The following is a 69,551-nucleotide window of genomic DNA, read 5'->3' on the forward strand; positions in this document are numbered from 1 at the left end:
ATACCTTATATGCATTGGGTGAAGTGTATGACTCCTCCCATTTCATCATCAATTCTAGTATTGACCTGCCTCAAAAGAAATCTGAGTTCCCTTCAATTTGTATGGTTAATTTCTTAATTATTGGAGAGATAGCTCTTCTTGGACTTCAAATTCTTCATTTAGTCCTTCTACAAACCTTTGGGTTTGATCTACCTTCACAAAGTAATTTAAGTTAAATCATCGAAGAAAATAAATCTAGTCTCAAAAGAAACTATTCCTCTTTAATCCTTTGATTTATTAGATCCTTCCTTTTTAGTGATACATTTCTTTCTACATCACTTGCAAAAACAAGATCAAATGTGGTAAAAAAAAAGTCTCCTCCGATTTGGATTTTCCATGAAAGAGTGGGATCTTAATCTTGATAATCACGAGGTAGTTCCTTTGGATGGTCATTCACGTTCTTCGTGGTTATCCTACCTCAAACGGATCTTCATGTTCTTCTTGAGGAGGCGTAATAGGCCTTCTTCTCGACACTCATTGCCATGGTCCTTGAGGACCTTGAATTTGTGTTGTCCTCATTTGAATAGCCTGATTTATGTTCTCAAAGTTTTAAGTAAAGAAAGCAAAGGTTTTGAATTTGAGCTTCTCTAAACCTATCATTACTAATTCTACTTTCTTCTACTTGTTCTGTCTTACACAAACCAAAGTAAGAAGCTGTTGAAATCCTTGTAAGATCATGGGTATAGCAAGGAACACAATTAACTTTTTGGAGAATCAAAAGTAAAAATATGAGAGTTCATGCCGAATATAATCATATGATTATGGAGGTCGTTTGTCCCTATCAATGGTATCAGTGTTGGGATGTAGAAACAAATGTCGTCGCTAGTGTATAATGTTGCTAAAGGAGTGTAATAGTGATGAAAAGTGGAAAGGAGTGGAGTGTTATAGGGGTCACTAACAGTCAAAACAATAGCTTCTATTAGTGAACCTATAATAGGAATAGGGATCCGCAGTCATCCATAGTGGCCACCTAGGAGCTAGAGTAGCAAGTCGTGCCTTGAAGTACAATGCACCATGTAGAGACCTTACTTGGGTACGACTAAGGGATCCCCAACTATCTCTTGATCGGGAACTCATCTACAAGGGTAAAGAATCACATGAGGGTAGTAGCTTGACAAGCACGAGAATCGCCCCCACTCTCAGTTGAAACGCATTATTTGGTCAATTAGTGAGTCACCCTAACAATTGATCAATATCGAGCGATATTTCTCATAATGTCCTAGCTGCTTAATAGTTGGGAGTAGTTAGTGGTCACACTTCACAAATACTTGACATTGGGCTGAGTGACATGGGCAGGAGGGTTAAACTAACTAAGCAGCATGAAATTGGACAACTAAGCCTAGGAAATGGAATATTTAATGATTTGGCTCAATTGCACGTTTCTAGACTTCTATTATACTGAATTTAATGTTGAGACTCTGATATGTTGAATTTAATGCGGGAGTAGTACCAAGTTGGGTGACCACTGGGGAAGTCCTCTTGCACCCCTTTTTTATTTCTTTTACTCATTGTTTCAATTTCTCTCCGCTCTTTTCTTTCTTTCTTTACAAATGGCAATTGCCCCCACTCGCACACCAATGTCCATCGCATTCCTTCTCTTCGACGTGTCCGTGCGGGTCTCGACAGCCGTTTTGAGCACGTGCGTGCACCCACCGTTGCCTCGATCATGTTGTCCCGCATGCGTTAAATGCAATTTGTGCGCATTGCATGTTGGGTGTGATCATACCAGCACTAATGTACTGGATCCCATAAAAACTCCGTAGTTAAGCATTCTTGGGTGAGAGTAGTACTAAGTTGTGTGACCACTTGGAAAGTTCTTGTTGTACCCTTTTTTTTTTTAATTTCTTTTACTCGTTATTTCAATTTCTCTTCGCTCTTTTCTTCCTTTATTTACAAATGGCAATCGCCCCTACTCGCACGCTCACGCCCATCGTGCTTCTTCTCCCCGACATGTCCGCACGGACCCCGCCAGTCGTTCCAAGCACGTGCATGCACCCACCGTCGCCTCGATCATGCCGTCCCACATGCGTTAAATGCAATTTATGCGCATTGCATGTCCGGTGCGATTATATTAGTACTAATGCATCGGATCCCATCAGAACTTTGTAGTTAAACGTGTTTGGGCGAGAGTAGTTCAAAGTTGGGTGACCACTTGGGAAGTCCTCGTGTTTATTTCTTTTACTCGTTATTTCAATTTCTCCTCGCTCTTTTCTTCATTCCTTTACTAATGGCAACCACACGTGCATGCACCCACCGTTGCCTCGATCATGCCGCCCTACATGCGTTAAATGCAATTTGTGTGCATTGCATGTTGGATGTGATCATATTAGCACTAATGCATTGAATCCCATCAGAATTCCGCAGTCAAGTGTGCTTGGGCAAGAGTAGTACTAAGTTGGGTGACCACTTAGGAAGTCCTCGTGTTGCACCCCTTTTTTATTTCTTTTACTCGTTTTTTCAATTTATGCCCATTTTTTTCTTCCTTTCTCTACAAATGACAACCGCCCCTACTCGCACGCTCACACCCATCGCGTTTCTTCTCCCCGAGGTGTCCGCGCGGGGTCCATCGGCCATTTCGAGCACGTGCGTGCACCCACCGTCACCTCGATCATGCTGCCCCGCATGTGTTAAATGTAATTTGTGCGCATTACATGTCGGGTGCGATCATACCAGCACTAATGCACCGAGTCCCATCAGAACTTTGCAGTCAAGTGTGCTTAGGCGAGAGTAGTACTAAGTTGGGTGACCACTTGGGAAGTTCTCGTGTTGCACCTCTTTTTTACTTCTTTTACTCGCTATTTTAATTTATTCTCGTTTGTTTCGAGCACGTGCGTGCACCCACCGTCGCCTCGATCATGTCGCCCCGCATGCGTTAAATGCAATTTCTGCGCATATCATGTCGGGTGCGATCATACCAGCTCTAATACACTGAATCCCACCAGAACTTCAAAAAGGATTTATTGTCTATAGATAAGGTTGGGTGTCTTATCCTAGTAATACTATTGATACGACCCACTTTGTAATTGTTACAAATGATTTGATCTAAATCATTCATGTGGAGACATATGAGTGGGGTATGCTATCCAATAAGTTTATATATTATTGAACAAAGAAATATTTAATCTCTCTTTATAAATTCGTTAAGGGAGAAGATTAATATTTCACATAATAATCATATGTGACTTGATCTTAATCATGAGTGAGTTATGAACTTCTACTTGAGGGCTTGTCCTTTGATTTTGAAAGATTAGGAGTGAGCTGGCGAGCCCACTAATTGTTCTTGTATGGTAAGTTGTTGATCTACTCAACACAAGATGCTAAGATACGGGTCGACTTTGGTATAACTTGTATTCACGCTCTAAAATCGGACATCTAGGTTTGTTTGTGGTAACATAGTCTTTTTGCCCCTCATGAGTTGATAAGAAAATCTTTCAAATCTATAATATCATTAAGGGTCTTGAGCGCCCCTAGTTGTACTAAACCCCATAAGAATTGAGGGGAGTTACCCCGAGCAACTTGTGTGTCTTGATCTAGGGTTCCGAACTGCTCATCACACCCTAGTGCACGTTTATGGTCCTACTAGGCTCGGAGTTTTGGAACAGTGTCGTCTCCTAACTAACCATCCTTCGGGGTCAAGGTATGGCCTTGGTTCACATATATAGCCTAGGTAGAGAAATTCATGTTAGCAAAAATTAATAGTAGGTCATGAGGTTTTAGATGCAACTTTAAGTGCAAATTTTTTGTATTTAATAGATTAAAGCATCCATAATTCAGTCATAAGCTCTCTATTCACGCTATTCCAAATCGATCCTAGGTATAAACTTATATAGAATAGTCTAAAATGAGCACTTACTGAATTTGGGATATTTTTTTTTTGGAAGTTTGAATCTCTCAAATGTCCCAAGTGGGTCCTAAAATGAGTGAAGAGAAGAAAATTGGTGAAAAAGTCTTGAAAATTAGATTTTGAAAGGTCATAGAACAAGAAACTCATTGGCTTTGAGATTACAAAAGGCTTAGAAGAATTTAAAAAGTAAAACATACCGTATTCAAAATATAAATTTTAAGTTTAGATACATAAAGGAACAAAGTTCAAAATGACGGTCACAAAAATTGATACAAAATGGTGTAGGCTCTTAACCTTAAGCTTTACTCTCTATAGCACCCACTCTAGATTTGTTCTCATCTTTGACAAATACTTAGTTGTTAGGTGAAAAATATGTAAATACTAGAGTGAATATAAAACTTAACAAGTAGACTATTTATAGGCTCTTAATCGTGTTTATGATATAGGTTAGGGTACCATACTCAAGTCCTAGGCATGTCATGGCTTTTTTTTCCTAAGGATCTTAGTCCTTGGGTTCTAGCCATCGGTTTTGGATCCTTTGGTCCTAAGGTTTTGAATAAAGTTTTGAATTCGTAGGATGTAGACATGTGTTCTTATGTTTTGGGTTCTTAGCTCTTTATTTGTATGTCCTTGGCCCTTGGGCTAGTTGAAAGAGAGTGGATTAGTCTACTTCTACTCCATACCCAAAGTAATTCAAAGGATCCAAGAAAAGTAATCAAGGCATTCAAGTAAGAATAAAGGTCTTAAACGAGTCATTTCAATATCCTCAAAAATTAATTTTAAGAATTTAAAGTCTTTGGAGAAGGATTAGAAAGGAAAAAGTGAGAGTAAAGGACAAAAGGACATTTTTCTAATTTTTATGGATCTTTTTGGACTTTTAAGGTTCTCACGAAAGAAACTTTCCGGATTAAATGGTTGTTATTAGTGATTTACATGTTTGTTTAGTTGGCCTCTTTACATTTACATAGTTGTTTTCTTATTCGAAAGACAAGGGAGATCGAAGAAATTCTCTTTAATACTCTAGTTCCATTACAAGGAAACTTGAACGGTTAGAAATAATTCTTCTTCTAGAGTCTTGTTAATAGAAATTACAAAATGATTATGGAAATAATCACCATGCATTACATTTGAAAGAGGGCTTGAGAATCTATTAAAAGGAGCTAAAATCCACCACAAATTTCAACAACTTATATATTTCATCTCTTATAGCCTATCCTTCTTGATTATCATTGATTTTCTCATTGCTCTTTGTTTTTCGACACCAACATACATTTGAATGATACTAAAAACTCACCTAATTTCTAGCAACAAAAGTCACTAAAAAAATAGGTTTTCCGTAGAATTAATAATTTACTTATTATATACTTCTTACTCCTTGTGACAGTATATACTTGCACTTATTCTTATAAGTTTTATACCATTTTATTATGTACCTTCACAAGCAATCAAATTTTTCAAGTAGTTGCCAGGGAACCTAATTTAGTTACTTTACTTGTTGGAAGATTACAGCGAGTTTGAGGACAAAAAAAAAAAAAAAAAAAACCCACAATAAACTGAATTTTCTAGTGCTAAATTTATTTCTACAGAATTTTCTATTACTGAATTTTCTACTACAAAATTGGGTGTATGAACCCACCCACGGGTTTAGAATTTATTTTGGTTCTTAAAATAGAGACAACCTCTTGGGGAGGATTGAGGGAGCAAAGGTTGAGAATGACTTAAAAAAATATACATCAAGGAAACTTTGGAGTCCAAATGAATCAAAAGTTCGAAAATTCAACCATACTGGCTAATTTAGAGAGAATCATTACTAATGCTATTCATTAGTAGATGACAGAGAAAGAGCAATTAGAGTATATGCATATCCAGTTGTGGAAGAGCTAAATTCATGCATTATTAGACCGAAAATGCATGCTACTACTTTTGAGCTAAATCCCGTGATGAATGCTGCAAACATTGGGCAATTTCATGGACTACCATTTGAAGATCTTTACCTACCTCTAAAGTCATTTTGGTAATTAGTGACTCATTATGATTCCAAGGAGTGGATAGAATCGTGGTTAGACTGATCTTATTCCCTTATTTTTTTAGGGTTGGTGCTAAATTATGGTTAAATACTTTAGCACCAAGAGCAATTGATTCTGGAATAGTCTAGCAGAAATTTTTTTGATCAAGTATTTCCCACCCACTAGAAATGCATGGTTCAAAAATGAAATTGTTCATTTTCAACGGTTTGAAGATGAAACACTAAGTAAAGCTTGAAAGAGACTTAAGAAGATGCTTAAAAAGTGTCTAATCATAAATTACCTCATTGTATCCAAATGAAGATTTTCTAAAATGGACGAAATATTGCTACTAAACAAGTGATAGATGATTCCGCCAATGGAGATATTTTGTCAAGGACGTACAATGAATCTATGAGATCCTAGAAAGAATAGCATCTTACAATTGTCAATAAGCTGATGTTAGAAGCAATCCAAGAAAGAAGACCCGAGGAGTACTTGAAGATGATGTTTTCACCTCTATCAATGCTCAATTTGCTTTTGTGACAATTCTACAAAATCTAACGTTAGGACAAGACTCAACAACTAAAGCACCAGTTCAAACTGTTGTTGTAATGACTCAAACAACAACAGAATCTTGTGTATATTGTGAAGAACACACTTTTGATAAATGTCCAAGTAATCCATCTTCAATTTTTTATGTGAGAAATCATGCTAGTCAAGGCAACCATAAAAGTAATTCCTTCTTAAACACTTATAACTCAAGATGGAGAAACCATTTAAACTTCTCATAGAAGGGACAAAGGTCATACAATCAACAAACACCACATAAAGCAAATTACCCTCCAAGTTTTGGATACAAAATCAAATGACATATGGTTCTCAATAAGGCAATACCCAAGAGAAAGATACTAACCAAGCTCAGCACGTACTGGGAACATCTCTTGAGAGCATAATGAAGGAATATATGACAAAAAAATGATGTGATATAGACTCAACAAGCATGCTTGTGAAATTTGGAAGTTTAGTTGGGTAAATTAGCAACTGAGTTACGAAATATATCTCTTAGAAAGCTGCTAGTAGATATCGAAACATCAAAAAGAGAGGGCAAGAGTAATGTCAAGCAATAGAATTGAGAAGTGGGAAATAAATATCCAACATGAGAGGTGAGATTAAAGAACACGGTGACAGCACTCACAAGAGACTGTTGATACACAGCAAAATAAAAAATAAAAAAAAAGAGGATAATACTGGACAAAAGGAGTTGAGCAAAACAATCTCCTAAAATGTAAGCAGCAGATAGTAGTGAAGAAGAGAGAAAAACATACATGCCACCACCTTCTTTTCCACAAAGAATAAAAAGAAAGAAAGAGGAAGCCCATTTCGAGAAGTTCATAGATATTCGGAAGGAAATTCATATAAACATAGCACTAGTGGAGACTTTGAGGAAATACCAAATTATGTGAAATTCATGAAGGATGTGCTCACTAATAGAAGGAAGTTTGAAGAATTCAAGATGGTGACACTAAATAAAGAGTGTAGTGCAATTATGAAAATAAGATCACATTAAAGGAAAAAGACTCAGGCTCGTTCTCTATTCCTCTATCCATTCGAGGAAAGGAGTTAGGTAGCGCATTATCTGACTTGGGGGAAAACATCAACTTAATGCCTCTATCCATTTACAAGAAGTTAGGGATCGGTGAGGTTAGACCAACTACAGTTACCATCCAACTAGCTGATAAGTCCACTTATTTAGAAGGAAAGATCGACATTTTAATTCAAGTGGGTTAATTCATATTTCCAGCCGATTTTATTATTTTAGACTATGAAGCAGACCATGATGTACCAATTATCTTGAAGAGACCATTTTTAAAGATGGGGAGAATAATAGTAGATGCTACAACCATAACATTAAGAATGGGTAACTATAAAGTAGAATTTAATATCAATGACGTTCTGAAATATCCAATAGAAGCAGAGGAATGTTCAGCAGTCTATGAGCTAACACAACAACCAGTAAAGGAGGAATGGGATAGTTGGGAATGTGTGCAAGAAGAGGACAACAACCGGAGTAATTTCACTTAAGAATTGATAGTTTTAGATGAAGTCAACAGTGCTTTTGATCACTTGAATTAGACAGAAGAAAGTGTTAACCGATGAAACCATTTATTGAGGAACCACTTGTCACGACCCGATATTTTACTATGAGCCGTGACTCAAAAGACAATGTGTATGCAAAGAAAAAGTAGAGAAGGTGTAAAGGCGAAATCATTTATTCCTATAACCGAAAGTTTCAATACAAAGATTCAAACAAATAAAAGTTCCAGAAAACAAAAAATGTGAAAATCTAAATGCAAAAGAAAAGATTGAACTGACGCCCCGGGACATGCATTCCTCTATGACAATTCACCCCTCTGATCACGCCCTACCTCGACTCAATGCCTCACATACCTGAAAGAAAAAAATAAAGATAGCAGGAATGAGTATAAAATTATACCCAATAGGCCACCTACTTGTAGGCTCTCATCGCATCCTAAGCTTAATAGTCAATCACGAGTTTCTCATTGGCTCTAGGACGTCTGGTTCTAATCTTAGACCCTGGATGCCCCTTGGGACCTTTATTGTTCTTCGTCCTCTCATTTAGTACCTACGAGTTCTTTATGCTAAGCTGGACTGACCGGTATCTCTCTACGAGGTGCTACCTTTACATGGCTAACTGAGACTACATGGTATCTTGTGTGCTAAGTACCTCCTAAGCCCATAATAGTCCCCCTAGGGGGGGTGCAACCCAACCCGTTTCCATGCAGGTAATGGGCTATACAACGTGGGGTCACGTTTCCCATGCGAAACGGCTAGGATCAGTAGGAACTGATCGGGACCTCTGGTCTTCCCACGAAACTATAGACACCGTTCAGACAATTAACAGCTTAAAAACATCTCTAAGGTACTACGTTTATCGTGGTGATTTGCTAAGCTCTTAAGGATAGGATTGATCTAAGCTCAGTGACTGGTCACTCTAATCTTGGATCCCTAGGCTCATTCCTAAGATGTTTACTAAATATTATAGCATTTCCTAAACATTATAAAGAGGGAGAAACATCAAGAATCAGATACATTATACAGTTTATGCAAAATAGGCAATTATGCTCAACGGGTGATAACGTTCATCAACACCCAGAACACAGAGTTCACAATTTACCCATCTTTCTTTCAACATGCATAAACAATTACACACTAAGCAGAAGCATAAAACATGTTTAACGTATCATGGAAGCATATATAACTGGTCATACAACATGTACTTTGCAACCTAAGCTCACAACATAGAAAAGTCCAATCACATAAGGAAACTAATCTAGCATGCATGCATACCAAGGTGATTTCTATAAGTATTTCTTCCAAAGTTCCGTGTGGTGATCTACCTGGTTGACGCGTGCCCTTTTGCTAGCGTCTCTATATTCGTAAGGTGTCCAAAAATATTGATTAACCTTGATTAGGTATTCACATAAAAATATTATTAAAATAAGAATGGGGACAAATAGAAGGTAAACAGATGCAAAACGAGCCTCCCACACGGCCACACGTGCCGACCAAACGCCAGCCACGCGAGGGAAAGGACACCATTTGCAAGCTCACGCGCGACGGGCATGCGCGGACTGCTTCATGCAAGGTGTCCAAAAATATTGATTATCCTTGATTAGATCCCTATTCACATAAAAATATTATTAAAATAAGAATTGGGACAAACAGAAGGTAAACGGACGCAAAACGAGCCTCCCACGCGCCCTCCCGTGCCGACCAAGCGCCAGCCACGCGAGGGAAAGGACACCATTTGCAGATTCACGCGCGACGTCCATGCTGCGGTTCGGCCTGGTTTCTGTTGGTAACAAGTGTCATTATTTCGCTGGAGTTGCCTCGCTCCAGCCGACGCTCGACACATGTCGCCGCCTGCCAAGCCACGCTCCACCGCCCACCGCCCTTTTTTTCGTTTTCTTTTTCTTTTCTCACTCTCTTGCAATCCGCAGCCCTTTTTCGATCCACCGTTTTCAAATTTTCATATCTTTTGATCCGAAGCTCGAATCATCGGCAAAGTTCTAGATCGTGTTAAGGGCTATGTCTTGGTATTTTTTTTGGTGATTTTAGCCTTAACATAGAATAAGATTTGATCCATAGAAATTCGCTTACCATCTCGGACGATTTCTGAATTTCTGCCAAGTTTCTTCACGAAGTCAGCTTTCCTAGATGAACGTATTCAAACATTAGGTCCCGATTCATAAAGGTTAGTCTCGGATCTGGAAAACATTCAAGAACTCACCTCAATTCTCGACGAAGTCTCAGCAGCGGCTCCTCGATTCTCTCAAACCCACTCCTAGTCTTCCCTTTTTTTTTCTTTTTTTTGTGGCCTCTATTAAGGTTCCACTTGGACCCTTTAATAGGTGGAGGGGCAAAATGACACATTTGCCCGTCCATGGGCTTGGGCCGATTTATTTCTTTTTTTATTATTAATTTTTTTATTTCGGCATTACAAACTCTCCTCACTTTAGGGACTTTCGTTCCCGAATGTTGGAATCTCTTGAAAGAGTTCGAGATGGGCTTTCTTCACCTATTCTTCGTGAGGAAAAAGGAATTTGAACTACAAAAGGTTAGTATTCAAACTCATTGAGTTTTAATGCTTTTGAACATGCTAGCTAATTTACTATAATTAATGTACTTAAAGTGTCTAAGATTCAAATTGCTTCCGCACGTGTTATAGTAACACCATCATCCTCATCTCTGATCCTCAACTGATGATATTCTGACCTCATATCAATTGTGATGTCCCACATTGGTTGGGGAGGAGAACAAATCACCATTTATAAGGGTGTGGAAACCTTCCCCTAGCAGACGCGTTTTGAAGCCTTGAGGGGAAGCCCGAAAGGGAAAGCCCAAAGAGGACAATATCTGCTAGTGGTGGATTTGGGTTGTTACACATGGTATCAGAGCCAGACACCGGATGATGTGTCAGCCTTCTCACTGTTCCCCGAAGGGGGGTAGACATGAGGCGGTGTGCCAGTAAGGACGCTGGGCCCCAAAGGGGGGTGGATTTCGGGGTGGTCCCACATCGATTGGAGGAAGGAAAGAGTGCGAGCGAGGACGCTGGGCCCCGAAGGGGGGTAGATTGTGATGTCCCATATTGGTTGGGGAGGAGAACAAATCACCATTTATAAGGGTGTGGAAACCTTCCCCTAGCAGACGCGTTTTAAAGCTTTGAGGGGAAGCCCGAAAGGGAAAGCCCAAAAAGGATAATATCTGCTAGCGGTGGATCTGGGTCGTTACATCAATCTTAGAGAAGACCGTTGCTCCCTGTAGTTGATCAAATAGGTCGTCAATCCTTGGGAGGGTACTTGTTCTTTATGGTGACCTTATTCAGCTCTCTGTAATCAATACACAGATGCATGGATCTGTCCTTCTTTTTGACAAACAGAACAGGGACTCCTCAGGGTGATACGCTGGGTCGAGTGAATCCTTTGTCTAAGAGCTCTTATAGTTGTTCTTTCAATTCCCTGAGTTCTGCAAGTGCCATCCTCTAGGGTACCTTGGAGATCGGCGCGGTTTCTAATTCTAGATCGATCTCAAAATCTACTTCCCTAGCAGGGGGAAAACTTGGCAAATACTCTAGAAAGACATCAACAAATTCTCTAACGATGTGAACTGACGAGAATATCCGCTCGTTACTGTTTTCTAAGGTCACACTAGCTAAGAATGCACTTGCGCCGCTACGAACCATCTTTTTAGCCTTCAATGCTGTGATGACATTTGGGGATCTCTTAGAAGTGGCTCCCTTGTATGTAAAGTTATCCCCTGACGAAAGTCTAAGGGTCACTACTCGAGTCTCAAAATCTATTGGAGCGCGATTCTCGCATTGCCAATCAATATCCAAGATAACATCGAAGTCTTGCATACTTAACACAATCAGCGCAGCTTCTATGACACGTCCTGACACTCTTACACTACCACCCTTAACTCTATGAGTAGCCATCAATAGCTCATGAGCAGGAGTGGACACTGACAGGGTGATATCTAATGGTTCCTTTTTTAAGTGTGTTAGCTCTACGAATTCCTCAGAAACAAAAGAATGGTAGAACCAAAATCAAATAATACTGAGGCCAAATGACTAAAGACGGGTAGCGTACCTATAACAACTGCGTCAGGCTCGTTAGCTCGCTTGACTATGGTTACATGGGCTACAGCTCGACCCTATTGAGGTTGGGCACCCCCGGCGTCTCTAGTTCTATGTTGCAGGTCAGTTAGTGGGCTGATCCTTCCTCTGAGGGCAATCTGCTACAAAATGGACTGCTTGGCCACACTTGAAACATGCATCAGTACCGGCTCTGCATTCCCCCCTATGAGGATGCTAACAATTGGGACAAAGGGCTCTGTTCTGTGCCGAGGCTCTCCCTTGTCTATCAGTACGACCTTAGGGCTTTCTACCAAGTCTTGGGGTGGTTTTGGTCTGTTTTCTTCCCTTGGACTGCAGTGCGGGGTGTCTGGGATGACGCTGCCCGCAACTTGTCGATGCAGGGTGCATCGATGAGGGTCGCTACTCCGATGGCTTCTGCATAATCTGAGGCTGCCTGGGCTGCCACATGTCCCCTTTGATGGTGTTACTATAACTCGGAAGCAATTTGGATCTTAGACACTCTAAGTACATCAATTATAGTAAATTAGCTAGCATGTTTAAAAACATTAAACTCAATGAGTTTGAACACTAACCTTTTGTAGTTCAAATTCTTTTTTCCTCACAAATCGGTTTCGAACCACCACTAGTGTCTTCCATACTATTTCTGGCCTTAGAATGGGATTGTGAAATCCAGTGAGTGATTAAACTTGATAGGAATTAGTATATGTAAAGAGAGAGTTTTGAGAGATTTTCTCAAAGTTTTTGCAAGAAGAATTTATATGTACCTTGATCACTCTATTGATAGAGTCATACTTGCATGTTCATGCCAATTTGAGATTACCAAATTTTGACACTCAAATTTGTGGGATTACGTGGCAAGCATGCAAGTTTGAGTTGACCAAATTTTTACACTCAAAATTCCACTCAAATTTGTGGTGTTTATTTGGCAAACATGCAAGTTTGGTTAAACCAAATTTTGACACTCAACATTCCACTCAAATTTGTGGATAATGCGGTAAACACACAAGTTTGGTTAAATCATATATTGACACTCAATATTACACTAACTCAAACATGGATTTTTCCATTAATTGAAGTTAACATTTTGACTTTTTTTTTTTTATTTTAATCCAACAATTAATTTAAAAAATTAATTTCAAATCAAAATAATATTAAATGATTAATTAAACAATTTAATTAATATTTAACATTAAATCAAATTTCAATCCCAATGGTCACAATTGATTATGAATCCCTTTTCATAATTAAAATATTTAAATCTTATTTAAATATCTCAAATCTCTCTTTTTGTTTAATTCATAATTAAAACAAAATGCGGTTAAATATATCGTATATATTTAGCGTATATTCTCTAATTTGAATTAGAACACTTCGAACTCACTCGTCACACTGTTCTAAGGTTTAGTCCGATATGAGCTAGCAGGGGTACCTAATGAACCTATAGATCATGGGCTCCAACGATGCGAGATTAACCGGCTAAACACATTAACCTTGTTAACTAACATTCGTTAACTACTAGGACACTCCACTATAGCCTAGTAGTTGCACTCTCCTCACTATAGATATATTTCTGTCCATTTGATGTAACCACGATTCGATTAGTAAGTCGATCATTCACAGGTTGTTCGTAACTATAACTGGGTCAATTTACCGTTACCCCTAAAGTTACTTCTTGTTCCTAATCCCTCTCGGGCCAATGAGAGGGTGGGGCCCCTTGTTCAAGACTTGGAGTCAATACTTAAGGGAACAACCTCTCTACTATCCCTAAAAGCGGGTAAGAGTGAATTCCATCTTACACTCTATGTCCCCAGCTATTCACCCAGTCTTACCCCTGAAATGACAGGCCTATTGAGTCGGCGAACTCGAGCCACTCTCACCCATGCAAATCTAAGGATAATTCAGAATAAACAGGAGTTCATAGTTAGCTCAGGATTAAGATCGAGTTACCTAGGTCATCAAATGAAAAAATCAGTCTCAACGGTAAACGACATTATAAAGTGAGAGTGGTTTTCTTCATGATCCGATCTTATGCAATACTCATTGCATAAGACGCCCCCACTCACATGTCTCAACATGTACAATTTAGTGATCACATTGTTTATATCATATACAAAGTGGGCCGCATCCATAGTGTCCGCAGGATAAGGTACTCAACCTTATCCCTGTACTATAGATCATTTTGACTATATACTTGAACTTGATCCACTCTTATGTCTCTACATATAGTTCAAGTAATCATACTATGGCCAGAGTGTTCTTAGTTTATTGGATTTAGATTAATGATTGTAAAATTCACTTTATTCAATAACAATCGTTACTGAATAAACATCAATAATAACTTTATTGAAAATAGAATATATTTTTGTTTACAAACTATGAGTTTTAGGACATAAAACCCGACACCCTTATGTCCTCCCAAAGACTTGCAATGAACCGCTCGGCCTGTTGAATTCTAGATCATACTCCTCTACTGGCTTGTCACCTTGCTTGAGCTCAATGAACTCTGCCTGCAATTTCATTATGGAAGTGACAGGATAGTATTTGCGGATGTATGCTTCTTTGAACCAGCACCAGGTGATTGGCTCATCGTTCGGTTCAATCATCCTCTTAGCACATTTCCACCAGAAGTGCGCTTCCCCTTTGAACATGTACGTTCCATAATGGACTTGGTAGTCCAATGGACACTTTATGAAATAAAAGGCTATTTGAATAGCCTCTAGTCACGTCTCTGCGGTCGACCTTGCCCCTGTCAAAGTTAGGCAGTTTGTGCCTTTGGAAATCCTTCAGATAACGGGACTCCACAGTCATAGTCCCTAGGTGTTTTGGTGCTTGCACTGTTGTTTGATTAGCCATCTATCGCCTACATCATTTGAGTCATCATATTCTGGTTTTGGGTCATTACGTTTTGGTTCTCCATTGAGATGATCATGAAGGTTTGTATCATATCCATCGTGAGCTTGGATGACGGCTGGCCTCGTGTGATTTCTGTATTAATGACAGGCACAGGCAGATCTTCCTCGGTGTGAAGATCCGAAGGGTTCATATCAAACAAGACTTGAGAAGTAGGCTCTGTGTCAGACAAATCCTCAGCAGTAGGATCCGAATTAGATGAATCTTGAGCTATAGGGTTTATATCCGACAAGTTTAGGGCCATCGTTTCCTCTCAGCTCATTCTGGTTCTTGGAGCCCATGGTACAGTCCTCTCGCTAACTCAGGACGTGTCTCTAACCTCTTCTTGAGGTTTGGTTTGTTCCACTTCAGGTGTTGGAACAGGGGCTCCCTAACCGACTTTTCTTCTTCCTCTTCTGAGTTCGAGCCCAGTATAAGATCCACGTCTTTTTCGTGCCATTATCTATCACAACATAAAACAATTGTGGTTATAATTCATTCTTAGCATGCCTTACAGGTAGTGCGCAATTATAACTCAACCGAGGATCGAGGTACATTCCTCAAACATTAACTAAACTTTTTCTCTTTATTTCAAACCCGTGAGAACATTTGGTCGAGAGCGATGCATGATTGATGGGTGTAGTCACAGAGGACACTAACTCTCTATCCTAAATGTCTACAGGACCTAAGACCTGGTGCTCTGATGCCAAATGTGTCATGACTCGATATTTTACTATAAGCCTGACTCTAAAGACAATGTGTATGCAAAGAAAAAGTCGAAAATGTGTAAAGGCAGAATCATTTATTCCTATAACCGAAAGTTTCAATACAAAGATTCAAACAAATGAAAGTTCCAAAAAAAAAAATGTGAAAATCTAAATGCAACTGGACTGACCCCCGGGACATGCATTCCTCTGTGATAATTCGCCTCTTTGATCACGCCCTACCTCGATCCAACGTCTAAAAACATCTCACGTCCCACGAAACTATAGACACCGTTCAAACTACTAGCAGTTTAAAAACATCCCTAAGGTACTATGTTTAGTGTGGTGATCTACTAAGCTCCTAGGGGAGGGATTGATTTAGGCTCAGTGACTTGTCACTCTAATCCTGGATCCCTAGGCTCATTCCTAAGACGTGTACTAAACATTATAACGTTTCGTAAACATTATCAAGAGGCAGCAAACATCAAGAATCAGATACATTATACAGTTGATGCAAAGATGGGCAATTATTCTCAACAGGGTGATAACGTTCATCAACACCCTGAACGCAGAGCTCACAATTTACCCATCCTCCTTTCAGGATGCATAAATCATGGAAGCATATATAACTAGTCATACAACATGTACTTTGCAACCTAAGCTCACAACATAGAAAAGTCCAATCACATGAGGAAACTAATCTAGCATGCATTCATACCAAGGCGATTCCTACACGTATTTCTTCCTAAGTTCCGTGTGGTGACCTACCTGGTTGACGCGTGCTCTTTCGCTAGCGTCTCTATGCTCGTAAGGTGTCCAAAAACATTAATTATCCTTGATTAGGTCCCTATTCACATAAAAATATTATTAAATTAGGAATTGGGACAAACAGAAGGTAAACGAACGAAAAAACGAGCCTCCCACGTGCCGACCAAGCGCCACCCATGCGCAGCAAAGGATGCCATTTGCAGGCTGCACGCACGATGGCCACGTGCGGACTGCTTCATGCAGTCGCAAGTCGGGTCGGTACGACCAGTGGTTCGAGTCGCTACTGTTCGACCTAGTTTCTATTGGTGATACGCGTCATTGTTTCGCTGGAGTTGCGTTGCTCCAGTCGATGCTCAACACGTGTTGCTGCCTGCCGAGTTGCTCTCCACTGCCCTTCCACCCTTTTTTCTTTTTCTTTTTCTTTTCTCTCTCCTGCAATCTGCAGCCATTTTCCAATCCACCTTTTTCTGATTTTCATATCTTTTGATCTAGAGTTCGGATCGATATGGTTCCTTCGGCAAAGTTTTAGATGGTGTTGAGGGCTACGTCTTGGTATTTTTTTTTCGTGATTTTAACCTCAACATAGAATGAGATTTGAGCCACAGAAGTTTGCTTACTGTTTCGGACGATTCTCAGATTTCTGCTAAGTTTCTTCAATAAGTCATCTTCCCTAGATGAACGTATTCAAACATTAGGTCTCGATTCATAAAGGTTAGTCTCGAATCTGGAAAACATTCAAGAACTCACCTCGATTCTAGACAAAGTCTCGGCGGCAGCTCCTCGATTCTCCCAAACCCTCTCCTAGTCTTCTGTTTCTTTTTTTTTTTTTGGTGGCCTCTACCATTCCACTTGGACCCCAATAGTAGGTGGAGGGGCAAAATGATACCGTTGTCCCTCCATGGACTTGGGCCGATTTAATTCCTTTTATTTTTATTATTATTATTTTATTTCCGCATTACACCTCCACATCTGGATTTGAAATTACTACCTCCAAACCTTAAATATGTGTATTTAGGTGACAAGGAGACACTACCATCATCATCTCAGCAACATTATCCTTGACCCAAGAGGATATACTCCTCGGAAAGTTAAAGAAGCACAAGGGGACAATAGGTTGGACATTGATGGATATAAAAGGAATTATTCCTTCGCTATGTATGCACAAGATTCAATTGGAGGGAGGACAATTTAAATCCATTGAGCAACAAAGACTTAAATCCTTTGGACTTTGGACTATGTAATGCTCCAACAAAATTTCAATGATGTATGATAACCATCTTTATAAACATGGTAGAAACATTCATGGAGATATTCATGGATGACTTCTCGATTTCCGGAGAATCTTTTGAAACTTGTTTGTGAAATTTGGAGAAGGTTCTGCAAAAGTTCGAAGAGAAGAATCTTGTATTCAATTGGAAAAAAAATCATTTCATGATAGGGATAGTGCGAGGCCACAAGATTTCAAAAGGAGGAATAGAAACTGATAGTGCCAAGATTGTGATGGTGCCAAGATTGAAGTTATTGAAAAACTTAATCCACCTACCTCTGTGAAATGAGTAAGAAGTTTCTTAGGCCATATACGGTTCTAGAGGAGGTTTATTAAGGACTTCTCAAAAATTGAAAAATCCTATTGCAGTTTGTGAGAGGCAAATAGACAGTTTTTTGTTTTTTTTTTTTATTATAAATAATGCATGACAATTTTTCAAGCATTGATCACAGCTCCTCTCTTGTAATATCAAATTCTTATTGGAATTCACTATTTGAATTGATATGTGAAGCTATTGACCTTATCGTGGAAGCAATGCTAGGACCGAAAAAAAAAAAGAAAGGTACTTCATCTTATCTATTATGCAAGAAAAACGTTGAATGTGACTCAAGTGAATTGTACAACAACTGAAAAAGAGTTTTGCTATGGTATTTGTTGTTGAGAAATGTCAAGCTTATTTATTTTGAGCAAAGGTGAAAGTGCACACTAAACATGCATCAATCAAGTAGCTAATGATGAAACTTAATGTCAAGCCAAGATTAATTAGATGAATTCTATTGTTACAAGAATTCAAGATTGGACATTAAGGAAGCTAATAACTATGTAGCAGATCACCTATCTAAGGTGGAGAACATGGAGGAAAAAGCCAATAGAAAAGAAATTGATGATTCATTCTCGAGCGAGCAACTCCTCAAAATAAGCAGCAACACTAGTAGGGAGGAAACAAGTCCATGGTATGCAACATAGTGAATTTTCTAGCCTATGTCATCGTACCTGAAAAGAAATTATTAGCAAAGAAAGAGGTTCTTTCATGAAACAAAAAGTTACACGGGAGATGACTCTCTTCTTTTTAAGCAATATGAAGATGGCATAATGAGAAGATGCATTCAAGATAATGAAATACCAATAATTCTTGAACAATACCATGCATCCCCATATGGAAGCCATTTTGGAGGACAAAACACAGCAGCTAAAGTATATCAATCGAGTTTCTAATGGCCAAAAAAATTTGGAGATGCTATAGAATTTTGCTAATGTTGTGATCAATGCCAAACAACAGGAAACATTAGTAAGAAAAATGAGTTACACCTAAATTTCATTTTAGAAGTAGAGCTTTTGGATGTATGGGGCATTGACTTTATGGGATCATTTCCTTCATCTCATTGAAATTTGTACATTGTAGTAGTTGTAGGTTATGTTTTCAAGTGGATGGAAGCAATAGCTGGTCCATCCAACGATGGAAAGATCGTACTCAAGTTTCTAAAAAGGATCATATTCACTCAATTTAGTGTGTCAAGAGCATTGATAAGTAATGAAGAATTACATTTTCTAAACATTTTGACGACTAGCCTCTTAGAAAGGTACAACCCAAAATATAGGGTGACAACATCATATCATCCACAAATCAATAGACAAGAAGAGGTATCCAATAGAGAAATAAAAATATCTTAGAAAAAGTAGTACAACCCAACAGAAGAGACTAGTTTGTGAAGCTTGATGATGTAATATGAGTGTATAGGAAAACCTTAAAAACCACTCTAGGGATGTCCCATTACAAGTTAGTTTTTTTGGAAGACATGCTATCTACCCGAGATTTGGAAACATAAAGCATTTTAAGCATTAAAGAAGTTAAATTTTGACTATGTTGTAGATGTAGACTTAAACGAATGAAACTAAATAAATTGAATGAATTTATGCATCTAGTCTATGAAAATTCCAAGATGTACAAAGAAAAAACAAAAAATTGGCTTGACAAAAAAATAAGGCCCAAGGAGTTCTATAAAAAGATGTGTTGCTAATCAGCTCAAGCCTGAAATTATTCCTTATAAAATTAAAATCAAGATGACCCGTCTTTGTATAGTTGAAGAAGTCACTCACTACGAAGAAATAACACTAAAATGTGAAGATGATGGGAGATCCTTTGAGGTAAATGGACAAAAACTCAACCATTATTTAGGTGGAGAAGTAAAAGGAGACATTGCCTCTTTGAGCTTATAAAGCTGGAAAGAAAATAAAAAAAAAGGGGAGCTAAAATAAAATCGGGTAACAAGCTCTCTAGAAACCATTTTAGTTTTTGTTAGGATTATAGTTTATTTTTTTAGTTTTTATTTTTACTTTTTGCTGTGAACGACTCCATGCCCTAAGAAAAGGTAGCCAAAATTTATATGTGAATTAGGTTTATTTAGATGTGATTAGGAAGACTAATTTCAACATATAAGGGGGCCAATTGCATTTAGTGTATGCTTGCATGTGATTGATAACAAATTTTATTTTCTTTTAGTGCACGTTGCCCATGTAGTTTTCTTTTTCATCTTCGTATACATTTAATCTTATTTTATTTAAATGATGTGAACCTTGTTGCATGTCATATATGTTGGGTTTTATGTCCAAAAACTCATAATTTGTAAACAAAAACATATTCTATTTTCAATAAAGTTATTATTGTTGTTTATTCAATAAAAATTGTTATTGAATAAAGTGAACTTTACGATCATTAATCTAAATCCAATAAACTAAGAACACTCTGTATGATTACTTGAACTATATGTAGAGACATAAGAGGGGATCAAGTTCAAGTATATAGTCAAAATGATCTATAGTATAAGGATAAGGCTGAGTACCTTATTCTGGGGACACTATGAATTTGGCCCACTTTTGTATATGATATAAACAATGTGATCACTAAATTGTACATGTGAGTGGGGACATCCTATGCAATGAGTATTGCATAAGATCGGACCATGAAGAAAACCACTCTCACTTTATAATGTCGTTTACTGTTGAGACTGATTTTCTTTTCATTCGATAACCTAGGTAACTCGGTTTTAATCCTGAGCTAACCATGAACTCCAGTTTATTCGGAATTATCCTTAGATTTGCATGGGTGAGAGTGGCTCTAGTTCGCCGACTCAATAAGCCTCCCATTTCAGGGGTAAGATTGGGTGAATGGCTGGGGACGTGGGGTGTAAGATGGAATTCACTCCTACCCACTTTTAGGGATAGAAGAGAGGTAGTTCCCTGAAGCACTAACTCCAGGTCTTGAACAAGGGGCCCCACCCTTTCATTGGCCTGAGAGGGATTCGGTTTACTGGTTGGACCACAAACCAATTGTTCATTACAGGATCAGTGAGACATAAGGAACAAGAAGTAACTTTAGGGGTAAAACGGTAAATTGACCCAGCTCTAGTTACGAACAACCTGTGAAGGATCGACTTACTAATCATGGTTATATCAAATGGACAGAAATATATCTATAGTGAGGGGAGTGCAACTACTAGGCTATAGTGGAGTGTCCTAGTAGTTAACAAATGTTGGTTAACTAGGTTAATGAGTTTAACCGGTTAATCTTGGATCGTTGGAGCCCATGATCTATAGGTCCATTAGGTCCCTCTGCTAGCTCATCGGACTAAACCATAGAACAGTGTGACGAGTGAGTTCGAAGTGTTCGAATTCAAATTAGGGAATATGCGCTACATATATACAATATATTTAACCGCATTTTTGTTTTATTTACGAATTAAACAAAAAGAGAGAATCTGAGATATTTAAATAAGATTTAAATATCTTAATCAATTATGTGTCGGAATTGATTGAGATTGACATTTGAATTAATATTAAATATTAATTAAATAGTTTAATTAATCATTTAATGTTACTTTAATTTGAAATTAATTATTCAAATTAATTGTTGAATTAAAATGAAGAATGTCAAAATGTTGACTTCATTTAATGGAAAAATCTATGTTAGTTGAATTTTGAGGTGTCAAAATTTGGTTTAACCAAACTTGCATGCTTGCCAAATAAACCCCACAAGTTTGAGTGGAATTTGAGTGTCAAAATTTTAATTTGAAATTAATTATTCAAATTAATTGTTCAATGAAAATGAGGAAAGTCAAAATGTTGACTTCGGAAAAATCCATGTTAGTGAAATTTTGAGGTGTCAAAATTTGGTTTAACCAAACTTGCATGCTTGTCAAATAAACCCACAAGTTTGAGTGGAATTTGAGTGTCAAAATTTGGTTAACTCAAACATGCATGCTTGCCACATAATCCCAAACATTTGAGTGGAATTTTGAGTGTCAAAATTGAGTGATCTCAAATTTGCATGAACATGCAAACATGACTCTTTAAATAGAGTGATCATGGTACATGAAAGTTCTTCTTCTTCTTGGTGAAAAACCTTGAGAAAAACCTCTCCCAAACACTCTTTTTAGACAAACTCATCGGATTCCACAATCCCGTTCTAAGGCCGGAGGATAGTGGAGAAGACATTAATGGTGGTTCGAAATTGGTTCGTGAGGAAAAAGGAATTTGAACTACAAAAGGTTAGTATTCAAACTCATTAAGTTTTAATACTTATCAACATGTTAGTTAATTATTATAATTAATGTTCTAAAAGTGCCTAAAATCCAAATTGCTTCTGCATGTGTTATATTAACACCATCAATATATATATATACACACACACGAAAAGGAGATAGCAACATGTCATGGCACCATCACCAAAAAAAAAAAAAAAAAAATTTGAATGAAGAGACCCAAATTTGTCATAGAAGATTTGATTGCATTTCCAGTGAGGAAATCATAATGGAAAAGAGAAATGGACAGATTGCATGTCACACACATATATATATATATATATACATATATATATACACACACGAAAAAGATTGCATGTCACACATATATATATATACATATATATACACACACGAAAAAGATTGCATGTCACACACACATCTATATATATATATCTATATATATATAATATATATATATATACACACACGAAAAAGAGACAGTAACATGTCATGGCACCATCACCAAAAAAAAATTTGAATGAAGAGACCCAAATTTGTCATAGAAGATTTGCTTGCATTTCCAAGTGAGGAAATCATAATGGAAAAGAGAAATGGACAGATTTTTTTTTTTTTTTTTTTTACAATCTCGAGTTAGCTTGGAATGGAAACATAGCGAAGGCGGTAAGAAAAATCTGCTACACATCAGAAATCGCATACAACAGCTAACTTTGAGCACAACAGTAGGTAATAGTTGTCAGCGTAGGTAAAGGAAAGAAGGCAGACCTGACAGCCGCAGAAGTTGGATAGAAGGCAGACATGACAACAACAAAATTAGTCTGCATACACAAATTTGAAGCATCTCTTGAGATACTAAATCGAGAATTTCACAAGAAGGGGATGAAGTCAGCTATATAGTAGCTCCCTGCAACCAGAACACCACATAGCTCATCCAAATATCCTTCAAACTCAAGAAAAAAATCAGCTAGCAACTACAGTATAATGGCACCAAGGACAAGAGGTAAGCAAGCAGTGCAAGAAGAGTTTGAAGAAGGAACGCCAATCCAATGGGAAGAGGTGGAAATGCTAGCAAACGTAACATCTAGCTCATCTAAGCAAAAGATGGTTAGAGGAATTCTGAAATAGTCCATCGCAGCTCACAATTTTTTCAATAATTGCTCCATTATTTCCAATTAGTAAGCATGAAAAAGCCACTTCGCTTCAAGCAAGTGTAATTTGCATTAATAGAACCTAATTGTACATTGAATTGAGTTATTAAGTAAATTTTCAAACATTTATGTTGAATCATGATGTTGTAGCAAATTTGAAAACAACCTCGATGACATGTTTATACAAATTGTTGACCTTGATCCTGAAACAATTTGGAAAGTAAATTTTTTGAGGATGACATGAAAATTATAAACCAAATCAGCAAACACATGGGTCATTGATCACCCAATTAGGAACTTACTAGGTAGACAATTGATCGCTTATGAATGTATATAATAAAATGATGTAAAATTCACAAGAATAAGTGCAAATATACATTATTACAAGTAGCAAGTAATAAGTAAATTATCGATTCTACCGAGAATCTATCTTTTTGGTTACTTTTGTTGCTAGAACCTAAGTCAGCTTTTTCCAATGAGTGTTGGTGATTTTAAAACTAATTAAACAAAATTATGTAAAGTGTCACTGTTGTCGAAAAACAAAAAACAATGAGAAAATCAACAACAATGAGGAAGATTCGACTAAGAGAATTTAAATAGATAAGTTGTTGAGTTTTGTTGTAGATTTTAGCTCCTTGTAATAGATTCTCTAGCCCATTTTCGAGGGTCATGCATGATTATTTTCATAATCGTTTTATAATTTCTATTAACAAGGCTTTAGGAGAAAAGTATTTCTGACCCTTCAATTACCCCTCAATATGTTTGCAATGGAACTAGAGTATTAAAGAGAATTTTATTGTTCCCTCTTTCTTACTAATAACAGAACAACTATGTATTTAAAGTGGCCAACTAAATAAACATTTAAATCATTAACAACTCTTTAATAAACTAAAATCACACCATCAACATATTTAAACTATCTAAAACTCTCTCGACTCCTTATAAGGTTTAGCTCTCCATACAAGCTGAATTTGTTGTTGTCCTTCAATGGAAGTTCATTTCCTTTGAGTTCTCACATCTACTTCTTTACCCTAATCTATCCTTCTTGGTTTTCTTTTACTTCAGTTTTCAACTGCTATTGTATTAGGGTTCTTCTTCTTCTTTCTCTTTGGTTTCACAGCAGGAGAACCCTCTTGTTGTCTATTCCATGTTTTCTATTTAGTGGCTCTCCTCCTTTTTAGGTCACTTTTTCCTTTTATATTGTTTGTTTCTTTCCATTTAGAGTTGAGAAAGGATAAGTTGTCCACCTAGAATGTTATTAATTGGGTAGTCAATGACCCACGAGGGTGGATTAAAATTTTCATGTCATGCTCAAAAAGTTTGATTTCCGAATTACTTCAGCATCAGTCAACAATTTGTTTCTAGATTTGCTCGTAGGGTTTGTTTCCAAATTTGCTACAACATCATGGTTCAGTATAAATGTTCTAGAATTTTACCAAATAACTCAATTAAGTGTACAATTAGGCTTGATTCATGCAAATTGATATTCTTTTCATGTTGAACCACAATTCACTATCTCATGCTTATTAATTAGAACCAATGGAACAAATAATAAGAAAATATTTTGTATGAGTACATAATTACCTACAAAAAAAAAAAAAAGACTTATATAACTCTAGTTTTGGAGAGTTAATTGACTTATCCTTTTTTAGCCCTACATGGGAAGAAAGAAATAATATAAAAGAGAATTTACTTCTAAAGGAGAAAAACGGAAAAGACACCGTTATGCTACTATAAAAATAAGAGAAAATGAAGAAGAAGAATCATAATTCAACCGTTGTTGATAGTCGAAGGAAAAGAATATCAAGAAGGATAGATTAAGACGAAGAGGTGGATGAGAGAGCTCAACGAAGGGGAATTCAAGTGAAGAACAACAACAAAGTTTGATAACTCTCTAATCATTTACTCTCTTTTCTTATTCTATGAATTTTACATGATTAAAATGATGATCCATCTCTTTAAATAAGTGTATATGGAGAGCTAAACCTTATAAGGGAAGCGGGAGAGTTTATGTAGTTTAAGTATGTTAACGATGTAATTTTTAGTTTATTAAATAAAAAGTTGCTATTAGTGATTTTCAAATTTGTTTAGTTGGCTACTTTAGATACATGGTTTTTCTCTTATTTGAAAGAAGAGAGTAAAAAATTCTCTTTAATACTCTAGTTTCATTGCAAGGATATTTGAAGGTAATTGAAGGGTTTGAAATAATTCTTGTTAATAAAAATTACAAAACAATGATGAAAGTAGTCATCATGCATGACCCTCAAAAGAGCACTTGAGAATTTATCAAAAGGAGATAAAATCCACCGTAAATTTCAACAACTTATCTATTTGAACTCTCCTGGCCCAACCTTCCTCGTTATCATTAATTTTCTCATTGCTCTCTGTTTTTCTACCGTAATTGACACTCTGCATAAATTTTGTTCAAATAGTTTTAGCTCATCAACCCACATTTGAATGATACTAAAAAATCACTTAATTTTCAGCAACAAAAGTAATTAAACAAAATAGGTTTTCTATGCAATCCATAATTTACTTATTACTTGCTACTTGTGATAGTGGATACTTGCACTTTTTCTTTTGAATTTTACACCATTTTACTATATACCTTCATAAGCAATCAATGGCCTACGAGGTACTTCTAGCATACTCCCCTTTGTACTTAAAGCCTTCTCGTAATGCAGATTTGATATTCGTTTCTCTTGCTCGACATCAATATAGGCATAGTTATGAACAAGCCGTTACATTCTTACGATGATGTCAAAGTCACTCATATATGGGACAATCAACGTCACGTCTATGATCCTTCTTGTAATCACTACCCTGTCGAAATGAACTTTTTGCATGGCTAGTAAATTTGTCACAGTAGGTGTGGATACCATGATTGGGATATATAAATGCTCTATTTCTAATATGGCTTACATAACAAAGGCTTTGACATAAATGAGTGTGTAGAGCTTGAATAAAAAAGTACCTATGTGAAGTAGCCGAGGATAGGTAAGGACCTATGACTATCGTGTTGGGGTCGTTTGCTCTCATGGCCGTAGTAGCATGTGCAACAACTTGTCCTTGTTGTGGTGTTCCTCTACGTCATTGGCTCTGGTTCTTTTATTGCTGCTAATTCTAGTTTTGACACGCAAGTCTATTACCCTAATCTCTCTAGTATGTGCAATTTGTGATCATGTGGCCCTCCATGCCACACTAAGTATGTGTTCATCTTGACTAAGAAGTACCTTTCGTGCTTCTTACTCTTAGGGAATAGGGGTTTCTCCTTTTGTGGCATTTTTCTGTTGTCTAATTTCTTCTATGGCTGCTTCTTAGACTAGGAGGAGTTTCTATTTAACCTCATCTTTTTGCCTCGAGAGGACCTACTACACTTTTTGTTTTTTTAATCTTCTAATGGTGCATGGTGGCATAGCCACCGGATGTACGGACCACCATCGGCCCTTGGATGTCCTTCCTTAAACCCGTAATAAAATGAAAGATATTCTTCTTTTTTGTATCAATTAGTTCTAACGTGAATTGGTATAACCTAGTGAACTCCAGACATACTCTTCCAATGTTTTACTTTCGTGTTTGAGGCTTAGGAACTCCTCCTAGTTTTGGTGCATGACACAAAAAACGTGCATCTGCCCTTTAACTTATAAGTGGCATAGTGAACCTTGTAGATTTTCATGTAGTAAATGTATTGCAAGGTTGTTTCTATTGCTTCTAGCTATGCCTTACTACCACGAGATCTACCTTGTCTCTATTAAACGTTGGTGAATCGAACTTCTTAAAGTCTCTTAAGAACCATGACTCTTTCGTTGTCCTTTGAAACTCACTGGGAGAATGTGATACTTGGTTAACGCAGATAGCATGCACTACCCTGCTTGTTGAGTTTCCATCATCATCCTCATGAAGGACTACAAGGCCTCCAAAGTGAATGTGATATGTAATAGTTGACTAGACTGGAGGTGCAGCCTGATTGGGAATAGGCTCTTATTGGGTCTGCATCTATGTGTTTTGTACTTAGTTCTTGTGTTTTGTACTTAGTTCTAGGGAATCTCTACCTCGAGTGACCGTTCAATGAAATTTTCAGAGGCTTACCTTCTACCTCTTCCTTTTCCTTTGATGATCCCAGTAGTTGGTGCCCTTCTTCTTGACACCGTGATCTATCATGAAAGAAAATTTAGAATTATTTTTAGGTACCTCAAATGTCATCATAGGCCTAACTTGAACAAGTAGCCCTAAAATAATTAAACCAAAGTCCTTAAAATTTAAGATAATACTTAAAACTTATATTAACCTACTAAAGTACTTATTGGCATACTTACCTAGTCGTGGTAGGGCATGTCTGATACCAATCTATCACGATCCATTTTTTGAGTTGTTTACCGCACGAATGATGACGTAGGTTGACTCGAGGAAGTAAAAACATAGTAAATTTTTTTTTGTTTTTTTTTTTATCTTTTTAAAACAAAGACTCAAAAAATTTAAAACATATATATAAACACAAATACACGCATATACAAAAAGATACAAAGCCATTGGAGAATATCGACCTTAGGTTGTCTCTCTATGGCATCAGCTTCATATCTACTCTACTAGTGTGTAGTCATTACTTGAAAAACAGGTAAAAATTAGAATGCATATAAAACTCAATTAAGTAGCCTAATTTTAGGCTCTTAATATTGTCCATGGCTAATGCTAGGGTATCATACTCTCAACCGAACCATAAGTCATAAGCATGAGTTTATTCGAAAGACATTGGTCCTAAAGTTCTTAAAACATGGTATGCTCTCATGTGTTTAGGAAGAGTACATTCCATCAAATTGTAAGTCCTACCGAGAAAAGTAATCCAATAAAATAAAACGTGACTAAGAAATTGAGCTGTATAACATAGTATAAGATAGAGTTTCATATTACGTTAAGCCATATTTTAAGTTTGGGGTATAATAATATTAAAATATATAGAGAAAATCTAATATTTTACCCCATTTTGTAGGTTCTCATTTAGATTGAGTGACTCTAAATATTGCGCTGAATCTTAACAAATTTAAATAATAAAAAGAGTAAAAAGGGAATTTGATGTTATGCTTGTGATGATATATAAGTACATTAGTAGTAAAAAAATCCTACATAGTATATATAATTCGTTAGGTATACTATAACTTCAAAACTACTGTCTATATAATAATGTACTACGAAATAAAATAAAAGGAGAGAAATAAATATTGATAAAGTTTGCGGCTCCGATTTGCATCTTATTTTGCTCTAAGAGGGTACTCGATTGCGAATTGCTTTTAAGCCAAGAAATAAAACCTGTACAGCAGAGAGTAAACATTTTGGACAACATATATTTCTCGATACAACCTTATTTTTGCTGTATGAGTACTCATTTTCATACATTTTTCCACGATCTATAACATCATGGTTACGAGCAAACAAAAATTTCAGTGCATCGAGACTTTTAATGCTCTCAATAATATCTTAGAGTTAAGTTGAAACTTTAAAACGTCATAACTTTGACCTCGATTAATTAAATTAGATGATTTTTTTTTTAATTTTATGTAACTTTTTGATATCTACACGCTGGCAAGACGCAAAAGGCGGCTTGCCAAACCTTTCATCCAAAAATATGGCCGTTTTGACCTTAAATTTTGCTTACACAAAATTTTTCTTCCACATTTCACCTCTTTGAGATCTCAACCAAGCACTTTTTGAGCTCAATGATCATTCTAATTTTTGTTCTTTTTGTACGTATATGAATCAACCATAATATATTGACATGGATGCATGTCAGCACTCAAAATGGCTAGCGGGGCCATGCAAGTATAACTGTCCATTTAATCCACGAGCAATCACCATTTACATAAAGAATCAGAAAAGAGGTTTGGAGGGACTACTCTTGCCCAAGCACGTTTAACTGCGGAGTTCTGATGGAATCCGGTGCATTAGTGCTGGTATGATCCACCCGGCATGCAATGCGCACAAATTACATTTAACGCATGCGGGGCGGCATGATTGAGGTGACGGTGGGTGGACGCAAGTGCTCGAAAACGCCGGCGCGGACACGTCGGAGAGAAGAATGGGTGTGAGCATGCGAGCGGGAGCGGTTGCCATTTGTAAAGAAAGAAAGAAAAGAACGGGGAGAAATTGAAATAACGAGTAAAAGAAATAAAAAAAGGGTGCAACACGAGGACTTCCCAAGTGGACACCCAACTTAGTACTACTCATAACCAAGCACGCTTAACTGAGGAATTCTGATGGGATCCGGTGCATTAGTGTTGGTATGATCTGTTAGATAAAACCTGAGTTTTTCCTTATTTAGATTCACACGATTTCATTAGTTGATTTATGATCTGTTAGATAAAACCTGAGTTTTTTCCTTATCTAGATTCACGCGATTTCATTAGTTGATTGAATACCTCCGTTTGACCATTTGACAAACACATCGAATCGATTACCAAAGTTTTAAATGGAAATTTTGTAGGAAGTGGCACAGATTTAGTTGGCCACTCTCGTTTTTAGGATATATTATATTTAAATAGGTAAATTTGTTATTTCACCACCTGATTTTAAGCACAGTCAAAATTTTAGCAATTTTCTCTCTTTGTTATTTTATGTGTTTTATTTTCTTCCAACAACTTCCCGTCAACGATTTCCTCTCACTGAAAAGAAAAGGATTTTCCTGGCCGATTATCAAAAAACAACAAGTGGTATCAGAGCCCGGTTGAAGCCATCGGTGGTATATCATTGTGGAGGAGCCAATCTTATCAACAGTTAAGTTGAATAGCTCAAGTGGTTAGAACATCGGCCTAACAACGCACAGGTCTCAGGTTTTAGTAGAAGAAAATGCAAAGCGTGGGGTCCAACTACAACGAGTGGACCTTATTGATGTGCGTCAACCTACAGGCACAAGGGTTATGGCACGGTCGTTCAGTATCCGAGGCGAGCAGCAAGAGCATCGGTAATGGGTCCTCGACACGGGGGGCAACAAACCATATGACCGGGCCCAAGTCTGTGTTCTCCGAGCTTGACTCCAGGGATTCGCGGGATGGTGAAATTCGGCGACGGCTTCGTCGTCGAGATCGAAGGGCACGACACCATCCTGTTCATTGGCTAATATTGTGAGCCTAGGTCAACTCGATAAGGCCGGCTGTCACATTTCCATCAAGCGGGGGCTACTTAGGATCCGCGATGATCGACGACGGTTGCTCATGCAAGTTCGGTGCACGGTAAACCGCCTTTACATCCTAGAGTTGGAGATAGAGCAACCAGTCAACCACCGAGGCCAGGTACCGGAGGATGGAAAACCTATTAGGAAGAGAGGTTGAACCACTTGGACTGACGGGGGCGCGCCAACTCGAAGAAGAGGTGGCCGAACAAGACGTATTTTTAGGGCTGGCTCTTTTCATGGTGACTGCAATCAGTCCTACCTGACGTCCCTAATTCGGAGCGAGTGTTCGCTCAAATCAGTGAAAGAGGCGAGTAGCAAGAGCACCGGTGATGGGTCCTCGACACGTGGGGCAACAAACCATATGACCGGAGCCAAGTCTGTGTTCTCCGAGCTTGACTCGAGGATTCGAGGGACGGTGAAATTCGGCGACGGCTTCGTCGTCGAGATCGAAGGGCACGACACCATCCTGTTCATCGGCTAATATTGTGAGCCTAGGTCAACTCGATAAGGCCGACTGTCACATTTCCATCAAGCGGGGGCTACTTAGGATCCGTGATGATCGACGACGGTTGCTCACGCAAGTTCGGTGCACGGTAAACCGCCTTTACATCCTAGAGTTGGAGATAGAGCAACCAGTCAACCTCTTGGCCAGGTACCGGAGGATGGAAAACCTATTAGGAAGAGGTGAACCACCGAGGCCAGGTACTGGAGAATGGAAAACCTATTAGGAAGAGGTGAACCATCGAGGCCAGGTACCGGAGGATGGAAAACCTATTAGGAAGAGGTGAACCACCAAGGCCAGGTATCGGAGGATGGAAAACCTATTAGGAAGAGGTGAACCACCGAGGCCAGGTACCGGAGGATGGAAAACCTATTAGGAAGAGGTGAACCACCGAGGCCAGGTACTGGAGAATGGAAAACCTATTAGGAAGAGGTGAACCACCTGGACTGGCGACGCGCCAACTCGAAAAAGAGGTGGCCGAACAAGACGTATTTTTAGGATATATTATATTTAAATAGGTAAATTTGTTCAGAAGATTTCAGCAATTCTCTCTCTTTGTTATTTTACGCATTTTATTTTCTTCCAACAACTTCCCGTCAACGATTTCCTCTCACCGAAAAGAAAAGGATTTCCCTGGCAAACATGATCGCACCCTTCGTGCAATGCGCACAAATTGCATTTAACGCATGCGGGGCGGCATGATCGAGGCGACGGTAGGTGCATGCACGTGCTCGAAACGGTCGGCGGTTGCCATTTGTAAAGAAAGGAAGAAAAGAACGGGGAGAAATTGAAACAACGAGTAAAAGAAATAAAAAAGGGGTGCAACACAGGAACTTCCCAAGTGGTCACCCAACTTAGTACTACTCTCGCCCAAGCACACTTGACTGTAAAGTTCTGATGGGATCCGGTGCATTAGTACTAGTATGATCACACCCAACATCCAATGCGCGCAAATTGCATTTAATGCATGTGGGGCAGCATGATCGAGGCGACGGTGGGTGCACGCACGTGCAGGGAATGGCCAGCGGGGCCTGCGCGAACACGTTGGGGAGAAGAAACACGATGGGCGTGAGCGTGCGAGCGGGAGCGGTTTCCATTTGTAAAGAAAGGAAGAAAAGAACGGGGAGAAATTGAAATAACAAGTAAAAGAAATAAAAAAGGGGTGCAACACAAGGACTTCCCAAGTGGTAACCCAACTTAGTACTACTCTCGCCCAAGCATGCTTAACTGAAAAGTTTTGATGGGATCCGGTGCATTAGTGCTGGTATGATCGCACCTAGCATGCAATGCGCACAAACTGCATTTAACGCATGCGAGGCGGCATGATCGAGGCGATGGTGGGTGCACGCACGTGCTTGGTACAGCCGACGGAGCCCGCGCGGACATGTCGGGGAGAAGAAAGGCGATGGGCGTGAGCGTGCGAGATGGGGTGCTTGCCATTTGTAAAGAAAGGAAGAGAAGAACGGGGAGAAATTGAAATAACGAGTAAAAGAAATAAAAAAGGGGTGCAACACGAGGACTTCCCAAGTGGTCACCCAACTTAGTACTACTCTCGCCCAAGCATGCTTGACTGCAAAGTTCTGATGGGATCCGGTGCATTAGTGCTGGTATGATCACACCTAGCATGCAATGCGCACAAATTGCATTTAACGCATGCGGGGCAACATGATCGAGGGGACGGTGGGTGCACGCACGTGTTGGGAACGGCCAGCGGGGCCTGCGCGAACACGTCGGGGAGAAGAAACGCGATGGGCGTGAGCATGCGAGCGGGGGCGGTTTCCATTTGTAAAGAAGGGAAGAAAAGAATGGGAAGAAATTGAAATAACAAGTAAAAGAAATAAAAAAGGGATGCAACACGAGGACTTCCCAAGTGGTTACCCAACTTAGTACTACTCTCGCCCAAGCACACTTGACTGAAGAGTTCTGATGGGATCCGGTGCATTAATACTGGTATGATCGCTCCCAGCATGCAATGCGTACAGTGGGTGCACTCACGTGCTCGGAACGGCCGACAGGGCCTGCGCGGACACATCGGGGAGAAGAAACGCGAGGGCGATTCCATTTGTAAAGAAAGAAAAAAGAACGGGGAGAAGAAACGCGATGGGCGTGAGCGTGCGAGCGGGGGTGGTTCCATTTGTAAAGAAAGAAAAAAAAGAACGGGGAGAAGAAACGCGATGCGCGTGAGCGGGGGTGGTTCCATTTGTAAAGAAAGGAAGAAAAGAACGGGGAGAAATTGAAATAACGAGTATAAAAAATAAAAAATGGGTGCAACACGAGGACTACCCACCCAAGTGGTCACCCAACTTGGTACTACTCTCGCCCAAGCACGCTTGACTTCGGAGTTCTGATGGGATCCGGTGCATTAGTGCTGGTATGATCACACCTAACATGCAATGCGCACAAATTACATTTAACGCATGCGGGGCGGCAGGATCGAAGCGACGGTGGGTGCACGCACGTGCTCGGAACGGCCGACGGGGCCCGCAGGGACACGTCAGGGAGAAGAAACGCGATGGGCGTGAGCGTGCGAGCGGGGGCGGTTGCCATGTGTAATGAAAGGAAGAAAAGAACGGGAAGAAATTGAAATTGAAATAACGAGTAAAAGAAATAAAAAAAAGAGATGCAACACGAGGACTTCCCAAGTGGTCACCCAACTTAGTACTACTCTCGCCCTAGCACGCTTAACTGTGGAGTTTTGATGGGATCGGGGGAATTAGTGCTTGTATGATTGCACCCGCCATGCAATGTGCACAAATTGCATTTAACACATGCGAGGCGGCATGATCGAGGCGACGGTGGGTGCACGCACGTGCTTGGAATAGCCAGTGGGGTCCGCGTGGACACGTCGGGGAGAAGAAACACGATGGACATGAGCGTGCGAGCGGGGGCAGTTGCCATTTGTAAAGATAGGAAGAAAATAACGGGGAGAAATTGAAATAACGAGTAAAAGAAATAAAAAAAAAGGGGTGCAACACGAGAACTTCCCAAGTGGTCACCCAACTTAGTACTACACTCGCCCAAGCACGCTTGACTGCGGAGTTCAGATGGGATCCGGTGCATTAGTGTTGGTATGATCGCACCCGGCATGCAATGCGCACAAATTGCATTTATCGCATGCGGGATGGCGTGATCAAGGCGACGGTGGGTGCACGCACGTGCTCGGAACAGCTGGCGCAGACACGTCGGGGAGAAGAAATGCGATAGGCGTGAGCGTGTAAGTGGGGGCAGTTGCCATTTGTAAAGAAAGTTAGAAAAGAACGGGGGGAAATTGAAATAACGAGTAAAAGAAATAAAAAAGGGGTGCAACACGAGGACTTCCCAAGTGGTCACCCAACTTAGTACTACTCTCGCCCAAGCACGCTTAACTGCGGTGTTCTAATGGGTTTGAGATCTTCCCTAGTGGAACCAACCATAAAATCACAGTTTGAGAATTTCCCTTGTTGGAACCAACCAGAAAATCAGGGTTTGAGATCTTCTCTTGTTGGAACCAACCATACAATTAGGGTTTGAGATCTTCCCTTGTTGGAACCAACCATACAATTAGGGTTTGAGATTTTCCCTGGTTGGAACCATAAAATTAGGGTTTGAGATCTTTGTTGGAACCAACAATACAATTTAGATCTTCCCTTGTTGGAACCAACCATACAATTAGGGTTTGAGATCTTCCCTTGTTGGAACCAACCATACAATTACAGGTTGAGATCTTCATAAAATTAGGGTTTGAGATCTTACCTGTTGTAACCAACTATAAGGTTTGAGATCTTCCCTATTGTAACCAACCATAAAACTAGGGTTTGAGATCTTCCCGTAACCAACCATAAAATTAGGGTTTGAGATCTTCCCGTAACCAACCATAAAATTAGGGTTTGAGATCTTCCCTGTTCTAACCAACCATAAAATTAAGGTTTGAGATCTTCCGTGGTGGAACCAACCATAAAATAAGGGTTTGAGATCTTCCCTTGTTGGAACCAACCATACAATTAGGGTTTGAGATCTTCCCCCCATAAAATAAGGTTTGAGATCTTCCCTTGTTGGAACCAACCATACAATTAAGGTTTGAGATCTTACCTGTTGTAATCAACTATAAGGTTTGAGATCTTCTCTGTTGTAACCAACCATAAAACTAAGGTTTGAGATCTTCCCGTAACCAACCATAAAATTAGGGTTTGAGATCTTCCCGGTTCTAATCAACCATAAAATTAAGGTTTGAGATCTTTCGTGGTGGAACCAACCATAAAATAAGGGTTTGAGATCTTCCCTTGTTGGAACCAACCATACAATTAGGGTTTGAGATCTTCCCCATTTGGAACCAACCATACAATTAGGGTTTGAGATCTTCCCTTGTTGGAACCAACCATAAAATTAATGTTTGAGATCTTCCCTTGTTGGAACCAACCATAAAATTAGTGTTTGAGATCTTCCCTTGTTGGAACCAACCATACAACGATCTTTCCCGGTTGGAACCAACCATAAAATTAGGGTTTGAGATCTTTCCCGGTTGGAACCAACCATAAAATTAGGGTTTGAGATCTTTCCCGGTTGAAACCAACCATAAAAATAGGGTTTGAGATCTTTCCCGGTTTCAACCAAGGTTTGAGATCTTTACCTATTGGAATCAACCATAAAATTAGGGTTTCAGATCTCTCCCGATTGGAATCAACCATAAAATTAGGGTTTGAGATCTTTCCCCTTGGAACAAACCATAAGAATATGGTTTGAGATCTTCCCCCTTGGAACCAACCATAAAATTAGGGTTTGAGATCTTTCCCGATTGGAACCAATCATAAAATTAGGGTTTGTGATCTTCCCTGTTGGAACCAACCATAAAATTAGGGTTTGAGATCTTTCCCGGTTGGAACCAACCATAAAATTAGGGTTTGAGAACTTTCCCGGTTAGAACCAACCATAAGATTAGGGTTTGAGATCTTTTCCGGTTGGAACCAACCATAAAATTAGGGTTTGAGATCTTTCCCGGTTGGAACCAACCATAAAATTAAGGTTTGAGATCTTTCCCGGTGTTACCAACCATAAAATTAGGGTTTGAGATCTTCCCTGTAAAATTAGGGTTTGAGATCTTTCCCGGTTGGAACCAACTATAAAATTAGGGTTTGAGATCTTTCCTGGTTGTTACCAACCATAAAATTAGGGTTTGAGATCTTCCCTGTAAAATTAGGGTTTGAGATCTTTCTCGGTTGGAACCAACCATAAAATTATGGTTTGAGATCTTTCCCGTTTGGAACCAACCATAAAATTAGGGTTTGAGATCTTTCCCGGTTGGAACCAAGCATAAAATTAGGGTTTGAGTTCTTTCCTTGGAACCAACATAAAATTAGGGTTTGAGATTTTTCTCTATTGGAACCATAAGATTAGGGTTTGAGATCTTTCCCATAAACTTAGGTTTGAGATCTTTCCCATAAAATTAGGATTTGAGATCTTCCCTTGTTGGAAAAAATCATACAATTAGGGTTTGAGATCTTCCCTTGTTGGAACAAACCATACAATTAGGGTTTGAGATCTTCCCTTGTTGGAACCAACCATAAAATTAGGGTTTGAGATCTTCTCGGGTTGGAACCAAGGTTTGAGATCTTTCCTGAACCAACCATAAAATTAGGGTTTGAGATCTTTCCTATAAAATTAGGGTTTGAGATCTTTCCCCTAAAATTAGGGTTTGAGATCTTTCCCATAAAATTAGGGTTTGAGATATTTCCCCTAAAATTAGGGTTTGAGATCTTTCCCCTAAAATTAGGGTTTGAGATCTTTCCCCTCGGAACCAACCAAAAAATTAGGGTTATAGATCTTTCCCCTTCAACCATAAAATTAGGGTTTGAGATCTTTTTCGGTTGTAACCATAAAATTTGTTGGAACCAACAATAAAATTAGGGTTTGAGATCTTTCCTGGTTGGAACCATAAAATTAGGGTTTGAGATCTTTCCCTGTTGGAACTATAAAATTACGGTATGAGATCTTTCCCTGTTGGAACCATAAAATTAGGGTTTGAGATCTTTCCCTATTGGAACCATAAAATTAGGGTTTGAGATCTTTCCCTATTGGAACCAAAAAAATTAGGGTCTGAGATCTTTCCCTCTTGGAACCAAAAAATTAGGGTTTGAGATCTTTCTCTGTTGGAACCATAAAATTAGGGTTTGAGATCTTTCCCTGTTGGAACCATAAAATTAGGGTTTTAGATCTTTACCGGTTGGAACCATAGAATTAGGGTTTGTGATCTGTCCTTATTGGAAGCATAAAATTAGGGTTTGTTGGAACCATAAAATTAGGGTTTGAGATCTTTCCCTATTGGAATAAAAAATTAGGGTTTGAGATCTTTCCCTGTTGGAATCATAAAATTTGTTGGAACCATAAAATTAGGTTTTGAGATCTTTCCCGGTTGGAACCATAAAATTAGCGTTTTAGATCTTTACCTATTGGAACCATAGATTTAGGGCTTGTGATCGGTCCCTATTGGAACCATAAAATTAGGGTTTGTTGGAACAATAAAATTAGGGTTTGAGATCTTTCCCGATTGGAAGCATAAAATTAGGGTTTGTGATCTTTCCCTGTTGGAACCATAAAATTAAGGTTTGTGGTCTTTCCCCGTTGGAACCATAAAATTAGGGTTTGTGATCATTCCCTATTGAAACCATAAAATTAGGGTTTGTGATCTTTCCGTGTTGGAACCATAGGATTTGAGATCTTTCCCTTTGGAACCCTTCCAAATCTCATAAAATTAGTGTTTAAGATCTAATACCACACCAATATGCCAAACAATCAATACAATATGCCAAAACAATCAGTACATTAAGCCAAACATAGTTCATAAGGGTATATATTTGTCTAATAAAGGTATATATTTGTCTAATAAAGTAGTAAATCTAATACCATACCAATATGCCAAAACAATCAATTTTGAAAAATAAAAATGGCATATATCACATCTATAATTTTAAATAAATTACCCACCATACAACTTTAAATTCAAAATAAAAGTTAATAGGCTCTAATACAATGGAAGGGAATGAACTCTTCATTATGGTTTCAGGTTTTTTTCATGTTGGAACCATAAAATTAGGGTTTGAGATTTTTCACCGTTGGAAACATAAAATTAGGGTTGAGATTTTTTCCTGTTGGAACCATAGGGTTTGAGATCTTTCCCGGTTGAAAGTATAGGGTTTGAGATCTTTTCCTGATGAAACCACAGGGTTTGTGATCTTTCCCTGTTGGAACCATTCCATATCTAATAAAATGATCGATTTGAGATTTAATACCACACTAATATACCAATACAATATGCAAAAACATAACTCATAAGGGTATACATTTGTCTAACAAAGCAATAAATCTAATACCACACCAATATGCCAAAACAATCCATTTTGAAAAATCAAAATTGTATAGATCACATATATGATTTTAAATAAATTATCCACCATACAACTTTTAATTCAAAATAAAAATAATAGGGTCTATTATAATAGAAGGGAATGAACTCTTCATTAGAGTTTGAGATCATTTCCTGTTGGAACCATAAAATTAGGGTTTAAGATCTAATACCACACGAATATGCCAAAACAATCAATACAATACGCCAAAACATAACTCATAAGGTATACATTTGTCTAACAAAGCAATAAATCTAATACCACACCAATATGCCAAAACAATCCATTTTGAAAAATTAAAATTGCATTATCACATATATGATTTTAAATAAATTACCCACCCTACAACTTTTAACTCAAAATAAAAGTAATAGACTCTAATACAATGGAAGGAAATGAACTCTTCATTAGGGTTTGAGAACTTTCCCTGTTGGAACCATAAAATTAGGGTTTGAGATCTTTCACTTTGTAACCATAAAATTCGGGTTTGAGATCTTTCCCCTCAGAACCATAAAATTCGGGTTTGACATCTTTCCCTTTGGAATGGTAAATTAGGGTTTGAGATCTTTCCCATTGGAATGATAAAATTAGGGTTTGAGATCTTTCCCTTTGGAACGATAAAATTAGGGATTGAGATCTTTCCCTTTGGAACGATAAAATCTAAAAAATATAGGGTTTGAGATCTTTCCCTTTGGAACGATAAAATCTAATAAATATAGGGTTTGAGATCTTTCCCTTTGGAACGATAAAATCTAATAAAATTAGGGTTTGAGATCATTCCCCGTTGGAACCATAAAATTAGGGTTTGAGATCATTCCCTTTAGAAGGATAAAATCTAATAAAATTAGGGTTTGAGATCTTTCCCTGAACCATAAAATTCCAACCATTAAATTAGGGTTTGAGATCTTTCCCCGTTGATACCGTAAAATTAGATAGATCTTTCCCTTTGTTCGACAAAATCTAATAAAATTAGGGTTCGAGATATTTCCTTTCTAAGGATAAAATCTAATAAAATTAGGGTTTGAGATCTTTCCTAGGATAAAATCTAATAAAATTAGGGTTTGAGATCTTTCCCTTTAGAACTAATAAAATTAGGGTTTGAGATCTTCCTTTTGGAACCATAAAATTAGAGTTTGACATCTTTCCCTTTGGAATGGTAAATTAGGGTTTGAGATCTTTCCCTTTGTAACCATAGAATCTAATAAAAATAGGGTTTGAGATCTTTAATGTTTGAACCATAAAATTAGAGTCTGAATCTGTTGGAACCATAAAGTTAGGGTTTGAGATCTTTCCCTATTGGAACCATAAAGTTAGGTTTTGAATTTTTTACTTGTTGGAACCATTTTGAATTTTTTACTTGTTGGAACCATAAAGTTAGGGTTTGAGATCTTTCTCTGCTGGAACCATAAAATTAGGGTTTGAGATCTTTCTCTATTAGAACCATAGAGTGTTTGAGATCTTTCCCTATTAGAACCATGAAATTAGAGTTTGAGATCTTTACTTGTTCGAACATGAACTTAGAGTTTGAGATCTTTCCCTTTGAAAAGATAAAATTAGAATTTGAGATCTTTGCAACCATAAAATTAGAGTTTGAGATCTTTCTAGGAATAATTAAATTAGAGTTTGAGATTTTTTTTTTGCGGTTGGAACAATTAAATTAGAGTTTTAGATCATTGGAACCATAAAATTAGATAGATCAATGCGGTTGGAACCATAAAATTAGATAGATCTTTCTCTTGGTAAGAATTAGGGTTTGAGATCTTTCCCTTTATAAGGATAAAATTTAATAAAATTAGAGTTTGAGATCTCTCATTTTGTAAAGATAAAATCTAATAAAATTAGGGTTTGAGATCTTTCCCTTTAGGAACGATAAAATCTAATAAAATTAGGGTTTGAGATTTTTCTTTTGGATCGATCAAATCTAAAAAAATTAGGGTTTGAGATCTAAATCTAATAAAATTAGGGTTCCAGATCTTTCTCTTTGTAAAGATAAAATCTAATAAAATTAGAGTGTGAGATCTTTCCCTAAAATTAGGGTTTGAGATCTTAGGTTTGAGATCTTTACCTTTGGAAGGATAAAATCTAATAAAATTAGGGTTTGAGATTACCTGTTTGTAACCACAAAATTAGGATTTGAGATGGTTCCTTGAGATGTTGGAATCATAAAATTTTTGGAGATCTTTCCGAGTTGGAACATAAAATTAGGGTTTGAGATTTTTCCCTGTTGGAACCATAAAGTTAGGGTTTGAGATCTTTGCCTTTTGGAACCATAAATTTAGGGTTTGAGATCTTTCTCTAACCATAGAATTAGGGTTTGAGATCTTTCCAGGTTGGAACGAGATCTTTCCCTTTTGGAACCATAGAGTTCGGGATCTTTCCCTTTGGAACCATAGGGTTGGAGATCTTTCCCTTTGGAACCATTCCAAATCTCATAAAATTAGTGTGTGATATCTAATACCACATCAATATGCCAAAACATAACTCATAAGGGTATACATTTGTCTAACAAAGGAGTAAATCTAATACCACACCAATGTGCCAAAACAATCAATTTTGAAAATTCAAAATTGCATATATCACATACATGATTTTAAATAAATTATCCACCATACAACTTTTAATTCAAAATAAAAATCAATAAGCTCTAATGCAATTGAAGGGAATGAACTCTTCATCCACGCAGCGGAAGCATTGGAAACCGTTTTGATTTTATTAAAAATTAAAAGAAAGACAATAAATATGAGAGCAAGAACTCTACCTTTGTAGAAATCGTAGCGTGCAAGACTTCTTAAAATATTCCAAACATGCAAACGCTCTTCATATTCCACAAGTCCGTTTTGATTTTATTAAAAATTAAAAGAAAGACAATAATTACGAGAGCAAGAACTCTACCTTTATAGAACCCGTAGCTTGCAAGACTTCTTGAAGTATTCCAACCATGCAAACGTTCTTCATATTCCACAAGTTCTTCCTTGCTATGACTCGAACACAAGACCAAGACTTATGGGAGTCTCTTGAAAGAAAATCGCAAAGGGATTGGGAGAAGAATAGTTTCAAAAATTCTCTGAGCCTCTTGAAAGAAAATCTCAAAGGGATTGGGAGAAGAATAGTTTCGAGAATTCTCTATAGACGTAATTTCATTCTCAAGAAAAAGTGGAAGAGGTTCGTACGCCTTTGGCTCCACCCGAAGATCCTATTTATAGAGATTCTTGAAGAATCTTTGCCAAATAATATATTTGCATATTTAATATATTAGGATATAATACGTTTGTACAAATCATATTTAGATATATAAGATATCATAATATATATTTAACTAATTTGAATCACATTCAAATTTCAAATATATTTTTATTTAATGTATCAAAATACATATATTGTTCTAATATTTAATTATATCAAATACAATAAATAAATAAATAAATAAATAAATATATATATATATATATATATATATATATATATTTAATATATTAAATATTTATTTGAACCCTTCAAATTAACATGTTTTTTTCATTTATATTTAACATATCTAATATATTAAATATTAATGAATTTTCTCTATTTATTTAATATATCTAATATATAAATATTAATTTGACATTTGAAATTAAATTTATTTTCTCTTTTATATTTAATATATCTAATATATTAAATATCAATTTGAACCCTTTAAATTTTCTTTCAAATAAATTGAACTTTTAGTGTTATTATAGCTGGTAAGCGAAACTTATAGACCTACCGATTATAAGCTCCAATGATATAAAATTAATTAATTAAACTCTTTAATTAATCAATTTCCATTCAGTAACTATAGGTCACTCCACTATAGACCTAGAGTTCCACTCTTATACACTGTAGGACAAGTTATGTCCATTTATATAACCATTACAAGCAAGTTGATCATTCACGAGTTGTTCAGAATTATAGCTGGGTTAAAAGTCAGTTTTACTCCTACAATTACATCTTTCACCTTAAGTACCACTGATTCTCTAATGAATAGTTGTTTATAATCCAATCATAAACCAAGTCCTTCTCGGGATAATGAGAGGATGGGCCCCATTGTTCAAGTCCCGGAATCAGTACTGAAGAGAACAACTCATCCACTTTCCTGGAAAGGAGGGAATTCTATCTCATGATATTATGTTTCCAACTTCTTATTTGGTCAAGTCCCCAAAATGGTAGACATATTGAATCGGCTAAAAGAGCCATTCTCACCCATGTAAATTAAAGGACAAGCCTTCACATGCAGGAGTTCATAACCCACTCAGCATTAAGATCGAGTCGCATATGATCATCATGTGAAATATTAATCTTCTCAATTAACGGATTTATAAAGAGAGATTAAATTTTTCTTGGTCCAGTCTTAGACAAACTCGTTGCGTAGGATACTCCCACTTACATGTCTCTACATGAATTATTTAGATCAAATCATTTGTAACAATTAAGAAGTGGATCATATTAATAGTGTTACCGGGACAAGGCACCCAACCTTATCCATATACTATAAACTCTTTAGGTTATTACTTAAACACGATTATCTTGTATGTCAAGCACAAGTGCTCCTTACAAGTATTACTTTCCTAAAGTTGAAATAGTTACATAGATGATGCCTAAAGTTCATGGAGTGTTAGGGCTCAAAAATTCCTATAATTTCTCTAGTAGGTCTTATTTCAAGTAAAATTAAGGTTAATATCAAAATCAGAAAAAAAAAAAAAAAAAAAAATCTACTAATGTTGAATGGATTGAAAAATAGACCTCACTTACTGACCATGCGTCCAAAACTACTCCTACTTGCTTTTACATCTTGACACGTGTTTCGATTTAAATTTTATCAGATTTCATCTTTTATTTTATTTTACTCTTCCTTTATTTTCTTTTGATTTTTGAATTTTAAATCAAGATCCGAGATTCAAATTTGGCCGTGACAACCCAAAATTCACATAATTTACAATAATGTAATATAACAAAACGAAAGTATACTTAACCATGAAAAAGTTCAAAATAAGGAACATAAAGTTTTAACACAAAAGACTCGAGTGTATACAAGATGTCTAAAGTTACTAGCTCGTCCATGCCATCATCTCCGTTTTGCAACATCTTGTCTATCTAAAAAGAAAAGTTAAAACAATTTGTATGAGTATATCATTTACTTTGCAAGCAGTTAACTTTATAATTAAGAGTTCCATTAATTATTTTTTTCAATGCTTTAAATTATCTAATTAAAGGCCCATCTAAAGTTTTTGGTCTGGATTGAGTTCTCGGTCTAACCATCCATTTATTTCATAAGCTCAAATCATCTATCGCGGCTCTGGTTCACGTTCTCCGCTCGTATCGCCTTTCGAACTACTATAAGTGAAAGGTGTCCTTCCATAGGGTGTACTTTTCCCGTTCTTAAAGAATCGTTGGGTTTCTTTAGGTGGTGATGCAAGGTTTAGGGTATTTTGACTGATCTTTTTCTGTTTTCTCTATTTAAGCTTATCATGATCTCCAAGCTCATTAAGGCTTAAATTGTAGGTAGTCTTCTACAAAGACATTATGGTCTTTTTTTTTTTTCTCCATTGGTTTTCCTACTAAACCTTATCTCGCGACTATCAAATTTCATACATAATTTCAACATGTCATAATATGCACAACATTAAAATTTCATAAGCAGCAGAATTCATTTAACGGGTTATTTTAACGCTACCTAAATCCCGAGCACTTTGACTAGTTCGGGGTCGTAACTCGCGGTTCTTTGGATTTTTTTTTAATTTTTTAATTTTTTTTTTTTATATATAAGCTTAATTCATACTTGGTTGGTTTATGGTTCATATAAAAATCCAAGCTATTCCTACAAGTAATTTTTTAGAAAAGTCCAAGGTGGCTACTTACGTCTTGTTCGGTGCTCGGGAACATGTTTCTTGAGCTTTCGGTACTCGGTTTCCTCCAAATTTTCTACAGCACTATTCTGGAATCATTGAGAATTTTGTGAGAATCGACCAAGATGTTAGGTAAATTGTCGGTTCTATCTGTATTATTGGTAAGCGCCATAATAAAAAATCAAATTATGATGCTCTCTGCCAAAACAGAGAGACCATTGCCTGACGTCTCTCTCCACCGCTCTCTTACTCAATCAGTATGTGCGCCCAAATGGCCTTTTTTCCCTCTTATCTCTTTCTTGGAAACTTAAAACCTAATCTCTCACATCTCTAGGATACGTCGCAGTTCTGAGAAACACACCTCACAAGTTAAAGACAAAGTAAGCTATTTGTTGGAAACATGCATTTCATGAGGATACTATTTTTGGTCATGCTTACTGGGACCACACCAAAAAAAACGACAACCAAAAACTTAGAAAATGTCTTTCTTAATCATTCCTCTCAAATGACTACCCACCAAACCTAACTTTTTCAACATCTTTAACCACCAACTGAACCTTATCTCCTAAACATTCAAACTCTCATCATTCTATAAAATTGTCTCTAAGAAACGCTAGACCCAAAACTAAAATGGCCACCATTCCTAGAAAGGTGTTGATAACTGGCGTTAGCAAAGGGTTAGGAAGAGCTTTGGCGTTGGAGCTAGCCAATCGTGGGCATACCATTATTGGCTGCTCACGCAACCAAACTCAACTTGATTCCCTTCAACTGGAGCTTGCTAAGCTATCTTCCACAAACCATTTCCTCTTCAACCTTGACGTGGTTTGTAAATACTTCTTTTGTTTTTTAATCTCACGTTTTGGGTTTAAACTTAAATGTGGATTTTGCAGAGATCCAACACCAAAGTCGAAGAGTTTGCAAGAGCTTTGGTAGAAAATGAATTTGTTCCAAATATCATTGGTATTTCGCTTTTTTTTATTTTTTTATTTTATTTGAGATATAATATTTGAAGAATATATTGTTTATGGAATATATCTTAGATATTATCTCTTAATATTATTTCCTTTATGATTTGATTTATAATATATTTTATTTTATTATCAATATTTAATTAGTTTATATTTTTTTTATCGGTAGGTATTAGTTGATAGCTTGTATTCTATTTAAAGATTATGAATATCAACGAGAATAAACACCTTTCCAATTCTATTTCTATTTCTCATTCTTAACATAATAATAATAATAAATAAATAGCTAAAGGATTTGTGAATATGATTGACAGTGAATAATTCAGCTTTGATTAATAAAAATGGTAAAATGTGGGAGGTGGATGCACAAGAATTTGAAAATGTGATTGATACCAACGTGAAAGGAATAGCCAATGTTATGCGTCATTTCATTCCTCTTATGATTTCTAGCAACCAAGGGATTATCATCAACATGTCTTCAATTTTGGGGAGAACTGCACAACAACAGGTATTTATTAGTGAAACTAAACTAGGAAGAGTTATTTAAGTTTGTTAACTAATAATCCTTGTATTTTGCAGTGTGCACCATATTGTGCATCAAAATGGGCGGTTGAAGGACTAAGCAAAGCTACAGCAAAAGATGTCCCGGAGGGAATGGCAATTGTGAGCTTAGATCCGGGCATCATATATACCGACATGCTTGTCTCTTTACTCGGTGATATTGCTCCTCAATATCAATCGCCTCAACAATGGTAAGCAACCTAATATTTCAGTTTAACACAATTGGTAAGCAAGTTCAAGGTTGTTCTAAGACTTCCACGCATTTACATATTTGATTTTATTGTTATTGAAGGGCTTCCAAAGCAGCCACCATGATTCTTAATCTTACTCCACTAGACAATGGAGCATCTCTCACCGTTGAAGATCCAGGCACTTTGACCAATTCTGAGTAATTTTCTCTTTATTCGTATATTTCGTATTGTAGAATTTTAAGCAATAAGGCCATTACCTATGCAACAATAGTCTCATTTCTATTTCCATATATCATAAACATATTATATACATACATATTTATATATGTGTTTATATATATATATATATACATATAAACGTATTTATATATGGATACACGTGGATCTATATATGTTCAAGAAAAGGAAAAAAGGTTTGCAATATTCAGTTAATCGAAAAATGAAAGAAATAAACGTTATAAATGAAAATTACTATCATATTCTGATTTTCACGAGTTTCTACTTATTGAAAATTTGACATATTGAGTTAAAAGAAAGGTAAATTTTTTTTGCTTTTAAAAAAAACATAAATACATTTTATTTACAAATCTAAGTTAAATTTTGAATACTTGCTCGGTAAATACGATAATTTGAAATATTAAAGTAGTCAAAACACAATATGGCTCTATATGACACCTACTCCTAATCTGTGTCTTGCCTCAACCAACTCCTTCTTGTCATTTGAAAACATGAGAAAAAGGAAATGAGGATAAAGACTTTTTAATTAACCTATTTGTAGGGTCTTAATTATATCTTTGGTATGTTAGGGTACCATACTCTTTTTTAAATTGTTCTTCTTCTTGTTCTAACTTATGTCCTTAGGTTATGATCTTGGACTCTGATTTCTTATCATGATCTAGCCCAAAAACCTTTGTTCTAGGTTCTGAGATCTTAACCTTAGTTCTGATCTAAGGATTCTAGTTCTACGGTTATGGGTCCTTAGTCTTAAGAACTTGAATCTTGATTCATGTTCTAGTCCTCATCCTTAGTTCTTAGTTCTTGTCTTTGTCCTTAGTTTTGTTATAGGTTCTTGTTTTTAGTTCTTGTTCTTGCTTCTCGTTGTATTCCCTAAGACACTCCCATACGATTTATGGTACGAGACATAAACTTGACAACCTGTGTGCAAGGCTTCATAAATTTCAAGCTATAGTCTAAACCTACGTCCAAGACTTCACACGTTCCTAGTGATGTAGTCTAAACCTATATTCAGGGCTTCGTGTGTTCCTTGTTATATAATCTGAAGCCTATACCCAAGGTTTCTTATGTTCAAAATGGTGTCTGAGAATATTTGAAAAAACCACCGCACCTAAATGGTGGTGAAGGTTCTCCATTTATAATAATTTACCAAATCAAATAAACTACAAAGAAAATGGGAAGAGCAATAAATGGATACAAGATATTCGCCTGTAATAAATGGTCATACCTATGGTCAACAATAATGGAAGACTAAATATTCTCAATCATACAAGACATTTGCCTATAATAAAAGTTCAAATATGATACATATGGTAAATCATAATTCAAGGTTAAATATCCTCAAGACTCCCTATTGTTTTGACCGAGGAGGAAATCGTTGACGAGGAAAAAACCGAAGGAAAAATCTTGAAAGAAGAAAATAAGATAAAAACAAAAGAGAAAGATAGTATTGTGTGCGAAATTTGGAGATGTCAGCAACTTGGAGATGGGAAGGTATATATTGTATGCGAAATTTGCCATCAACAACAAGTTTCTAAAGGAAATGATAATCTAATTCAACATGTTTGGCTTGCATGTGAGAAGAGCTAAGAAAAAATATAGCTTTTTTATTGTCACATAAGAGTAAGGGCTACTGTGGAATAAGATTGAGGTCATGCATAGGTCAAAGTAGTTGAGTAGCAGTCATGGCAAGATCACGATACTCAGATTCACAGAGCAAGATCACGATACTCAGATTCACAGCTGGAGCGTGAGACAGTAGGTTGCTTCTTGGCACTTCAAGAAATGAGATTGTTACCAAGATAAATGAAATAATTGGATGTACAATGACAAGTCTCGAGACAGCCAGCCCAGTCAGCATCTGAATAAACCACTCGCTTACTAAAAATAGTGGATGGACGAAAGGGAATGCCAAAATGAAGTGTTTCCTTAATATAGCAAAAAATACGTTTGACAAAGAAAGTGATTTGCAGTAGAGACATGCAAAAATTGAGTGAAGGGCATAGGCAATATCTGGGCGTGTAATGGTCAAGTACTGAAAAGCCCCAACAAGAGATCGATAGAGAGTAGGTTCAGAGAAAGAAGATTCATTAGCAGTCTGGTGTTGAGAAACAACCATGGGGTGTGGACTTATTTGCTATCGAGCAACTAAGCAGGAGTATGAATATCTGGAGCATATTTTAACTGATTAATAAAGAGACCATAAGAAGTAGGTGAAGCTTCAAGACCAAGAAAGTAATTGAGAAAACCCAAATCCTTAGTAGGAAACTTAGAATGAAGCTTGTGAGGAAGACGGTTAAGAAGAGATGGGTTGTTGCCAGTAACAATAATATCATCAACATAAAGAACCAAATAGATAAGATTAGATTGTTGATGAAAGACAAAAAGGGATGTGCCAGCACGACTGTAAGAAAAACTAAATGTAAGAAGAAATGAGTTGAAACGCTGAAACCAGGCGCGAGGAGCTTGCTTTAAGCCATAAAGGGCTTCTTTAATAGACAGACATGAGAGAGAAATCGAGGATCAATATACCCAGGAGGTTTTTCCATATGAACATGTTCAATAAGTGTGTCATTGAAGAAAACATTCCTGACATCAAGTTGTCGAAAAGACCATTTATTGGTGACAGTAAGAGAAAGCACAACATTGACAATAGTAGCTTTGACAACCGAATTGAAAGCCTTAGTGTAGTCGAGATAAGAAACCTAAATATACCCTTTGGCAACAAGATAAGCCTTGAAACGCTCGAAGAATCCATCAGGTAAATACTAATGAGAACACCCATTTATAGCCCACAATGTTGGTATTAGTAGGGAGAGGAACCAAAATCCAGTATCATTATGTTGTGAAGCTCAAATTTTCTCAAATTTTCTCATCCATGTCAACAAGAAGTGATAACTCTACAAAACTAGAGTTATATCAAGTCCTTTTTTAGTTAATTGTGCACTCATACAAACCATTTTTTTCATTAATTTCTCCATTTATTCTAATTAGTAAGCATGAAATAGTTCATTGTGGTTCAACATGAAAAATATATCAATTTGCATGAATGGAGCCTAATTGTATATTTAATTGAGTAATTTGGCAAAATTCTAGAACATTTATGCTGAACCATGATGTTGTAACAAATGTGGAAACAACCCTGCTAGCAAATCTAGAAACAAATTGCTAACCTGATGTTGAAGCAATTTGGAAAGCAAACTTTTGGGGATGACATGAAAATTTTAATCCACATTAGGCATCTATATTGGTCATTGACTACTCAATTAGAAACATCCTAGGTGGAATATATTATTCTTTCTCAACCCTAAATGGGAAGACATAAGCAATATAAATGGAATATATTATCCTTTCTCAGCCCTAAATGGGAAGACCTAAGCCATATAAAAAGAAAATGATAACCAGAGGAGAAAATTTCATGAAGAAATTCCTTTAGCTTCATGATAACAAGAGGAGAAAATTTCATGAAGAAGCTGAGAGATGAGGAGCTCCTTTTAGGTATCATTTTTCTTTACACGGAGTTGGTTACTGTCTATTTTTTTCTTTTCTAGAATATGTGGTTCTCCTTCTCTTTTTAGGTATCATTTTCCTTTTAAATTGTTTGTGTCTTACATCTAGGACTGAGAAAGGATAAAATATTTCACCAGGATGTTTCTAATTGGGTAGTCAATGACTAATGTAGATTGCTAACATGGATTAAAATTTTCATGTCATCTTCGAAATGTTTGCTTTTGAAATTGCTTCATCATCAGGTTCACTAAGTTGTTTCTAGATTTGCCAGCAGAGTTGTTTCCAAATTTGCTACAACATCATGGTTCAACATAAATATTTTGGAATTTTACCAAATAATTCAATTAAATCTACCATTAGACTCAATTTATACAAATTGATATTATTTTCATATTGAACCACAATGGTCATTTAGGTTGGTTATGTTAACAGCCCATTATGGTGTGACCACGGTTTAACTCCAAGGCTAGGGCTCTCCCTAAACCTTTGCTCACGCCAGTTATCAACACAATCCTTGAAGCGTTTGTGGGTATTCACGAGGATTCGCTCAAGGTCGAGGCCATGAGGGTTGCTTGAGACTATTCCAAAAAGATATATGAAGCTCTAAATATGGTTAGGTGAATACGTCTATTTTATAAGGATCCTTCAAGAATTATCTAAAGATTTGTGGTTTTAAATAAAGTGGAAGGAGGACACGTAACTTGCAGTTGATTACTCAATTGAAAATGACCCCACATGCCTTCTTACTCTTATATCAAGACAACTTGGGATGTAGTTCGTGTAACAGTCTCGAACAATCCAAATTTACCGTTATAAGATTTGTCCTCTTTGAACTTTATCTTTCGAACTTTCTTTCGAAGTTTTTAAAACGCTTTTGCTAGGTAGAGGATTTCACACTCTTATCAAGAATGTTTTGTTCCCCTCTTCAACCGCTGTAGAATCTCACAATCCATCCCTCTTCGAGGCCCAACGTCTTTACTGGCACGCGTTTCTCTCTCCAATCAATGTGTGATTTTACAATTCACCTCTCTTCAAGGCTCAGTGTTCTGCCTGACACACTATTCGGTGTCCACCTCCTTTCGGGTCTCGGCGTTCTCATTGACACAACGTCCAGTGTAAGGACCATGATTGGAAATTGTTTGATTGTCTTTCTCCGAAGAAGAGGCAAAACATGTATATATTTGGTTCTTAAACTTAGTATTTAATACACTCCTAAACTTTCATTTTTATATCTATTAATTTCTTGAAATTAATTTATATATTAGATATAAATTTAATTTAATTTAATTTAATTAATTAATTAATATTAATAATATTATCATTATTATTTGTCTTGTCGTCGTCTAATAAGACCCTGATCTTTAAATTTTGATTTAGTAAATTTGTAAACTTTAACTCAATAAAAAATTAAAAAAACTAAATTTGATGGAGGAGGTAACTTAAAAAAAAATAATAATAATAATAATAAATGAGATGAGTGGATATGCATGTTGGACTATAAATCAAGGAATAAGACACATTTGTTTGCATATGGAATATTTGTAAAACCATATAACAAACGTTTGAATATCAATCTCTTCCATTTTCTCGAAACATTTGTCAGTACGCAGAATTTGGAAACAATGAAAATGACATGACATAATAAGCATGAACTCTTGAAGATCATTACTTTCACTCTCTCTATTGTCTCGTTTCCTCTTATCCAATATAATTCATCAAATTAGAATCGAACATTCGATCCCTTCGAAATAAAATACATATTTCTAAACAAGTTAAGCTATACTCATATTGGCATCATATTCAATATTTTAAAATGCTTATATCGCCTAATTTAAATAGTTTATGAAAGATTAAGTTTAACCTATTACTGACAAAACTTCGACACTTAAATTTTCAAAGCAAATAAGAAAACAAGGCTCCGCTGGGATACAGTGTGGACCCATATTTCTACCGAAGATATAATAGCAGGAAAATTGGCCTACTTGAATGTCGTCTAAATCTACAAAAGAAGACCCTTTGGACTCATTGGTGAACAAAGGTATGTCGGCCATCGTCGAAAGGGTCAAAAAGGTTAAAGAGAGAAAACGTTGAAGAAAGGATCCATGGGTCTTCCCTCGGTTCGGATATGGTGTGGACCCATTATTCAATCTCAGCTCATTCGCTCCAAGCAGTCATCATCTCCTACACAGCCCAATACAAAGACACAAATTCACACAGATTATGTTCACACGAAGTTAAGTAATAAAAACATGAGTTACCATTATAATATTGTATGATTGAAAACTGACACATATGAAATGATTCAAAGTATTTTAATTCAATATTATGCATCAATACTACTGGTCTTGGAACTGATTTGAATTGCTGCTTTTGAGAGATTTCTTCTCCTTTTATAGGTTCAGTTTTTGTCATTCATCTTCAAACCACCGGAGATAGGGATAAAACTAACTCCAAGTTTGTTTCTCACATGCGGAAGCATGTTGTGTAATTGCTTTGTAAAAGTATTAGCAACTTGATCGTCTAATGACACATACCTAGAAATTAGAGAGCCAAGGGCTACGTTTTCTCTAATATAATTATAATCTATCTCTCTATATGAAAAACATAATCAATAGAGTTAAAGAAAATTTAATAGTTAAATAATTTGAGTCCAAGATAGAATTCTATCTTATATATTCTTCTATTTTGTTTCTAAGATAGAGGTTTACATATTCTCCAACTTAGATTTTTAATGGATTATCTTGTTTGTAATTAATTGAAATCATCTATGAATAAACCTAGACGCCTTGGCCGTGGAGTTTCTCCATTCTAGTGTCTCTATGTATAATTTTCCTTACATCTTTTTTCTTTTGTTCTTCATATTCTTCATCTAGATCGAAAGTGTAAGTTGTGTTATCCTAATAACTGGTACCAGAGCTAGGAGAGATTCACCACAATTTGTGAAGATAAGAAAAAAAAAGAGGTATGTCACGGCTCAAACTTTACAACGAGCCGTGACCAAAAACGATCGTGTGGGTGCAGTGTGTATGTAAGAAAACCTCGAAAAGACATCAATACGAAAATCATATATTTCATATGAAGAAAATTTCAATACAATGTATCAAATGTTAACCAGTTTTGACAATGAAAGACATGAAAGTTTGTGAAAAAAAAGAAGATAAGATAGATGCCTTAGGACACACTTTCCTATGTGACCATCCATGTATCCTAAACACGCACTCTCCACGACTCGTAGCATCACAAACCTAAAAAGGAAAATGTAGCAAGGGATGAGTATAAAAGTTATATTCAGTAAGCCACCTACTTGTAGGCTCTCTTTGAATTCTAGGCATAACAGATTCTCACGACTTCTCATTGGCTCTAGAACGTCTGGTTCTAGTCTTATCCCCTTGGGGTTATTCTGGTCTTCATTCTTATATTCTAAACACTGAAAGGTCCTTATATCGTGCTGTGAATGACTGACAACTCTCTTTGAGGCGCTACCTCATGCATGTTCCTTATAAGACTATATGGTGTCTTACATAAGGGGTTAGTTGGCACTTCCCACGTCCATAAAGTCACCCTCGTTTGGGGGCGCGACCCCTCCCTCGTCCCACCCAGCTGATGGGCTGTACAACGTGGTCTCATGCTACCTCTACGAAAACGGCTTAACATCTATTGGATTTGATCAGAAATCCCTGGTCTACCACGAAACTAGGCCCATACTTCCCTTCTATTCCTTCTACTCTCATTATAGGTAAGGAAGGAGGCAATGGGGCACCCGTTGACACCGATCACACCACTCATAGCCTATAGGAAACTGATAAGAACCCTTGAATCAAAGAATTAACCTCTCCTATAAAATTCAGATCAACTAAGAGATAAGATTAGAATTAGATTATTTCTCAATATCAAAGATCTAGAAGTATTTGGAACCTTGTTCTAATTTGAGTCACTCCACAATTGAACTTGATCAAGGTTTAATTGTCAAATGCAATCTCCTACAAGAATTTCATGAAACTTATAAGTGACAAAAATGATGCCCAAATTTCCAAAAGTAAAGTCTCGAGAACTAAATTTCATTTATAAAAAATATGTTTTTTACATAGTAATTTATGAGTATTTATAGTTTCTCACAAAAAAAAAAAAAAACTTTTAACTCTTTAAATGTCCACTAAAAAAAGTTAGTAGTCATTATTTACTCCCACTATCCTTTAAATCTCCATAAAAAGAAGTTATAGTCACTTTGACAAGTAACTTCCCACCGTTTTGCCCACGGCAAGAAATTATGAAATGAACATAATAAATAAAAATTTCTAACAAATTATCAATCGAGTGTTATTTATAGTAACTTCATCCGCTACTTCAACCGTTCAAATATTCACTTTCGAAGCTCCAAATTGTCATTCCTCAATCGAATCAGCTTTTCACCCATGAAATAATGGTTGAACCAAGCCTATCCTGATGGTGTTAATATAACACATGCGGAAGCAATTTGGATCTTATGCACTTTTAGAACATCAATTATAGTAAATAACTAGCATGTTCATAAGTATTAAAACGTAATTAGTTTGAATACTAACCTTTTGTAGTTCACATTCCTTTTTCCTCACGAACCGGTTTCGAACCACCACTAGTGTCTTCTCCACTATCCTCCGGCCTTAGAACGAGATTATGGAATCCGGTGAGTGACTAAACTTGGGAGGGATTTTGTATATATGAAGAGAGTGTTTGTGAGAGGTTTTTCTCAAGGTTTTTCCCCAAGAAGACCTTCCATGTACCATGATCACTCTATTTATAGAGTTATGTTTGCATGTTTATGCAAATTTGAGATCACCAAATTTTGACACTCAAAATTCCACTCAAATGTTTGGGATTATGTGGCAAGCATGCAAGCTTGAGTTCACCAAATTTTGACACTCAAAATTCCACTAAAATTTGTGGGATTTATTTGGCAAGCATGCAAGTTTGGTTAAACCAAATTTTGACACTTCAAAATTCCACTAACATGGATTTTTCCATGAAATGAAGTCAACATTTTGACTTTCTTCATTTTAATTCTAACAATTAATTTCAAATTAAAGTAATATTAAATGATTAATTAAACTATTTAATTAATATTTAATATTAATTCAAATGTCAATCCTAATCAATTCCGACACATATTTGATTAAGATATTTAAATCTTATTTAAATATCTTAGATTCTCTCTTTTTGTTTAATTCGTAAATAAAACAAAAATGCTGTTAAATATATTGTATATATGTAGTGCATATTCCCTAATTTGAATTCGAACACTTTGAACTCACTTGTCATACTGTTCTATGGTTTAGTCCGATATGAGCTAGCAGAGAGACCTAATGGACATATAGATCATGGGCTCCAACGATCCAAGATTAACCGGTTAAACTCATTAACCTTGTCAACCAACATTCGTTAACTACAAGGACACTCCACTATAGCCTAGTTGTTGCACTCCCCTCACTATAGATATATTTCTGTCCATTTGATATAACCATGATTAGTAAGTCGATCCTTCACAGGTTGTTCGTAACTAGAGCTGGGTCAATTTACCGTTTTATCCCTGAAGTTACTTCTTGTTCCTTATCTCCCACTGATTCTCTTATGAACAATTGGTTTGTGGTTCAACCAGTAAACCAAATTCCTCTCAGGCCAATGAGAGGGTGGGGCCCCTTGTTCAAGACCTGAAGTCAGTGCTTAAGAGAACTACCTCTCTTCTATCCCTAAAAGTGGGTAGGAGCGAATTCCATCTTGCACCCCACGTCCCTAGATATTCACCCAGTTTTACCCCTAAAATGGGAGGCCTGAGTCAGCAAACTCGAGCCACTCTCACCCATGCAAATCTAAGGATAATTCCGAATAAACAGGAGTTCATGGTTAGCTCAGGATTAAGATCGAGTTACCTAGGTCATCGAATGAAAAGAAAATCAGTCTCAACAATAAACAACATTATAAAGTGAGAGTGGTTTTCTTCATGGTCCGATCTTATACAATACTCCTTGCATAGGACGCCCCCACTCACATGTTTCCACATGTACAATTTAGTGATCACATTGTTTATATCATATACAAAAGTGGGCCGCATCCATAGTGTCCTCAGAATAAGGTACTTAGCCTTATCCTTATACTATAGATCATTTTGACTATATAATTGAACTTGATCCACTCTTATGTCTCTACATATAGTTCAAGTAATCATACTATAGCCAGAGTGTTCTTAGTTTATTGGATTTAAATTAATGATCGTAAAGTTCACTTTATTCAATAACAATCTTTACTGAATAAATAACAATAATAACTTTATTGAAAATAGAATATGTTTTTGTTTACAAACTATGAGTTTTAGGACATAAAACCCAACATATCCAATTTTATAGATGAATAATGAATGCTTGTTGAATCTTCTTTGCCTTGGGTCGTGTAATAAGTCCATTTGGAACATTTGGAACACCGTGATCCTTATCATATTCACCTTCTTCCAAAGGATTCGTTCTCGAATTAGAAAAATCATCACCTACATCAAAAGAACTCAAGTCAGCAACATTGAAAGTATAATATACTGAAATTTTTTCCGAAAGATCAATTTTATAGGCATTGTTATTAATTCTTTCAAGAACTTGATAAGGGTCATCCCCTCTTGGACATAAATATGTCTTCCTTTGAGATGGGAATCACTCCTCGCAAAAATGTATCCAAACCCTGTCACCGGGTTGAAAAATGATTTCCTTTTATTCTTAAATAATTCTTGAAACAACTTTGAAATCATGTTTCTCAATTCTCTCCTTCACTTCTTTCTGCAATGTTTTGATCAAATTTGTCTATTTGTGGCTGCTTCACTTACAAAAATAGTAGAAGAAATAAAAAAGCAAATTAAGAGGAATAAGTGGATTAAATCCATAAACAACTTCTAAACGAGAACAATGAGTGGTACTACTAATGTTCTATTCACCACCTCAGTATGCCCATCAGTGTGAAGATGACATGTAGTTGAAAACAACAATTAGGTACCCAACTTACCCCCACAATACTTTTCTAAAGTGACTTAAAAATTTAAGTCCTATCACTAACATTAATTTTGGGGATTCCATGTAATCTTACTACTTTCTAAAGAATAAGACAGTAAAATACTTTGCATCATTCGTCTTGTTGCATGCAATAAAATAAGCCATTTTACTAAATCTATTAATCACAACAAGAATACAATCTTTACCTTTTTTTGTGTGCGACAAACAAAGAACAAAATTTATAGAAATATTAGTCAAAGGTTCATTAGGTACATTCGAAGGAGTATACAATCCATTTGGTTGTGATCTAGATTTACCTTCTTTATATTTAAAACATTGGCTACAAAAGTTATGAATATCGTGCTTCATCTTCGATCAAAAGAAGTGTTCATGTTACATATTATAAGTTTTATTAATCCCAAAGTGTCCCATTAAGTGACACCATGTGCTTCTTTTATAAGAATCTCTTATAGAGCATTTAGGAATACAAAGCTTGCTTTTATTAAATAGAAGTTCACAAAACACATAATAATCATCTACAACATTTTTTTTTTTTAAGACAACAGGCGTAAATAGTTCCAAAGTCTTAGCCATCTATATAGTTCTTTAATTCAAATCCACACAATTTTGCACTAAGAGAATTAAAGAAGTTGTCTGTAAGCAAGTTTGCCTCTTGGTCATCCATATTCTTCCTTAAAAGACGTTCTCTTTAATAAAATGGTAATGTATCTCCACATACTTTATTCTAGCAACAAATCTCAAGTTTTCTACTAGGCAAACCGCAAATTGGTTGTGGCAATGAAGTGGTTTTGGATAGTCAATTTTATGGGGCAAATTCTCCATTAGGTTATACAACCATGTACTTTCTTGAGTTGCTCTATACTTTGCTTCTGTAGTTGATAATGGTACAATTTTTGTCTTTCGCTTCACCGGAAAATTGTTCTCAAACCAAGCTTGAACACATATCCAGTGATTGATCTTTGGGTATCGTGGTCTCCTGCATAGTCAACATCACAATATCTAGCTAGCTTGCAATCCTCACTTCTTTTGTACAAAAGACCATGGTCGATTGTACTTTTGACGTATCGCAAGATCTGTCGAGCCGCATCCAAATGAGGGTTCTTCGAAATTTTCATATACTGACTAATGCTACAACTTCATTTAAAATCCATTTGGTTGGTTCATTTAGATTTTTCGGTCCAACTCTCCATGCAATAAAAAAATTTTCACATCCATTTGCCATAATTTCCAATCTTTACTTACTGCAAGTACTGAAGGAATCTGTACGATAGTGGTCTTCACCACTAGACTAAATGTTTCATCATAGTCTAGTCCATATTGTTGAGAGAACCTTGAAGCTACAATCCAAGCCTTGTATCTTACCGTTGATCCATCCAGGGTACACTTTATTTTGTTAATCCAATTACAAAAGATGGATTTAACATCTCCTGATATTAGCACTAGTTCCCAAGTGTTATTTTGCTCCAAGACTATAATTTCTTCCTCCATTGCCTACTGTCAAGCTGTATGGTACAATGTTTCTTCATATGTCTCTACCTCTTTAACTTCATCTTCTATAATAGTTGTATTGGTATACTTTGGATTTGGATTTTGGATTTTTTCTGATCATCCAAGTTGTTGAGGTGCCATTTGCTTTTTACTATGTTCACTTGGTTGAGTCACTTCTTGCTCACCAACATCAGTGTCACTTGGATCTTAAGGTACATCAACACTTAAGTAAATGTGTACCGTTTTTCTCTCCTGTCTTCTGTAGAAGAATTTCTTTAATGTTGTCCAAGCCTCGTAATACTTTTTTCTTTGAGGGTCACGCTGCTTTATTACGTCACTCTAATCGTCAGCCATGTGGTTTGAGCATCCTGAATTAATGATCTAGTTATCCTCGTAATTGATATATTCTCCCATCATCGCCATGAGCGCTAGCTACTCTTCTTCTATGGGACATAGTACCTCTGCACGAGGATGCCACATTGCTTTCGATAAACTTTCTCCTGAACCAACAATTCCTAAACATGTGGCCCTTTTTCCTGCAATTGTAGCAACTTCCTTCAAATATCTTCCCTTAAGAGTTCTTGTGGCCGTTCTTCTGAACTCTCCCTAGTTGTGCAGGTCTTTGGTGGCTTCTTCCTCTGTCACCATTTTTGTATCTATGTTTGGTAGACGGCTTATTGTTTCTCCGACTTTCACTTGTGTAGAGTACTTCTTCTCCACCTTTAATGTGGATGTCTCCCAGTTGTTTAGTCGTGGCTTCTTAACAGGCTAAAAAAATTTTAAACTCTACAAGTGATGATTGAGCAGGCCATCCTTGTACAGCAATAACAAAGCTTCTATAATCTTGTCCCAATCCGTGGATAATAATCCTCTTCATTCGAGCTTCTCCAATGGAAAACTTCGGGTCTAGTTTTGTAATCTCTCAGTAGATCGACTTGACTCTGTGGAAGTACTGAGCAATTGTCATGTCACGTTGTGAAATTGATAACAACTAGTCCTCTAAATGTTGTAGCCTCATATTGTTTTTTTTTTGTTTTTTTTATAACAACATCACAAACGTGTCCCATGCTTCTTTCGATATCTTGTCATCCCAAATGTACTCTAACATCTCTTCTTCAATTGTGGTCTTCAAGGGAAACATTGTTTTGCTTGCTTTGATTCTTCATTTGCGCAAGGAACCATTAGGGTCCTCTTATGGCTTTGTAGTTTGACTCCCGCGAACGACCTCCCAAAGGTCATATCCTTGTAATAGGACATCATGCATATTACTCACGTGTTGTAGTTGTTATTGTTGAGTTTCTTGATTCCTCCAACGATTTGGAAATCACCTATCGTGTTGGTTATAACTCAATAATACCAAACGATCTCTTTCGATACAAAACTTGCAGAGTCACGGACTACTTATGACACAAAAGAAACTCATTCACTAATAGTCTCAAGAAATTATTTCTGTTATGGAAAATGAGACAGAGCTACAACCACAGAGCATATTAAAGATTCCAAGAGATAAACAACCTACACCAACCTAGCTCTGAAATCAAATTATTTAATACAACTCTATTCCTCACATATCTAAGTCTATTCCTAAAATATCTAAACATTTTTCCTAAAATATCTAAGCATCTTTATTCTCAAGACATCTAAACCATTTTCCTAACCTATCTAGATTTCTTTATTCCTAAAATATCTAAAACATTTTACTATAATATATTTACAATGGGCTCGTACAATTGAGCTTGACTCTATTGCGCAGGTGCATACACTCCCGTATAATCAATTCCATGATCTTGTGTGTAACCTTTTACAACCAATCTTGCTTTGTATTTATCAATTTCTCCAGACTCATTTAGCTTGGTCTTATAAATCCATTTCGCTCCTATTTTCTTTGCTCCAATTGATAGAACCACCAAGTTCTATGTTTATTTTTTTCAATCGATTTGATTTCTTCATTCATAATCAATCTCCATTTTGGACTTTTGGCAACTTCCTCAAAAGTCACAGGATCTAAAATCATCAAGAATACCATATTTTTTTCATCCTCTTCAGATAAACCTTCACTGGAATTATAATCTGCTAACCATATGGGTGGATGTTGATTTCTCCCCTCCCTTGTCAAATCTGGTGCAACAGCTACTGGAAAATTGTTTTCAGCAACTAGTTCAATTTTTTTAGCAACCGGTTTAGTCATTACTTTCGTGATTTCCCCTTTTTTTTGTTTTCAACAATTGGTTCAATTGTTTCAGCAACCAGTTTAGTCGTTTCCTCTGTGACTTCTCCTTCTTCGGCTGTGTTCTCATCAATTTTAATATTTTCCCCAGTCCAATTTTGTTTCACCTTAAAAAAAATTCCAATCTCATTCACGATCTTTCTCGAAAGCTACATTACGACTTATGATAATTTTATTTGTAGTTGGATCAAACATTCTATAGCCTTTGGATTCGTTGCTGACTCCAAATAAAATACATGTTACACTTTTATCTTCAAGTTTGCTTCTCTTGGCATTTGGAATATGGACATGTCCCACACATTCAAAAACTCTGAAATAATCTACTGATGGTTTCACTCCGCTCCAAGCCTCTTCTGGTGTTGTGTCTTTTCCTGCAAGAGTGGATGATCAATTCAAAATGTGAATCGTCCACCTGACTGCTTCAGGCTAGAAACTTTTAGGCACTTTCTTCTCTGTCAGCATAGCTCTTAACAAGTCCATTATAGTGCGATATTTGCATTCGGCCACTCCATTTTGCTGTGTGGTATAGGTTGGGGTCAATTGTCTCTTCACTCCATGTTGTTTGCAAAAATCGTTGAATTCTGCAGAATTGAGTTCTCCTCTTATATGTCCTTAAACATTTTATAGGCATTCCAATTTCCTTTTCCACCATTACCTTGAAACATTTGAAATGATAAAATGTTTCTGATTGTTTTACAAGAAAATAACTCTATGTCTTCCTTGAAAAATCATCTATAAAGTACAACAAGTACTTTTTCTGACCACTTGAAGCTGGTGAGACCACATATATTTGTATGGAGAAGACCCAATTTTTCCGTTGCTCTCCATTTACCCATTTTTGGAAATGGAGTCCGATGTTGTTTGCCTTTCATACATGCCTCACAGGTGGTGTTTGGAGCTACAATTTGCGACAGGCCCTTCACCATGTTTTTGTGTTTCAAGGTGCACAAGCTTTTGTAGCCGAGATGACCATAATGATGGTGCCAAAGTGTTGACTGATCGGTATTTGAAACTGGGAGGCATCTTCTTTCATTTGTTGTGGTAGATGGTTCAATACGCAAAATAAACAGCCGATTTGCGCTCATAATTGACTCAGCTATTTTTCCTTTTTGTGGATGATAAATGCTATATACACCATCTTTGAACAGCAGTGCTACTCCTTTTTCTTGTAGTTGTCCAACGCTCAAGAGATTATTTTTTAGTTCAGGTACCCAATACACATTACTAATAGCGTAACAAACCTCATGCAAAGTTAATTTCACTGCACCCTTTCCCGTAACTTTCGTAATTGTATTATTTCCAACCTTGATAATGTGGAAAAAGGTTTTGTCTAAGTTTGAAAACATACCTTCACTTGCACAGATATGGTTTGAGCAACTAGAATCTAAGAACCAACCATCACTCTTTTTTGCATCATGTCTTTCCATATGAGCCATTAACAGCATTTCATCCTCTTCTTCCAGCTCTGCATAATTCAATTCCTTGTTCATCTTTGGACATTCATATTGAAAATGACCTAAGTCATGACGGTTGAATAAACTTTAAATGCTAAATACCAATTTTAGTTAATTTGTTAGGAGAGTTTAATTTGAAAAGTCAGTGAAAGAAAAGGCTTTGTTGAAATAATCGCGGGTTTATGGGTGGCTCTCTTATACCTATTATGAGAGTTAGAAAAACTTATAAATACCTAGTCTTTCTATTATAAAGTTAGAGAGAAAAGAAACCGAGAGAAAAAAAAACAAAGCAAAGAAAAAAGAAAAATACATAAAAGTAATAGAAAAAGGTTTTTTTTTTGAAAAATTCAGTGTTCATTGTCTCTTTGTCTCTCCTCTCTTGACATCACCTTCACAATAACGCAGGTAGTATTTTCATAAAGTGGTATCAGAGCATTTTATTGTTGGTGTATGTGAGATTTATTTCATAAATTAGCAAGTTTTCTTTAACAATGACACCTATAACATTCAACAGTTGCTTTGTTGAAAGTTGATCTTCCTCTTCCGCGTCCTCTACCCCTGTAAGTTCCTCTTCCTCTGTTACTTATTTTTATTTGTCCTTCAACTTTTAGAACTTGCTCATCTCCATTAATGTTGGATCTTTGAAACTTTTGTTCATGTACCACTGATGAACTTTGTAATTTATCAATGGACATGTTATCAGTATCTTTGGATTCATCAATGGATACTACAACATAAGTAAATTTTTCAATCAGGGTACAGAGAATTTTTTCTACAATTTTCTTGTCTGGCCTATCTTCTCCATTGCTTCTCATCTTGTTGGAGATTATCATCACTCTTGCAAAATAATTTGTGATACTTTTATTATTCTTCATCTTTAGGATCTCAAATTCTCTCCTTAATGCATTAAGAAGAGATTTCTTCACTTTTTGGTTTCTACCAAATTTTGGTTGTGCGACGATCCAAGATTTGTCCAAAGACAATACGATCAATTTTCTGGAAGAGGTAATGCTTTACTCGGTGATCTTTGAGTTTAGCATCATCAAGGTGACTCTTTGTGCCTCAATTAGTATTGTTCCTTCCTCTGGTTCTGAGAAACCAATCTCCACCACACTCCATAAACCCTTTGTTCTGAGCAAATTTTCCATCAGCTCACTCCAATGATCATAGTGACCATCGAAGTGAGGGATCTTCGTTAAAGTTTTGTCTTCACTCATACTATCTCTATTTGATCACTAAAAAAATTGCAGCTCTATTTGTTAGATGAACACGACTCTCCATAATGGTATGATATTGTCCACTTTGAGCATAAACTCTCATGGCTTTGCTTTGGGCTTCCCAAAAGGCCTCATACCAATAGAGATAGTATTCTTTGATTATAAACCCATGATCATTCCCTAAGTTAGCCGATGTGAGACTTTCATCCAACACCTCCCCTCGAACAAAGTATGCCTCGCCTTAATTGAGGCTCAACTTCTTTTCTTTTGGAGTCTTAGTCATTTTTTACTATGCCTTCAAGGAGCCTCGACTCCTTTTTTTCTTTTAGAGTCCTTTGTTCGACATTTGAGGATCCTATTGATATGACTAAGTTTAGGGCATGACTTCAAGGAGCCTCGACTCCTTTTTTCTTTTGGAGTCCTTTGTTAGACATTTGAGGATCCTATTGATATGGCCATTTGAGGATCATATGGCTAAGTTTAGGGCATGACTCTGATACCACTGGTTAGGTTTTGACAGAAAAATAACTAAGCCAGGAACATAAACAATTAAATTGAAATTTGAAATGATAATATTATTAAAGATTGAACTTGGCTTTTATAACTTTTTACAAATACATGAATAGAAACTAACCACAAACAAATCTGGTAAAATAGTTAAACTAAATACCTAAAAATACTCTAACTTTATGTTAGACATAATCAAATTCTTACCCATGGGCGCCCGATGTGGCTAAGACATCCCATGTGCACATCTCATGCACGAGTACGAACGCAGTAGGGGAGGGATAGGCGCACCCACGTTGTGACACATGGGAGGCTCTGATTCGCACAATCAACTCCCAGGGACTAGATTCAATCCTTCGCAAGCATAAAATTTCTTCAATTATTCTCGTACTCACACATGGCACTCTAGAGTGGGATGCGAGTTACGGGTTGAATGAAGTGATTCGAGTTGTGTGAGGTAACGCTCTGACAACGTGTCGTGTGGCGCATGCTTGACAACCTCATCTCCACTATCATTGCTTGACATGTGTCAATGCTGCAGCCGACTGCGTTTCGTTGTTCCTTGATTGACGCATCCTCGGCATCTAAACCAACCCAAATTCAATCACAATTTCTAACTTATTCCTATTATCTTCTGATTTTCCTAATGTTTTCTACATCACTCCAATCAACTTGGCTCTTTGTAGACTTTTTAATATGTTTTTATAAAGATATTTTTCTTATAATTTATAATCAATCACAAAAGGCAATAATCATATTTAAAATCGATCCAAAATACATAACTTACTGTTTCTTGACGTTCATCGGAATGAAGTCTTCCAATCTAATTCAATTTTGGCTTACTTCATAAAACTTGTGCAAAATTCCTAGAAGAAAAACATATCAAAAATTTCCAAGAAAACCTCTCAAATAGTAGATTTCCATTTATTCTTTACCTTTCTTTCAAAACACAGTCTCTCCTTTTCCTTTACCTTTTCCTTCTTTGTTTCTTTTTTTCTTTTGCCCTTAACATTCTTATTACAACACTTACTCTCTTATTGAGGGCCTTAGAAGATAAATTTTATAATGACAAATAGGTAAGTAAACTATTTGGGTTCTCTTTAAGCATTATTTGTAGGGATCACTTGGACAAACATGTGTGTTAAAAAAACCTAGCCTTAGGTGGATAAAATCGGCATGTTTAGAGCATAAAATAAGAAAGTAGATAGGAGAATAACATATTTGATGTAATAATTACAACATTGTCCCTAGGTTGAGATAGTGAATTGCAGGTTGCTTTTTTTAAGTCTTATGTTGTACGAGAAAGGAGGATGAAAATTTTGTGATTTGTGCTCCAAGTTATTAATGAACATTATTATTCTATTGAGCATGTTTGTTTATATGAAATATTGTATGTTTCTTTAGGTGATTGAATGTGTGCTCTCCGTGTTGACCGTAGATAACAACAATGAGATAAGACTAGGGTAATAAAGTTAGGTTAGTTAGACGATGATCTAGGTCAGAACACCTTAGGTAGACTAAGTACCTTAAGATCGTTGGCGGCGATTAGTGAGTCTAGACCCTAGTGCTCCTTGACTAAGCTAGACTTAGTGAGTCAGCACAGAGTATACTGTAGTTGAGAGCTCGTGTCTAAGCTACCTAACCATCCTAGAAACCTAGTAAACCACGCTGACACTCATGAATTATTGAAGTAGATCCCTAGGCCATTAGCAACATGATAGCGTCACTAGAGATTTTGCATGCTAACGTTTTTAATACACCCTTATCACTTGTAGCGCCCTGCCAAGTGGTAAGAGTACATGTACCATCGAGTCGAGTTTAGACATGATAGTGTAGGATGTCAAAGTGACCAAATGTTCTACCCTATCCAGTAGAACCCATTTTGAGAGAGGGCATGAAACCACATAGGTAGACACAGTAGCTAACAACCACTCAGGGGTCGATCCCTCATACTAAGGTTACTATATGGTCCTGTGAGAGAGTTCACCCGCTAACCTCCCATGAATGATGTTCAGGCTAGCAAATACTATACTACTCCACCATATTATTATGAGATAGCGCCTAAACTTAGGACACCAGACATCCACTACGTAGGTAAAGAAAGTTACCTAAATGAAAGAAAAAAAAGGTTTGAGAACCTGTACAGACTCGGTAAATTTCAGACAAGAGATCTAATCAGTACTTTGTTTCCTCCCCAGTAGGCTAGATAGAAGAAAAAATTATGTCAGACCTACCTAAAGCCTAACTTAAAGCATGTGGTTACCTACTAGGTTAAGGATACGATGAAAGCCTACAAGTAGGTTTCTCCGTGAGTATTTTTATTCTCACCTCTTTCTACATTTTTTTTTGAAAGAGAATGATGTAGCTGGTCAAGGTGAGGCAGTGTTCGAGAGCTCTACAGTCATAGAGGAGTGCCAACCCATGGTGTCTATGTTGTTTATATTTTCTTGGGTTGTCAATGCATATATTTATATCTTGTTTTCGTTTCTCATTTGTAAATAACTTAAACAACAATTGTCTAGAACATTTTGTATTGGTTTTTATAAAAGTGTTATATGACTTCAATTCACAAAAAAAATTTACCATATTTTCACTGCTACATTTTCATTTTCATTTTTGTATTGTCTGTCCGTTAAGTTCTATATTTTCGAAATCTTGAAAATTTGATTGCGATAGATGTTGACATCTTTAATATGCTAGAAGTCAAAAACCTTCCATAAGTTACAAGCAAAAGCAAAAGAACTTTCATGAGTTCAAAGTTGAGAAAAGGTGTTTCAACCTTCGAATCATAAAACCATCCCACTCTACTATACAAATTAATACAAATTAAAATTAATTCCACAAATCTAATATGTTTGTGAAATCTCCTAGGAACACAAAAACCTTCCAAAATTAAGTATTACAAAATCTTAAAAAATATTAACCAAGTGCTAAATCTAGAATGGGAATTAATTTCGAAATGAGTGAAAGGGATTTCTTAAATATTTTCTATAGGAAAAAAAAATCTAAATAAAAGTAAATTTGATTTTAAAAGAGATTTCAATTTAGATTCATATCTGACTTTATGTTCATTGGTGCCCGTAATTTAATATTTTTGTAAACTCTTTTGCATAACTCCTTAGTATGTTATTGTTTTATTCAATCTATGAATTTATATTTTAAATTATTTAATCTCTCTTTCTTTCTGTCACTTTTATTTTAAAAATGAGAAATTTAATCCATATTTTTTCGGCGAATCCGTATGTATCAATCTGTAATTCAAAGATTTGAAAAGCAGGTCATTCCAATTAAATTAATTGCATAGTAAATACAATTAAATACATCTACACTTCCTATCAATATAATTTCTATTACAATATCTCACAAATTACCATTCATCAATTTAACTAATACGTCACGTCAATATTTAAGCATTTCATATTACGCATAGTAAATTTACATTCTACACATTCATAAATTCATCCCTCTTATTCATCTAATATCAAAACATTTGTATCCATGATTCTTACCAAAGTAATTATCATCCAAGGGCGTAGAAATTGAGAGGATTGAGCAATAAATAAATAAATAAATTATGGGTTGGACAACTCGTTAGGATCCTTAACTGTGAGGGAAGCTCCATTGTCTGATGGAGTGAGATCAAGAATCATTGTCGCTGCTTTTATAGCCCTTATTACAATAAAAAATGAATGTATAAGTTCACACAAAAGGATATATTTATATAAAAATTTCAGTTTTGAATATATGATTTGATGATATTCATACCAACGTTCAGGTGGTAGATAATTTGAAGCTAAACTGCCAGCAACTGAAACGAGCATGTCTGTGTTTATGGCGCCAGGATCTAAGGTCACAACTGTCATTCCATCCGGCAATTCTTTTGCTAAAGATTTGCTTAACCCCTCAATTGCCCATTTAGATGCACAATAGGGTGCGATCTGTCCATAAAGTAAAATTAAACATATGTCGTAAATAACCGCACCCAACTAATGTGAAACTTCTCTGTTTATAATCATGCAGAGAATCAAATAAATTACTAATAAAATAACAAATATGATAAATAAGGTAAGCCGTAAGTAAGATCAAATATATGATATATATATATATGGTAAATTATAAATTACCCAATATTCTTAACCTCATCTTTTCCACAAAAGTTTAAATATAAATGACGTACTTGTGAATGCCCCCTTCTTCCCGCCATTGAAGACATGTTAATGATTATTCCATGCTTTTTTGGAATCATAAGAGGAATGAAATGGCGCAAAATGTTTGCTATTCCTTTGACATTGGTATCTATAACATTATCAAATTCTTCGACATCGACCTCCCATAGGTTCCTATTTCTATTAATAACAGCGGCATTATTCACTGTCAATAATCAAGAAAAAAGTGCTTAGTTTCTCAAATTTTGATACAAGTGAGAAATAATATGAAAAAAGGGAGCGGAATACGGATGATATCAGGAACGAGTTTGTTTTGGACAACCGCTCTTGCTAGCTCTTCAACACTATCGTTTGATCTCTGCAAAACAAACCTTTTCAGTCACTTTTCTAAGTACTTACGACGTGGGATTAGAGCATTTGCTTACCACGTTAGCATTGAAGAGCAAGTGGCTATTAGAAGGAAGTTGTTGACGAAGGGAATCAAGTTTAGGTTGGTCACGTGAACAGCCAATTATGGTGTGACCACGGTTAGCTAACTCCAAGGCTAGGGCTCTACCCAAACCTTTGCTCACGCCAGTTATCAACACAACCCTTGAAGCATTTGTGGGTATTCTCGAGGATTCGCTCGAGGTCGAGGCCATGAGGGCTGCTTGAGACTATTCCAAAAAGATATATGAAGCTCTAAATATGGTTCTGTGAATACGTCTGTTTTAAAAGGATGTTTGAAGCATTATCTACAGATTTGTGGTTTAAAATAAAGTGGAAGGAGAACCACTTAGCTTACATATTGGTCACGCAAATGAAAATGGCCCCACACGCCTTCTTGCTCTTTACATCAAGACGTTGTGGGATGCACTTGGTGCCTTTAACCTCCTCCTCTCGAAAATGATATAGTCCACTTGTTAGCCAACCTTGATAGTATCTCAAGCACTTTTTTTTTTTTTTTGGTCCAATCTAGGGACTAACATAAAGCTTTTGTGTGAAATCTCAACATATCACCATATCACCAATGGAGCTAATCATGACTATAATATCAATTGATAACAACTACAGATAATTTATATATCTCTATATTGTATGGTTTATAGATTATCTCTACGATGACGTGTATGGTTCACTTTGTGCATATATCTTTATTGCTTTGTTTTTGGAATCATCCAAAAGGTTTCATACCAATGGAGATTATTACCTTGTTCTAAATAGTTACCTTTTAGTAATAACCGTGGATAGATATCTTAAAAAGTTGGGTCATTACATATATTGTTATGAAATTTTTGAAAAATTGATTTAACAATCTTGAACAAAACTTTTAAATCTTAAATATTCAAGAACTCCAAAACAATAAAGAAAGCATGATGATTAAGATCAAAAGTAACGAAACTTGTTTCTAATATTGTGATTGGGATTATCTAAACACAAGAAATTTAAAGGGCTTAACCTAATATTAATTGAAATGTTGTAAATCTCATGTCACTAGCTGATTGTAACTTAAAACCTTAAACATAATTCTCTAAAACTACAAAATACAATAAAACCTCCTTAAATACAAGAGTATTCTAATAAGCTAACCTAAAGTTCTTAACCAATCCAAGAGTAATTTAAAAGTCACTTGATGTAGTTTGAGATAGCTTGTGTTATTTCGTATCATATACACCATAGATCTCTTCCTTCCCTAATCAGTGTAGGGCTTTTTTTTTTTTTTTTTTTTTTTCTAACTAAAC

The 69,551-nt window shown here is 36.4% G+C and overlaps 2 protein-coding genes, 2 long non-coding RNA genes, 6 other non-coding genes and 5 pseudogenes across 10 annotated transcripts; 4 read left to right on the top strand and 11 right to left on the bottom strand.

The window, feature by feature from the left end:
- The first annotated feature begins 1,751 nt into the window (after positions 1 to 1,751).
- LOC111436501 lies at positions 1,752 to 1,868 on the top strand (annotated as a pseudogene).
- Positions 1,869 to 2,352: 484 nt separating this feature from the next.
- Positions 2,353 to 2,471, top strand: LOC111436498 (annotated as a pseudogene).
- A 224-nt stretch (positions 2,472 to 2,695) lies between these two features.
- LOC111436477 lies at positions 2,696 to 2,814 on the top strand. Its single transcript, XR_002709250.1, has one exon. It is a non-coding gene; the product is annotated as a 5S ribosomal RNA (ribosomal RNA).
- Positions 2,815 to 10,019: 7,205 nt separating this feature from the next.
- LOC111436429 lies at positions 10,020 to 10,276 on the bottom strand. Its single transcript, XR_002709237.1, has 2 exons — positions 10,202 to 10,276; positions 10,020 to 10,124 (listed from the first exon to the last, which is right to left on the bottom strand). It is a non-coding gene; the product is annotated as an uncharacterized LOC111436429 (long non-coding RNA).
- Positions 10,277 to 25,569: 15,293 nt separating this feature from the next.
- LOC111436428 lies at positions 25,570 to 41,426 on the bottom strand. Its single transcript, XR_002709236.1, has 3 exons — positions 41,314 to 41,426; positions 27,894 to 27,984; positions 25,570 to 25,790 (listed from the first exon to the last, which is right to left on the bottom strand). It is a non-coding gene; the product is annotated as an uncharacterized LOC111436428 (long non-coding RNA).
- Positions 29,554 to 29,667, bottom strand: LOC111436503 (annotated as a pseudogene).
- Positions 31,862 to 31,980, bottom strand: LOC111436481. The gene has a single exon (XR_002709254.1). It is a non-coding gene; the product is annotated as a 5S ribosomal RNA (ribosomal RNA).
- LOC111436489 lies at positions 32,205 to 32,323 on the bottom strand (annotated as a pseudogene).
- On the bottom strand, positions 32,548 to 32,666 carry LOC111436475. Its single transcript, XR_002709248.1, has one exon. It is a non-coding gene; the product is annotated as a 5S ribosomal RNA (ribosomal RNA).
- LOC111436480 lies at positions 32,891 to 33,009 on the bottom strand. The gene has a single exon (XR_002709253.1). It is a non-coding gene; the product is annotated as a 5S ribosomal RNA (ribosomal RNA).
- Positions 33,308 to 33,430, bottom strand: LOC111436479. The gene has a single exon (XR_002709252.1). It is a non-coding gene; the product is annotated as a 5S ribosomal RNA (ribosomal RNA).
- On the bottom strand, positions 33,663 to 33,781 carry LOC111436491 (annotated as a pseudogene).
- Positions 34,009 to 34,127, bottom strand: LOC111436497. Its single transcript, XR_002709259.1, has one exon. It is a non-coding gene; the product is annotated as a 5S ribosomal RNA (ribosomal RNA).
- A 3,401-nt stretch (positions 41,427 to 44,827) lies between the features above and the next one.
- On the top strand, positions 44,828 to 46,321 carry LOC111436427 (NADPH-dependent pterin aldehyde reductase-like). Its single transcript, XM_023074196.1, has 5 exons — positions 44,828 to 45,104; positions 45,173 to 45,242; positions 45,565 to 45,758; positions 45,830 to 46,002; positions 46,104 to 46,321. Exons 1-5 carry the CDS (start codon positions 44,913 to 44,915, stop codon positions 46,201 to 46,203), a joined length of 729 nt encoding a protein of 242 aa, XP_022929964.1. The 5' UTR covers positions 44,828 to 44,912; the 3' UTR covers positions 46,204 to 46,321.
- Positions 46,322 to 67,058: 20,737 nt separating this feature from the next.
- On the bottom strand, positions 67,059 to 68,706 carry LOC111436451 (NADPH-dependent pterin aldehyde reductase-like). Its single transcript, XM_023074240.1, has 5 exons — positions 68,256 to 68,706; positions 68,119 to 68,188; positions 67,842 to 68,035; positions 67,430 to 67,602; positions 67,059 to 67,333 (listed from the first exon to the last, which is right to left on the bottom strand). The coding sequence occupies exons 1-5, from the start codon at positions 68,469 to 68,471 to the stop codon at positions 67,237 to 67,239; spliced, it is 750 nt and encodes a 249-aa protein (XP_022930008.1). The 5' UTR covers positions 68,472 to 68,706; the 3' UTR covers positions 67,059 to 67,236.
- Positions 68,707 to 69,551: the final 845 nt, after the last annotated feature.

This window comes from Cucurbita moschata, unplaced genomic scaffold, assembly GCF_002738365.1.
Source record: "Cucurbita moschata cultivar Rifu unplaced genomic scaffold, Cmos_1.0 Cmo_Scf00054, whole genome shotgun sequence".
Classification (NCBI taxonomy): domain Eukaryota; kingdom Viridiplantae; phylum Streptophyta; class Magnoliopsida; order Cucurbitales; family Cucurbitaceae; genus Cucurbita; species Cucurbita moschata.

Coding starts and splice junctions, on each gene's coding strand:
- LOC111436427 (XM_023074196.1), top strand. CDS start 44,913: ATGGCCACCATTCCTAGAAAGGTGTTGATAACTGGCGTTAGCAAAGGG. Junction 45,105..45,172: donor TCCTCTTCAACCTTGACGTG/GTTTGTAAATAC, acceptor TGGATTTTGCAG/AGATCCAACACCAAAGTCGA. Junction 46,003..46,103: donor TATCAATCGCCTCAACAATG/GTAAGCAACCTA, acceptor TTGTTATTGAAG/GGCTTCCAAAGCAGCCACCA.
- LOC111436451 (XM_023074240.1), bottom strand. CDS start 68,471: ATGGCCTCGACCTCGAGCGAATCCTCGAGAATACCCACAAATGCTTCA. Junction 68,189..68,255: donor TGCTCTTCAATGCTAACGTG/GTAAGCAAATGC, acceptor TTTGTTTTGCAG/AGATCAAACGATAGTGTTGA. Junction 67,603..67,841: donor GAAGAAGGGGGCATTCACAA/GTACGTCATTTA, acceptor CTTTATGGACAG/ATCGCACCCTATTGTGCATC.